Source organism: Prionailurus viverrinus, chromosome B3, assembly GCF_022837055.1.
Source record: "Prionailurus viverrinus isolate Anna chromosome B3, UM_Priviv_1.0, whole genome shotgun sequence".
Classification (NCBI taxonomy): Eukaryota; Metazoa; Chordata; class Mammalia; order Carnivora; family Felidae; genus Prionailurus; species Prionailurus viverrinus.
In genome coordinates, this window is record NC_062566.1 from 132,864,383 (window position 1) to 132,935,032 (window position 70,650).

The 70,650-nt window shown below is 50.6% G+C and overlaps 2 protein-coding genes across 2 annotated transcripts; both read right to left on the reverse strand.

Moving 5' to 3' along the window:
- Window positions 1-1,872: 1,872 nt before the first annotated feature.
- Window positions 1,873-8,373, reverse strand: SERPINA10 (serpin family A member 10). The gene is given in 7 exon segments (XM_053447931.1): window positions 1,873-2,124; window positions 2,126-2,215; window positions 4,162-4,259; window positions 4,704-4,756; window positions 7,187-7,292; window positions 7,295-7,366; window positions 8,358-8,373. Coding segments are annotated over 7 exon segments (687 nt in total).
- Window positions 8,374-17,816: 9,443 nt separating this feature from the next.
- Window positions 17,817-30,906, reverse strand: SERPINA6 (serpin family A member 6). Its single transcript, XM_047863554.1, has 4 exons — window positions 30,297-30,906; window positions 23,559-23,829; window positions 19,606-19,753; window positions 17,817-18,165 (listed from the first exon to the last, which is right to left on the reverse strand). The coding sequence occupies exons 1-4, from the start codon at window positions 30,904-30,906 to the stop codon at window positions 17,980-17,982; spliced, it is 1,215 nt and encodes a 404-aa protein (XP_047719510.1). The 3' UTR covers window positions 17,817-17,979.
- Between the last annotated feature and the right edge of the window lie 39,744 nt (window positions 30,907-70,650).

Consider the following 70,650-nt stretch of genomic DNA (forward strand, 5'->3'; position numbering starts at 1 on the left):
AGCATGAACGGGGGAGGGGCAGAGAGAGAGGGAGACACAGAATCGGAAACAGGCTCCAGGCTCTGAGCCGTCAGCCCAGAGCCCGACGCGGGGCTCGAACTCACAGACCGCGAGATCGTGACCTGGCTGAAGTCGGACGCTTAACCGACTGCGCCACCCAGGCGCCCCTCTTTCCACTATATTTCTACAAACACACTTGAATGACAGAATACTAGCGAGTCAGTTAAGAATATCAGTTGGAGTTAGTCCTCTATTTTTGCCTCATTCTGGGTCCTAGAATTGCCTGGCCATTTACCAAGTGTCACCCAGTACTTTTGGAAAAAATGTAGGAATGAAGTAACCTGCAGATTTTAGAATGACAAAAAGTCCGTCTTTAGACTGCTGCTTGATAGTATTACCTTAAGTACAATTCACGTTACTCTGATTTATATTTATAGTCAAGAGGACTAAACAATAAATTAATTTTAGGTATATTTCAACACTGGGTAGCAAACAGATGGAAATCCAATTAGGCATTTAGTCGACACATTGAATATTCCAGATTCGCTAGGTCTATCCATGGTTCTCTGAATTTGCTCCTAAAATATCTTGTCTCTGCAACAGAAAATGACTAAGAAAATGGGGGGGGGGGAGGAGGGACGGTATTTGCTATTTTCCTTTTAACTTTGTGACAAAGCCCATGCTTATGTTCTGTTTAAGCAAAATGGGTCCCGACGGGGAATGAATGCATGCTGCCTGTTTAGTTGAATACTCAGATCGATGATTTAGGTAGAAGGCAGAAAGAATGAAATGAGCCAGGGGGTTAGGGGTCAACATAGACAGGGCTCTGGCTGCCGTGCCCCACCACATGGGTGACTTTGGGCAAGGGCTTTCCTTTCTTGGAGATGAGATTTTTTTTTTAACGTTTATTATCTATTTTGCGAGAGAGAGCGTGAGCACGTGAGCAGGGGTGGGAGGCAGGGAGAGGGAGAGAGAGAATTCCATGCAGGTTCTAGAGAATTCCATGCACGTTCTATGCTGTCAGTGCAGAGCTCCACCCGGGGCTCGAATCCACAAGCTGTGAGATCATGACCTGAGCCCAAACCAAGAGTCGGATGCTTAACCGACTGAGCCACCCAGGCGCCCCTTGGAGATGAGATTTTTGCCACGAAGGCAAAAGTGCCTGGGGCTTGTGAATGTCATCATGGCCCATGCCCGTGTCTCTGTTCCGCATTTCTTCCCTACGTGAAACGGAGGTATTGAACTTGATCTGTGTCTCACTGAACGCCTCTGTCAAATGATCTGATGCACCATGGAGTAGCCAGGGCCGCGCTGAGGCCAGTGCTGTGGTCAGGACTGACTGCAGCTGTTTTGTTCTCATTTTAGTCACCAAGAAATGATTCTATGACAGATTAAAACGCGGCTCGAGAGGGAAGTAAAGGGAGCGAAGCACATGACTCATGGAAAATGTGTCTTCCTCCCAAAGGCTTCGTCTTGAAATAGTGTTCCGATGTACCATTTTTCAAAGTCCGGATACGTGAGTCACAATGAAAGGTAAAGATACTCTACCAAACCCGTCTTGAGTCCATAACAAAGGCTCTGAGAAACAGGCTTAAAATACCAGACGGACTGTCCAGACATCTCCTTAAAATCAGTGAATTTAGGGGCGCCTGGGTGGCGCAGTCGGCTAAGCGTCCGACTTCGGCCAGCTCACTATCTCGCGGTCCGTGAGTTTGAGCCCCGCGTCGGGCTCTGGGCTGATGGCTCGGAGCCTGGAGCCTGTTTCCGATTCTGTGTCTCCCTCTCTCTCTGCCCCTCCCCCGTTCATGCTCTGTCTCTCTCTGTCCCCAAAAAATAAATAAACGTTGAAAAAAAAATGTAAAATCAGTGAATTTAATAGTCGGATTTATCTGAGGATGGCTCAGACCAGCAGAGGCCGAGGGGGACACTCTCTTCTGCCGCCAGGTGCCAATAACCCATGTGGGTTCGGCTACCTCGGGTCCGGCGTCTCCTGGAGCACCGTGTACTCACACGTGTCTGAAATCGTAGGAGAGCTGGGTTCACCACCCTGCCCCGAAATAGAAGCATTCCAGAGGTTTCTTCATAGATCATGAAATGACGTGGCTGGTCTATTCGGATGATGGGGAGGCATGGAATCAGCAGTCGTTTCTAACAGGGTTCCCGTCACTGCCTCAGCTCCTCTTTTATCAACTTCAATCCCAGCTCTTTGTAAAACCTGGAAAAGCAAATGATGCGGGAGACCATTTGTGTGGCAGTGGAGGGGAAGGAGCTGGTTGAGCCCGTTGACGTTTTTTGCTACGGTCCCACGCACGGGGTTTAATGGTACAGGGCTCATCTGTGCCGAGAGGAGCGGTCTGAGGCGGTACCAGGGATTGGCCTAGAAGCCCGAAACAATACCGGGAGACCCCAGGGACCCCGAAGTGTGAGGTACATTGTGGGTGTGCACCCAGGGGACTCTGCCCAGCCAGTTCATGCACACATGCATCACATACACAAATGGTTGGAGAGCATGTACTTTGTGCTGCTGACTCTTGAGCGGCTGATGCCTCCCCTCAAGAAGGTTTTCAAGCTGCCTGGGACCGCGGGATACTTTGACCTTCCTTTTGGCAGGCAAAGCGGGGGCAGGGGCGTGGTTACTCTTCTGTAGAAGCTTCCCGGCACCTGGTGCAGCGCCGAGGCGGTCCCTGGGGTCCCTCCGGTTGCCCGTACTCCCTCTGCCTGTCATGTTTGGGAGGCCCTTTTGTCCAGAAACCTCCTGTGATGGAAATGATGTACGTACGTAACTTCTGTAAGGGAAGATAGTGAAGACATCTGTGGTTAACCTAGAGATTCTCTAATTTCTTGGAGTGAAAATTTACTTTCCAGAGTAAACAGGAGGAGAATATTTAATGGCTTGCGATTTAAACTGTAAAACAGCACACGTCTTCATTTTTAAATGTGTTTACAGCAGAAGTTCTTTGAGGTGCTAGTCTGCAGGGTGGTCGTGTTTATTTGTCTTATTTTCCCTGAGACGGTAATGCCTGATTGCAGGCCATGGTTAGCCTACTGGGTCCTGCTTAAGTGGTTACCTTTTTCTTTTAAAAAAAGTTTATTTTTGAGAGAGACGGGGGTGGGGGTGGGGGAGAGAAAGCACAAGTGGGGTGGGGGGAGGAAGCAGAGAGAGAAGGAAAGAGAGAATCCCCAGCAGCTCCCGCGCTGTCAGCACAGAGCCTGACTCGGGTCTCGATCTCTGGCCGTCACAGGTCTCGATCTCACAAACCGTGAGACCATGACCTGAGCGGAAATCAAGAGTCGGACGCTTAACCTGCTGAGCCAACTAGGTGCCCTTTAAAATCTCCCGCAGAATTGGAAACTGCGGTTGTATGGGAGAGTACGAATCAGACTCCAGACCTGCGAAGGACCGTGGTGGGAGATGGCGGAACGTTTTCCTGGTTGCGATAACAAGCGGGGGTTACTGCTGGCATTAGTGACACCGGCCAGGAATGCTAACCGGTTACCCGCGATGCACGAAACCCCTCTGAACAACAGCCCCCCCCCCCTCCAAACCAGGAGGGCTTCCGTGTGGAAGAGGACTAACCCTGCTCGTAGTAGCTTCAGAGTCAGAACTGAGGCCAAAGAGCATGAGTTACTTAGGGAGGAGTTATTGGGGGGGGGGCCGTATAACAAAAACAATGTTAGCCATTTGTGGATTGAGCTGCTTTTCAAAGAATTAGTGAGTTCTCTGTCATTGGAAGCATCGAAAGAATGAAAACCAGACAGCTATTTTGTAGGGATATTCTAGAGGGCACTTCCCCAAGGGGTGGGAAATTGGGCCAGGTGACCTCTGGGGGATTCTTTCATCTTGAAAGTGGTGTCCCTCCGTGCAATTTTAATGAGTCTGTGACCCAATTTCCATTTCAGGGGGAAATCTTGAGCGTTGGGAGTGTGAAGAGGGAGAAATCCACATAAGAGAAATTAAATCAGTTAAATGTTTTAATAAAGTAGCTCAAAATGACCAAAATATCCAACTTGAATGCTGTTTCGAGTTTTGTGTAATTTTAAATCTAATTTTCTCCTGCAGCGTGGCATTTAATCGATGTTAAACACTGTGCAAAAATATTTGTTGGTTTTGATCACCTTTCATACTTAGGGACTGGGCCCTAATGAAGCATCTTGACTTACCTTGGATACTTTCCAGTTTCTGGAAGCAACGGAGAGGTCACATAGGTCAGCCTGGAGTTGGAAGATTCTTCCAATTACCATCTGCTCAAGCAGTTCATACATCTCCTACTTTTTATTTATTTTTTAATGTTTATTTTTGAGAGAGAAAGGGAGACCGAGCACGAGCGGAGGAGGGGCAGAGAGAGAGGGAGACACAGAATCTGAAGCAGGCTCCAGGCTCTGAGCTGTCAGCACAGAGCCTGAGGCGGGTCTCCAACTCACCAACCATGAGATCATGACTTGAGTAGAAGTCGGACGCTCAACCGACTGAGCCACCCAGGCGCCCAAGATACATTCATTCATTCATTCATTCATTCATTCAGAGACAGAGAGAGACAGAGCACAAGCGGGGGATGGGCAGAGACAGGAGACACAGAATCTGAAACAGGCTCCAGGCTCCGAGCTGTCAGCACAGAGCCCGTCGCAGGGCTCAAACCCACGAACCACGAGATGGTGACCTGAGTCGAAGTCGGTCGCCCAACCGACTGAGCCACCCAGGCGCCGCATCTCCTACTTCTGATCTAGCTGGAACTTTGGGAAGAAAACTTCCATGTTTCTGTGGTAAAATGTAGACGAAAGCCAGAGACTCTGAACACTAAAACGGTCACGATGTCTCTCTTCCTTCCTCCAAGATTGTTTCCATCCCCAAGTGTCTCTCGGTTGACTGTACACGTGGCTCGTTCCATTCTGTTGTAACCGTCCAGCCCAGACAAGAGATGGGACTTAGCAAACGCGGATCGCTTCAGCCTCAGCCGGCCCGCTCCTGCTTTATTTCCCCGCCGGTGACGCCCACTGGCTTCAGCAGAGAATGACACGCTTTGCGTCCACTTCTGTGTTGCAGAGACAGCCCAGACCAACCGAGTAGCTGCTCCCAGCCATCCTGCAGACTCCAGGATGGTGGCTGTGTGCGATGTCTGGATTCTGCAGGCCCCGGATTCCAGAAGAGTCTTAGGAGTCGGGATGGACCGTAGGAGGGCCGTGAAGGAAACCTCAACCCCCGCTACCCACCTTTAGCCAGAGAATCTCCGATTCTCCCTCCTTTATGTATCGGCGTTTTCCTTTCAGAATGTTTTGTTTGGCGAAAATGAGTTCTGTGGCTCAGAAAGGAAATGCGTGAACATACGAATTGATACCAAATTAGTCTTAGGGTCCCAGGCTCTTAATCTGTGAAATCTAGCCCAAGACACCCACACCCCTCTCACCGGGCTGTTCAGAGGATTGAATGAAATTATGTTACGTCCTCCCAACCGCGTCTGATGCTTAGTAGGGGCTTAGTAGGTATTCCTCTCCTTGTGTTCTCTTCATCCCCTTCGTTCTCTTGAGGTCGTGGGAGGTGGGCTGGGCTGTCAGACAGGAATGTAGCTGAGGACGTGACCTGCCTCGGAGATTGAGTTCTACCTCGGTGTGTTCAAATGTTCGTTGGCCTATTACACGCGAGGGCCTGTGCTGAGCGCTAAGGAGGGAAGACAGGAATGAAGGAAGGCGAGACCTTGCTAGGCCGAGGCCTGACCGGACACAGAAGGCACCGCTCTGGAATCCCCCCTGCCTTGTGCCCCAGTGGGCAGATCAGCTTATTCCGCAAACATGGCGGGGGGCGGGGGGGGGGGGGCTTCCCTGTGCTCCCGACTCTCCTCTGGGCGCCCGGCCCCTCCCTGGGTCACCCCGTCCAGGGTCCCCCTTCTCATTGAGTTTATGTACTGGTGACTCCCAAAAGTGCCTCTCCAGCCTGGACCTGGCCCTCAGCTCCGGCCCCAGCTGCCCCTGGGCATCTACAGATCTTTCTTCAAAACATTGTTTTTGTAATGCTTATGTATTTTTGAGAGATGAGAGCGAGCCGGGGAGGGGCAGAGAGAGAGAGAGAGAGAGGGAGACACAGAATCCGAAGCAGGCTCCGGGCTCCGAGCTGTCAGCACAGAGCCTGACGCGGGACTCGAACCCACGAACCGCGAGATCATGACCTGAGTCGAAGTCGGGCGCTCAACTGACGGAGCCCCCCGGGCGCCCTGATGCAGAGAAGTTCGGATCCACACGTTTCGCACTGAACCTATGAACGTGTGCCCAGACCTGTCCCTCCCACGGTCTCTCCATTTCGGGAAACGGCAAATCCAGCCTTCCCGTTGCTAAGGCCCAAAACTTGGCCATCATCTCTGCCTCCCTCTCGCTGTCCCCCGCCCGCATCCGCTGCACGGCACACCCCGTCACCTCTAGCTTCCTGCCGGTCCCAGGATCTAACTGCTCCTCGTGCCCCCTGCTCCACCCACGTGCCCAAGTGTCACAGTGACCTCCTGACCGCTCTTGCTTCCTCACCGCCACCCACCCCCGCCCCGAGTCTTTTCTCAGTGCAGCGGCTTGCGTGACCCTTGCACACAAGTCACACCGCGTTGCTCCTCTGCTTCGACCCCTCCGGTGGCTTCCCATCTTCCTCAGGAAGGCCAGAGACTCTTCCGGGGCCTGTGACGTGGCTCCTGGACGACTAGGCCCCTGGCTCATCCCTGACCTCTCCCGCCGCTGTAGCCCCCCTGGCTGCCCTGCGGGTCCTCGAACCCACCAGGCACCCTCCTCCCCCAGAACTTTCACTTCTGCCTGTGACCCTCCTCTCCCCGAAGAGATCCAGGGTCACGCTTCATCTTCCGGGGTTTGCTTACGGCTCCCGCCTTCGTGAGCTCTGCCCTGATGGCCCCTGCCCTCCCTCTCCTTCCCTGCGCTGTTACAATGTACATATTGCTTGTCTCCCTTCACTAGACTGTGCGCCCTGAGGGCTGGCCCGTGCATGCATCACCGCGCCCGGCACGTAGGACGACCTTAAGTAAGTGCCAGGGGTTGGAGCGGACAACAGGACGAAGGAGCACTTGGCCTCCGGGAGCCCGCCCCCCGAGGGGGACACGGGCCCTGGACCGTGGGGTTGTGAGCACTTGTAAGGACGGGAAGGCTGAGCGCCTGTAGGGTGAGGGCAGAGCGGTCCCTGGTTTTCGTGTTTCCGGGGCACATGTCCACGGGGGTGGCGGGCAGGCGACCTTCGAGGGCGAGGTGGTCACCTGTTTTCCCCCTAAGGCCCACCAGTATGGTGGCATTTCCTCCCTAGGGCAGACAAGAAAATTCTTACCAAAGGTAGAGGCAAATTCGCCCGCCCTGTACGTCGTGGACTTGACTGCCTGTACTCGTCCACCTTGGTGAAGAGAGCGTCAAAAGCGGGGAGCCGTTTCCTTGGGCGGGCGAGAAAAGAGCTCCCTGCAGAAGCCGCCCACCTCCAGAGCAGCCGGCCCGCTCGAGTAGTAGGGGGCCCGGCTTCTCTCCCCCTTCCGGCGCCAACTACGGGAGTCCTGGCCTTCCCCGGCTGGCTTGGACCAAGCTCAGGCAGGCGAAATCAGCCCCCCGAAGACCAGCTTTTCCCGGGCCTCTTTCCCCGGCCGGCAAAACACGCGTCCACCCACAGGCCCGACGGCAATCACACACGGAGGCAAGGGAGGGTCTCCCACCGGTCCCTCACGGTTCTGGACCTGAACAAGATCCACTCTCACACCAGCTGCTGCCCTAACAACCCACTTCCTTCTACACCTGCTGCCTGGGGCGGACTCCAGCCCTCCAGAGGGCTGGGGGCCTCTCCCCGCCTCTGCCCTCATGGGGGTCTCCCTGACCGCCGCTCGGTCTGGTGCACGGCCCTGCATCAGCAGAGACCACAGGGGCACCGGGGTGACCTCCCCCGTCCGCCCGCTGCTTAGGATGTTCTGAGGGCGGGGTCCCTTGCTGACAAAGAGCCGCGGAATCGGAGGAGGCCACTGGTACGCTCTCCACACACGTCGTCCTACTGAACAGAACAGAATGTATGCGGGGGCACCTTCCTCCTCTAGGCGCCAGGGTGCCTCAAGTATACCAAGGGAAGCGTCAGCCTAAATAGAACCTGAGAGGTGGGGCGCCTGGGTGGCCCGGTGGGTTAAGTGTCTCTGTCTCGGGTCTCGATCTCACAGTTCACGAGTCTGAGCCCCGTGTCTGTAACATGCCTCTGACCCGCCCCTGCCCTTTTCGGTCTAGCGGGGAGGGCTCAGCACTGCCCGACACCCACCCCCTCACCGTGGAGCCCACCCAGAGCCAACGAGAACATCTCTCCCCCATACCTCACCGGCTGGACCTTTGAAGGCCTTTGATCCACTGGCTCTTACCAGTGAGTGGCCCCATGGTGCCTAAGAAGGCCCTTCATTCAGAGAAGAGACGCAAAAGGTTAAGGTTTGCAGCAGATGTTTGCTATTCCAAAGCACGCCCCCCAGTGGACTGTTGCTGATTAACATCCTGCTCGGAGGTGGTGTTTCTGAAAGTGCAAAGACACAGAGACCGGCTTCCCACGTTCCCCAGCTCCTTCTCCAACCCAGGGTGTGACCAGAACCCCCCACCCCCCAACGTGAGTATCTTCTTCTCCACCTAAGGTGGCCCTCTAGTAGGTTCCAGCACCTTGTGGGATGGAGCTGCTCCAGGGGCTGAGCACCTCCCGTGAAGGAAGGCGATGGTGGGTCCCACGGAGGCCATCTGGATCCCCCTCCCAGGGCTGGGCACCACGTGGGAGGCGGGGGCAGAGATGATTAAGACCTGCCCACCAGTCCCCCCCGTAAGGTTTTCTGCAGTGTGAGTCAGACTTGGTCAAGTTCCAAATCACAAAATCTAAACCTTCCTCTGATTTACACGGTGGTTGTCTTCACGGAAAATCCAGTGGGCATGAAAGCCGTGGGGGAAGCTGGCATTTTTATACGAAATCAAACATCCCGGAACTGTGAGCATCATTCACCCGTGGGGACTGGCAGTGAGTGGGACATCTGTCCTGTGGGACCTGGGTCACTTCATTGCGAGGGACGGTCCTGCGTGGTCCAGTAGGTCTGGCGTCTCTGACCCTCGTGCACTAAATGCCAATAGCACTTCCTCAAATCTTTGTGAAAACCCAAGTGCCCTGACAAGATTCCACAGCATTCCCTTGCTGTGTATCTGCTCTGTGGAGAAGTACTGCCCGATGAGGTCAAAGTGAGGGGGGCAGATGGGCTTCTGGGCTTAGCGCAGGAGCCAGCCTTGACCTTCCCATCTGCCTTGTCTTGCAGCAGCAGAGGAAGGGGCTAAGTCCTGCAGACTGGCGGTCGGGGGGGTGGGGAGTTCAGCTTCGCCAAATGTCTGAGAGAAACCAGCGGACTTGGAGCAGGGTGTCCACGGAAGGCTTCGGACGCAGGGTGGAAGTCATTGTGTTGCACTTGACCACCTGTGAGGCTCTTACAACGTCTGCCAGGATTTCAGGATGGATCTTTCTTTAGAAGGGAAGGCAGCGGGGTGTACTGGTGAAGAGCGTGAGGGCCCCCCTACTATATTCACTGGGGAATGCAACTCAGCCGCTCCAGGCTTGCTTCCCCCCAACCCGCCGCCCAGTAAAATGTCCCGAATGGCCCTCTGGCCTGCGACTATGTCAGCAGCACCCAGAACCAGCAAGGAGGTGGAAACAGGGAGCTCCGGCCCCCAGGAAGTGCGGCTCAGAAGCTCTGTGTCGCCGGCAAGGACAGGAGTCCTGCGCTGCCCCCAGCAGGCCAAACTCAGTGCCTACCACTCTAGCTTGGCTTCCTTCCCAGCTGTGGACCGCCGAGCCCCCCAAACTCACTCGGCCTCAGTTTTCCGAACTATAAAACGGGCTCCCCACGGTAAGGATTACACAGGGGGTGCCGATGAAGAGCTCGATGCCTGGTAGGAAGTTGTGGTACACGCTAGTCCTTGCATGACGACGTTCGAGCCAGAATAAACGTCAAGAGGTCATGCAGCCCCGGGATTTGGACTTTCCAGAGGAGGAAATGCAGCGCCCCCCCCTCCCCCCCAAGGCCTTTCCTGCCAGCACTGGAGCCAGAGCTGACCTGGTCCCCTGGTGATGAGTAAATTCAGAGGAGACAGTAGCACCTTTCCTGAGCTCCCTCAGGCAAGAAGTCACCCTGCAGGGCCAGATCAAGGGGGCTTGTAAAGCAAACTCATGCTGGCACCCAAGGGGCTAAATGTCTGAAAAACAAGGCAGACCGGTTATTGGCATAATCAGGCTTCAGGAACGAAGTGAGAGGCTGCAGTGAGTGGTTGTGCGTGGATCAGATCACGAGCAGGGCTCGGGGAGGGGGGTAGCACGATGTAGGAAAGGCGTCCCTAGTCCTTGCGACGCGCATGCGCACGGGGCAAGGCTCCCGCCGCTTATCCACCGGCTTCTTTCCCTCATCCCCATCCGCCTTCTGGTGTCCTGCTTCTGCCCCAGATCGTCTGCCCTGCCTCACCCGGCTGCGCGACGCCTCACAAGATTGCAGAGGGACCCGCTCTGTCCCCAGCCCTGCAAAGCTGATGGCTCAGGCAAGGCCCGCAGCGTTGCCCCAAGAAGCCCGGCGCTGCGAGCCGGTGGTCAGCGAGGTGGGAGCCACTTCTGGATAACTAGGAGTTTGGTTAGCACCCGCAGTCACCCCAGCCCGGGAGACTAAGTAACAAGGCTCTCCTTGAGATGGGCCTTTTCTTTGGCGATATCAAAAGAACCTTTGAGTAGGAGAGAAATAACGTTTTCTTATAGGGCACCAAGAAACAGATACTCAGAAAGGTCGGTAACCTCGCTCAAGGGCACAGAGCTCGGGATCTGAACCTCGACCTCCGGCTCCAAAGGCAGTGCTGTGTCTCCCAAGGCAAGGTCTTGCTGGAAGCAAGACCGCCTGCTGTGGCAACACACGTCAACTAAGAAAATGGTCCTTCTGCCCGGGAAGCACTCAAGCTACTTGCTCCCTGACTGTGTGCGGGCGGTAGGGTTTGAACTGGGCCCCCAGTGGAGGCGGGATCTAGGGTACAGGCAAGTAGAGGAAGAAAGATCCTTTTCCTCCTGGAGTGCCGTGATCTGGGGGCAGGGAGCACCAGGGAGCCACTGAAGGTTCTAGAGCAGGGGAGAAGTAAGATCAGAGGTGGGCTTCAGTGATCTGATTCTGGAAGCCCTATTATTTATTTTCTGAGTTGGAAATAATGGATTTTAGGTTGTGAATGGAAATAAAAAGAAGTTTTTTGATGAGGGACCAGAACAAGGTTGGAGAGGGGAGAAGGGCAGATGGCTGGGTGGGGTGGAATATGTCCTTGCTGGTCAAGGTCACGGACAGACACCGCTCACGTTTCACCAGCCCCACCCCCACCTGCTCCTGGGCAGCTCCGGTCCCAGGTCTCTCCCCAGGGATGTGTCACGTGAGTCTGTCAACCATCCGCTGTGCTGTGATGTCTGCCCCGTGGCCCCTCTCCCGTTCACCACCCCGTCTGCCTTCGGTGAGGTCTCCCGTTGCTTGGGGTCTCTGGTGTTAGATGCCCCGGCACCCCACAGCTGCTGTGCCACCATGGAAACGGGTGCAGGTGCCCAAGTGCCATCCGTAGGTGCTCCCGGAGCTCCCAGTCCCCGGGTGCCATGCAGAGCCGGGTGTCTGGAGTCTGTATGGGGATGCTGCTACCCTGAGGTCCAGCTGAGGCGGGGGGACGACCCTCCCCACTCGGTGCCGTTTGTCGTTTGAGCCTCAACCTCCTTCTCCGCCCGGTGCTTGGAACAGCTCCCACCGTCCCTGCCCGTGAGCCTCTGTCCTGTGCCAGGAAGGCAGGCAGACGCTCGTAGCCCACGCTCCTTCACCCACCTTCTGCCCACGCCTCTTTCCCCAGATCGGCACATGCCTGTCAGCTCTAGGTGACCCCGTCCCGGCGTCCTGGCTAAACCCCAGCGGTGGGTCCAGCTTGGAAATGGAGTTTTGCTTTCGTTACGAAGCACACAAACTTGGGAGTCAGGCTGGAGTCAAACACAGGATCTTAACAGCTGTGGGAACAGGCACACATTTTTAGAATGGAGAGAATCCTAGGACGGGCTTCACGGTCAGGTTGTTCTAAGAGTAAATGGGATGTCTGTGGCAGGTCCTTGGCCCAGGGCCTGGCATGGCCATGGGAACTGCCGTCGGCATGATTTATGGCCCGGCCCCGGGCAGAGGGATGGACTGATAGCCTGTCCAGGAGTCCAAGGGCTACGTGCAAAGGTGGGGGTGGGAGTTGGGAAGGAATGGTTGCCTAGTTACCGAATGATCTTGAGGGAGCTCGCTTCAGTAGAAATGCAGGTTCAGGACCTCACAGACATTCTCCCCAGGGCGGCTGGAAGTTCCCCATCCAGGGGATGGCTTCTGGTCCAGCCTTCAGCACCCAGGACACGGGGACACAGGGCTGGACTCTGGGCTGGGGGAGGAGGGAGCCTTTAGGTCGGTCGGGAGCTAGACTGCCTAAAAGTAGGATACTTCTAGGTACTCACCGTGATTCTGGCCCCTCTCCACCCCCCCACCCCTGCACACGCACACATACCACGTATGTGGGCACTCACCTGTTCTTGACTGTGACCTGTCTGGTTGTATTTTTCGGTTACGTTGCTGGCCGTTACTTATTTATTTCAGTTTTTAACTTAAACAATTATTGTAAGTAATTTCAAACTTACTGCAAGAATAGCTACACGGCCCTTCTGTAACCCCTCACCCAGAGTCACTGAGTTTTAGACATTTTCCACGGACGTTTTATGGTTCTCTTCTCTATGTCTATATCTGCATGTGACCCACCCCCACTGTCTTATACTGAACCATTTGAAATGGTTAGGTATCCCGGAGAGTGAGAATATTGTCTAATGTAAATGGCAGCAAAATGATCAACTCCAAAACATTTAATATTGTTACAGTACCTGAAGCTGCCATCATACTCCAGTTTCTTCGGGTGACCCCCCAACGTCCTTTGTGACATTTTAATTTTCAGTGCGGGAGCCCATCAAGGGCTGTCTGCTTTATGCGCCGTGTAGTCTCGGTCTCCTTGAATCTGGGACAGTGTTCCTCAGCTCTCCCCGTGCCTTTCATTATGTTGACATTTTGAAAGGCTCAGTTCGGCTATTTTCCCGGTTCCCAGTTTGGGTTGGTCTCATGGAGCCCCTCGATCGGCCTCTGATGATACATTTTTGGGGGCAGGAATATAAAAAAAAATGTTGGGTCCTTCTCCGAATATCACATCCAGAGGCACCTGCTGTCTGTGTGTCCCTAATTGGCCGTGTTTATTTTTTTATTTTTATTAAAAATTTTTTTTAATGTTTCTTTTCGACAGAGAGAGAGAGAGAGAGAGACAGAGCGTGAGTGGGGGAGGGGCAGAGAGGGAGACACAGAATCCGAAGCAGGCTCCAGGCTCTGAGCTGTCAGCACAGAGCCCGACGCGGGGCTCGAACCCACGAACCGCGAGATCATGACCTGAGCCAAAGTCGGACGCTTAAGCGACTGAGCCGCCCAGGCGCCCCGGCCATGTTTATTTTTGTAACTTGGTTGAGGTGATGTCCACTTCTCCCAATATCTACCTACCGTGTCTCCTTCTGCAATAAGTGATTTGTGAGGAGATACTTTGAAACACGTTTAAATATCCTGCTTTTTGCCAGACTCCTCCTGCTCCCAGATGTGTATCCATTGAACGTTCTTGCCCGAATCGGTTATTTTAGGATGGTAGTCTAAATTCACTATTCCTTTCCTATTTATTAACATTCTGAGGATAGATTCACGGGCTCAGTTTTATTCCATGCATTTTCATACAGTACTGGTCTTATTATATATGGAGATGTATTCATGTGTGTATTTAGTTAGATGTTCGAATTGTCCCAGGTATACGTAGATGTTAGAAACGTACTGGAAACCATGAGTTTATACGTCCAATTCACACCCTAGCCCGCAGGATTCTTTCGGCTTCCCCCATTCCATATGTGCACCTTTCTTCTTGCTTAACCCTACAAAACATACACGTAATGTTATATTTGTTATACCCCGCGCCACTTTGAAAAACAAGCGCGGAAAGAAGGCTTCAAGATGTGTTCCTTTTATTCTTCAGACTGGGGGGATATTGTCCAAGTACTGTGTTTGGAAGTTCCTTGGGCGAGTCCTTTTTTCTCACCTTCAGTGTGATTATGTTCCCTGTTTGCGATACGTCTGAATTCATTCGTTTTTCTTTTCATTGGCTTTTAGGGCTTTCCTCGTGTGGCTCACTTAATTTTGTTTTTGAATATATCGAACATTAACATTATTCCAGTAGTCTAAATCATGTAAGAAGGTCCCCGGAGAGAAGGGTCATCCTCTCGGAGTAGCTTCCAGTGTCTTGCAATTACAAACAATGCTCCCATCAATAACCTTGTGCAGGTTATTTTTCCAAGTTGTGAGACGTTTGTCTTATGGTTAAATCCCTAGAATTTCTGGATCAAAAGCAAATCTGTATATTTGTTACATGTCCTGGGTTGAGTAGTGGTTCCCAAAAAGCTACGTCCAAGTCCTAACTCCGGGTACCTGTGAGGGTGACCTTATTGAGAAAAAGGGTCTTTGCAGCTGTAATTAAGGCAAAGATCTTCAGATCAGATCATCCCGGATTTAGGCCCTCACTCCCATGACAGCCATCCTTACAAGAAAAAGGTCTTCCCGGGGCCTGGAGTCTATTTCCTGCCTTCCCAAGCTACGTCATTGGGCTGCCCACGTATTTATGTACCAGTGCCACAGACTTAATTAGAGAATCCGTGTGGTTTGCTGTAATCTCTGCTCGAGCTGGTCCCCTATGCTCCCCATCCCCTGCTCCCCCATATACTTTCCTTTTTAGGGTTTTCCTGGCTATCGCATTTTATCTTTCTCTATGGGCTTCAAGGTCATCTTGTCTATCTCCAGGAAAAAGAAGATTTGCTGTTATTTTTTTGGAATACCATTGAATTGTTGCATTAACTTCGGGAAGACTGATAGCTGGGTGATTGAGGCATCTTATTTCCATTTGTTCACGTCTAATTTTGCATCTTTAAGGAGCAGTGTCATCATTTTCTCAGTGTAGATTCTTCACATTTCTTGTTTCTTTTTTTTAAATTTTTTTTTTCAACGTTTTTTATTTATTTTTGGGACATCGAGAGACAGAGCATGAACAGGGGAGGGGCAGAGAGAGAGGGAGACACAGAATCGGAAACAGGCTCCGGGCTCCGAGCCATCAGCCCAGAGCCCGACTCGGGGCTTGAACTCCCGGACCGCGAGATCGTGACCTGGCTGAAGTCGGACGCTTAACCGACTGCGCCACCCAGGCACCCCTCTTGTTTCTTTTTTAAAAAAATTTTTGTGTTTGTTTTTATTTTTGAGAGAGAGAGACAGACAGACAGAGGGCGAGCGGGGGAGGCACAGAGAGGGAGGGAGACGCAGAATCCAAAGCAGGCTGAGCTGTCAGCACAGAGCCCGACGCGGGCCTTGAACTCATGGACCCTGAGATCATGACCTGAGCCGAAGTTGGACGCTTAACTGAGCCACCCAGGCGCCCCTTGTTTATTTCTAAGTCTTGTATTTTCTTGGTTGCTACTGGATTTCCTCCTCTGTTATTTGTTTAACTGGTTATTTGTGTATATGAAGGTGCTTGTTTTTGCGTGTTGATTCTATATCCTGACAGCTTGCTGAATTCTTTTGTTACGTGAGTTTCTTTTATCCCTGATTTACTAGGGTAATGCAGGTACATTACATGCCTTCTGCAAGTAGGCATGTTTTTTCTTTTTTTAAATTAAAAAAAAAGTTTACTTAAAAATATTTTTTTTAATGTTTATTTATTTTTGAGAGAGACAGAGACAGAATGTGAGTGGGTTAGGGGCAGAGAGAGAGGGAGGCATAGAAGCAGAGGCAGGCTCCAGGCTCCGAGCTGTCAGCCCAGAGCCTGACACGGGGCTCGAACTCACGAGCTGTGAGATCATGACCTGAGCCAAAGTCGGATGCTCAACCGACTGAGCCACCCAGGTGCTCCTTTAGTGTTTTCTTATTAAGATGATGGCTTGAGGATTCAGGTCTAGATATACCTTCCATATACATATGAAAGGTATAAATATGCATATTTAAGGAAGTATTCCTATTTCTCAAGATATTCCTATTTCAAGATATTCCTATTTCTCAAGATATATACTTATCTATCCATTCGTTATCTATCATCAATCATCTGTCCAGCTGTCTTCTATCTATGTATCTATTTATCATCTATCATCTATCTATCATCTATCTTTTATCTCATTTAATGTTGTTTGCCCCAAACCAGGAGGGTAAACCTCTTCCTCTGGCAACGTTTCTCTAGCGCCCTCTACTGACAAAGCTTAATATCCTGTCCAGATCCATTTTTGCAGAGCCGCGATAAAGCGAGCATTTGGAGTTTGCAGCATTAAATTGGTAACTATTTTTGCTTTTGACAGTTAATTATATTTTAAAGATGTTTAAACAATATTTTATATATATTTGCATATTTACCCTTTTGTATGGGTCCAAATTTCCATTTAGAATCTTGTTTCAGCCTAAAGAACTGCTTAAAAATTTTCTTAGCGAAGGTGGCAAACTTTCTCAGCTTTTGTTTCTCTAAACAATAAAAAAAAAAATCTTGATTTTTTTTTTTATTAAAAAAAAATTTTTTTTTTCCAACGTTTATTTATTTTTGGGACAGAGAGAGACAGAGCATGAACCGGGGAGGGGCAGAGAGAGAGGGAGACACAGAATCGGAAACAGGCTCCAGGCTCTGAGCCATCAGCCCAGAGCCTGACGCGGGGCTCGAACTCCCGGACCGCGAGATCGTGACCTGACTGAAGTCGGACGCTCAACCGACTGCGCCACCCAGGCGCCCCCAAAAAATCTTGATTTTTGACTTCGTTTTTTTTTTTTTTTAATTTTTTTTTCAACGTTTATTTATTTTTGGGACAGAGAGAGACAGAGCATGAACGGGCGAGGGGCAGAGAGAGAGGGAGACACAGAATCGGAAGCAGGCTCCAGGCTCCGAGCCATCAGCCCAGAGCCCGACGCGGGGCTCGAACTCCCGGACCGCGAGATCGTGACCTGGCTGAAGTCGGACGCTTAACCGACTGCGCCACCCAGGCGCCCCTGACTTCGTTTTTGAAAGATTGTTTTGCTTTGCTTCTTTTTTAAAGTTTATTTATTTATTTTGAGAGAGGACGAGAGATTGTGAGCTGGGGAGCGGCAGAGAGAGAGGGAGAGGGAGAGAGAGAATCCCAAGCAGGGCATTCAGGGCTTGATCCCACGACCGTGAGATCATGACCTGAGCTGGTATCGAGAGTCGGACCTTTAACTGATTGAACCACCCAGGCACCCCTCTCTTTCTTTTTAAAGGTGTTATGATATATGTGTGTGTGTGTGTGTGTGTATATATATATATATTAGTATTTTTTTTTTTAATTTTTTTTTCAACGTTTATTTATTTTGGGACAGAGAGAGACAGAGCATGAACCGGGGAGGGGCAGAGAGAGAGGGAGACACAGAATCGGAAACAGGCTCCAGGCTCCGAGCCATCAGCCCAGAGCCTGACGCGGGGCTCGAACTCACGGACCGCGAGATCGTGACCTGGCTGAAGTCGGACGCTTAACCGACTGCGCCACCCAGGCGCCCCTATATATTAGTATTTTAAAGATGTCTTTCTGTTGTGTTTTGGCCTGCATGATTTCTTCTTTTTTAGAAATAATGTCAAACTTACACAAATTTACAAAAACAGTAGTGTTTTCATATGCCCTTCACCCAGCTTCCATGTGTTGCATAACCAGAGCACAATGATCAAAGCCAGGAAAGTACAGTGGCACAATGTTTCATTACGGTCAATCCCAGTTTGTCACCTGTCCCACTACAGAAGAGCCTGGAGAAGACTGGGGGGCCCTCCCCCTGCCCAGAGCGTGTCTGTGGAGTCCCTGAGCGCAGAGTCAGCCGGTGCTGGGACTCCCCGGGGGACGCCCCGTTAGGTCGGATTCATAACCCTGCCCAGGAAAAGGCTGCTCCACGTGAAGTGGTCGAAGATCATGACAATGAAGGGCCGGTTGATGTGGACGGCAAGGGGCTTGGACGCCGCGTTGGGCATGAGCCCGGAGGGGGCAGCTGCCTCCAGGCCGCTCTCACTCAGCTGCAGCATAGCCTTGTGGACCACCTGTCGGGGAGGGGGGGCGGAAGTGGGGGTTGAGCACCTGCTGTGTGTTGGGGGCTTTCCATACCTCGCTTTGAGCCCTCCCACCCTCGGTTTGTGGTGGCAAAGCTGAGGCTCAGAGAGGGTCGCTTGCTGGCTCCCTAAGTGGCGGCTCCAGGATTAGGGCCAACGTCTGTCCACCTCCGGAACCCAGGTGGCACCTAGGCTTCTTTCCTAGAGAGTGGGCAGGTGGAGCCGGCCGCGGGGAGTTTAGGGGGCTCATGGTACTAACTGGACTTCGGTGTCCACATCAGGCACTCCTTCCGGGGTCCTGGGCGAAGGGGGACCTCCCTCCTCCACCCCACTAGTCACATACTAGGGTCCAATTTATGCAAAGTGCTTGGGCCTGCCCAGGGTGGAAAAGGGACCGTTGAACGGTCTCTCGTTGTGATCAAAATTAGGGAGAATTTCTGAAATCAGCAAAATGCCGGAGTGGCTCGCGTCAGGAGCCTTGGGTGGGTCAGAACTGGCTAATAAACAACATCCGAGGGGACGGTGCCTCTCAGCGGCTGGACAGCGAGGAACCGGAGGCTCTGAGAAGCTCCGTAAATAGGCACACGTAGCTAGGAGGAAGCCGAGCGGGGCCAGGGAAGCCCTGGGGTTTGTCCTGGGAAATGAGGTTTCGAGTGGAAGAGACCCAGGGCCAAATGTCACGCCGTTATCCACGAGCTCTGTGGCCGTGGGGGGGGGGATGGGGGTCATCTACCTTTCTCAAGACAGAGAGGCTCCTCCCCCGAGAGATTGGCTCAGGTCAGGGCTGGCTGACTCAATCCTTCACGGGATGCGTTTTATCCAGCACATACTGCGTGCTGGAGGGAGGGGCTGCTGCCTCTGGAACTCTGTCCTGTCCCCTGTCTGGTTTTGTCACCTACAGGACTGTGAGGTCCCGTGGGGGAAGGGCCCCATCAGAATAGCGCAGGCATACCCAGTATCTAGAAGTTTGGGGCACAGAGTGGGTGTTCGATACTTATTAGGTTCTGGAGTGACCAGCAGAACACAGAGCTGACGGATGAAGGGTCATGAGTGTGACGGGTAGACGGGCCGATGTGATTTCACTCAGACGTTTCCCATTTCCCTGGTCCCTTCTTGGTACCGGCCGCCCCCAGTCCTGCCATGATGGCTTGGTTTCCCACCCTGTCCCCCTCTGTGTGGCCCGGCGGAAGGGGCACGCGCCTGGGCTGCGACCCTCCCTTGTCACTAGCTTCCGCGTAACCTTAGAGACATCGCATTTCCCTGCGGAGCCTCCGTTTGCCCTGTTGTAAATAAACGTAGGGGCGTGGACAAGACCCGGGGCTCTCAACCTGGGGCTCAGAGACCCGCTCGTGAATGGGCTCCGTGTTGCTTATTATTATTTGTACCGTGAATTTGGGGGGCTCTAGGGAGACCGGCTCTAGGGACATTTACCTTCAACGCCTTCAGCTGGGCCTCTCGGGTGATGCCGGAGAAATCCGCCCCGTTGTTGACCCAGTCTGCAATGCCCATGCCCCTCAGGATGGCCCTGAGGTCGTAGTCTCCAGAGATGGACACCTTTGGGACGTGTAGGTCCACCTGGCTGCTCGGGGGGCAGGGGGTAAGCAGATGGGGTTAGACTTCCCCTGCCAGGCGACTTCCGTTTCCTCTGTGACCCCTCCGGACCCTGCCTCCCAGCCGGACCCACTTTTGGGAGAAAAGAGAAGGGACAGAACAAGAGGCAGGCTTTGTCTCTTTCGCCATCACACGCGTGAGCTTCCTCTCTGGGCCTCTGAATCGCTCGATCTTTTCTTCTTGGCTCTTCTTGGCGGATTCTACCTGTGGTACAGCTGGGCATTGAAGAAGAGGGTCCCTGAAGAAGTCCTTGTGGTCCCCCAGGCACCCCCTGCAGAAAGGGAGGGGTGGGGGGGAGCACCCTGGGAGCACCGTCCTGGCCCCAGCATTGCCACTAATGCTGTGCAGCTTTAGCCAAGTCCTTGCTTGTCCTCATTTAAAGAGCGAGACAGCGCAGGGGCAGGGCCGTGAGGGCACTTCTCTCCGAGAGGGGAATCAACCTGGTGGATGTCTCCTAGCTTCTGTATTCGCATCCAATGCCTGTGTGTGTGTGTGTGTGTGTGTGTGTATGTGCACACACACACACACACACACACTCACTCATGCAACCTCAAGGAGTTGGAGCCAACATCTTCAGTTTCCAGATGGAGAGAACTGAACTCAAGAGAAGCTGAAGAATTTCCCCAAAGTCACACCACTGGGAAGCAGCAGAATTGTGAAGAGGTCAGGACTAGTTGCCTCAAAGCCCCATTGCCTCATGGGAAGAGAGAGAGGGAAGGAGGGGGAGAGAGAGAGAGAGAGAGAGGAGGAGGGCAGAGGAAGGGGGAAGGGGGGAGGGAGGAAGGAGGGGCAGGGAGGGAGGGAGAGAAAGAGACAGGGAGGGAGGAGGGCAGAGGACAGAGGGAGGGGGGAGGGAGGAAGGGGAGGGAGGAGGGAGAGGGAAGGAGGGACAAGGAAGAGAGATGGAGAGAGGGCTCTCACGGGCTGTGTGTGGGGGCAATGAGCCTTCCCTAGGAGGTAGGAGACAGCGGGACCCTGAGGGGTGCTGCTCCAGGGAGGGGGGAGGTGATCATGGGAGGGGTGAGGTGGGAGAGTGGGTGACACAAGCCTGGAGGTGAGGACCCCTAGGGTCTGACTTCTAGGACTAGCAGAGCGTCATGTGGATGGAGTAGAGAATTCCTGCCCAATCAAAATTCTGCCTTGGATGTTTGTTTAAAAAAGAAAAATCTAGAAGAAAATCGTATGTGTTTTTGATGAATGTTTTTTAAGCTGAAGTGTTTTAGTGAAGAGCTTATTTTTGGCGTAAAGAGAAAGATTATCCTTCTCATTTTCAACAGAAAAGGAGCCAGAATTTGCTTGATCCACGGTCGCACATACCCACCCCACTCCCCCCCCCCCCCCCCGTGGCCATGCGAAAGGTCAGGTGCGAGGGGTCCAGGACTAAGGACACCTCTGGGGCCCCGCGTAGCGCCAGGGCATCTCCGGGAACCACGGAGCTGACCACACGGCTCTTCCCGGCTGGAGTGAGGTCAGACCCCAGGCGTCCACGTCCACTCGCAGAATAGGACTAAACTCTCCAGAAGCCCCGGCCCTGAGCAGCTCTCTGAGGCTACGACTCGAAATAAAAATAACTTGAAACCACAAAACCCAAACCCCGCGCATGTATTAACGTAGCAGACCTTCTTTCTGGATTTTCTGCCGGCGAAGCTCTTGGATTACAAATTTCATTCAACTAGAATTTGTCTCAGTTTTTGCTGCTGTTGCTGCCTGGCCCTGTGGGTGCCCCGGGACACGGCCTCCTGGCCGGGGTTTGTGCCATTTCCTGTCCCACGCACGCTCTGGGTGGCCCTTCCGCTGGCTGAACTTGCCCTCGGGCTTAACACACAGTTCAAGTGGAAACCAATTCCCTCCGCAGCCCTTTCTGTGGTCGGTCCCCTGGGGCAGCCAAGCAATCCTCCCTTCCCTCAGCGTCGAACATTTACCTAGCTCCTTTCTGGTCCCGCGAGGGCAGAACTGACGTCATTGTACAGTATTAATTCCAGCAGAATCTGTGTTTCTGCTCTCAAATGCATGTCTTTGAAGTCCATCTTTTGTCCTATCCACCTTCTCTCCTTTCTGCTTAGCCTAGTACATGGTCTAAGCTGCTGCTTCCATTTGTGTGTATTGATAGAGGGGCGCCTGGGTGGCTCAGTGGGTTAAGCGAGTGACTTCGGCTCAGGTCATGATCCCACGGTTCAGTTCGTGAGTTCGAGCCCCGCATCGGGCTCTGTGCTGACCGCTCAGAGCCTGGAGCCTGCTTCAAATTCTGTCTTCTGCTCTCTGCCCCTCCCCTGCTCACATTCTGTCTGTCTCTCTCTCTCAAAAAAATAAACATTAAAAAAAATTTTTTTAAAGGTATGTGTATTGAAAGAGAGAAAGAAAAGAAAGAAAGGAAGGAAGAAGGGAAGGAAGAAAAGAAAGAAATGGCAAGAAGGAAGAAAGAGGAAGAAAGAAAAAATGGAAAGAAAGGAGAAAGAAAGGAAGGAAGGAAAGAAGAAAGAAAGAAGAAAGAAAGGAGAAAGGAAGGAAGAAAGAGAAAGAAAGAAGGAAAGAAAGAAAGGAAGAAAGAAAGGAGAAAGGAAGGAAGAAAGAGAAAGAAAGAAGGAAAGAAAGAAAGGAAGAAAGAAAGGAGAAAGGAAGGAAGGAAGGAAAGAAGAAAGAAAGAAGAAAGAAAGGAGAAAGGAAGGAAGAAAGAGAAAGAAAGAAAGGAAAAAAAAAAGGAAAGGAAAGGAAAGAAATGGCATCTGTTCTGGAAGCCTTCCTGACTACTCCAGACCCCAGTGTTCCCTTCCTCCCCGCGTCCCCTTTGCCCTTACGGTCTGCACCGCCCCACGCACCGCCAGGGCCCACGCTGATGGTGCTGCTCGGATTGCTTGCACACAGACACAACTGAAATCTCACGAGAGTGAGGATCACGTTCAAGAACATCTATCCCCTCCTCCAAGGTAACCATAATTTTGATTGCCGTCTAACTCAGAGGTGCCTGGGGGGGGGGGGGATGTGTTTGTTCGTTCATTCATCATGCATCATTCATTCCCAACTCCCATGCTCAGTCAACCCCCCCTGAGTGTGCACCCCTTGCGTGGGCCTCGGGTTGGGCACGCGTTGGCTGGTTGTCCCTCCCCCCTCCCCACTGGCCCGTGGGCATATACACCCCTCACCCCTTTTCCCTTACTCCTTTATTACCTACCTAGGTCCTTACTTTCTTTTTTTTTAAATTTTTTAAATATTTATTGATTTTTGAGAGAGATTGAGAGAGAGAGAGAGAGCCAGAGAGCTGGGGAGGGGCAGAGAGAGAGAGGGAGACACGGAATCCGAAGCAGGTTCCAGGCCCCAAGCTGTCAGCACAGAGCCTGATGTGGGGCTCGAACTCACGAACTGAGATCATGACCTGAGCTGAAGTCGGACACTTCACCGACTGAGCCTCGTGTTGGCTCCGGGATGAAGGAAACGGTCATTTTGGTGTATTTTTTATGGGGTCTCTCAGGAGTGGTAACCGTGCTTGATTTCAGGGAAGCAAGATAATAACAATGGGTAAGCGAGGGGCCGGGGGCAGTTGGTGAACACAGTTTAAGCCAACAAATCAAAAACGTGATCACGCAGAAGGTAGCTGTTAGCCTCCCGGGGACGGGGCACCTCGCTCTGTGGACCGCCCCAACGTATCTCAGTGTCAACCGACAGGTGGATGAACAGGTGTGACCTCTCGGTCAGAGAACCTCAGGCCATTGGGGACCCAGCGGACCGGAAAGCGATGAGCCCCGGGGGGCGGGTCCAGGGGGAGGGCAAGGGCTTACCTGATGGTCAGCGACTCAGACCACCTCTGAATGGTGTCCCTGCTCAGCGCGGCGATGACTGTGTCCATCTTCCCCTCGTCTGGGAGGATGAAGAAGACGGTCCCGTTGCCCGTGTAGTCCAGCTGTACCAGCTGGCAGGGGAGCACCCGGTCTTTCAGGTACTTGATGGGGCTCGACTGGAACATCGTGGGCACGGTCACCACGGTGCTCTCGTTCACATAGAAGTTCTCCTCCCTGGTGCTTTCCGGGTCGAAGGGCTGTGCCCACGTGCCTGGGAGAGGAGGGAGGGGGAGGGCAGGAGACAGGCCCGTGAGAGTGGGTGGCAGGAGAGCTCTAGGCCAGGTCGCGGCCCCCACCAGGGAGGCGGGAGGTTCCCGGTAAGGCATGAAATCCCCGGCACTTTTGAGCCCGTTGTATTCTCCACCTCTTGGCACGGACTGAGGGTTCACTCTGTTCCTGAGCTGCTAAAAACAGGAGGAGGGAGACAGAGGAGAATGCTGGCCCTTGGATTTGGGGGTCGGATTCAGGAAACCAGATTTTGCCTCCCACCCGAGCCCGGAGTGGATCCCGGATTGGAGGGCTCTGAGATCGTGTCGAAGGGAACTCGGGCTGTGAATTCGAGGTCAGGAGTGGGGGAGGTTTGGAGCAACGGACCGCCCGTCCCATCCCCGCGCCTTGACGTCAGCCACAGAAGCCCGGCAGGCACCCTGGCCCTCCGTGGACCGTGCCCACTCCCCCGAGGGCCACACCCCATTTCCTGCGGGCAAAGTCAGGATAAGATGCCCTTGAGGTCACAGGCTCACACCAGCGGCTGGACTCGAAGCCCTCCGACATGTTCCGCGATGGCATCCCGTAGCCTCTCTGCCTGCCTCGTGATGGGGAGCTCACTACCTTCACGGACCAGACTCTCCACCACTGGTCAGCTCTTAACAGGAAGAAAATTGCCCCGAGAGCCAAAGCCCGCCCGATCGTGAGGCCTGCCTGCTGAGCCCCTTCGACCCTTCTGGGCTCATTCCAGGCAACCGTGAGTCCTCTTGCAGGTGACAGAACTCTGGGTATTTAAAGACGTGGGCAGATCTCGCCAGGGCCTCTGGTGACTTAGGTTAAGACTCTCCAGGCCTGGAGATGACTGGGGACCCTGCATCCTGGGGGTCCCCAGTGTCTTGGATGCCTTCGGCCTGAAAGCCCCGGCGCCCTTGTGAGGTCTCTGTGTCCCAACTGAGGCTGCCTGGAGGTGGCGGCCAGAGCAGAGGTCCAGGCAGGCCTCTCTCCATCCCGCCACCTGCAGGATCTGCGGACCACAAGGCCAGAACTCTTGTTCTGTTCAGCCTCAATCTCCGTGAAGGGCTCCTAAGGGAGGCAGTAGGGAGAGGTGGGCGGAGGCGGGGAAAGGGCCGGGTGGATGCGGGGCCTGGATGCCCCGCCCCCTCCCTGGTGCCTGAGTGTGACGTCACAGCCTGGCTGTCTCACCGCAAGCGGGATCATTTGAGGGCTTTCAAACCATCCTCCAGAGGAGGCCTGGGATCCTCTGGACTGAAGGCAGTGGTTCACTTACTAAGTGGTGGTTTACCTGTCCGACTTCCAGCAAAAAAAAAAAAAAAAAAAAAAAAAAAAGTGAATTTTTTCAGGGTTAGGTTTTTCCTTGGGCACAAAACAAAATACAGAATGGGGCCCGACGTCTACTTTAGGGGATTTTTTTTCCTTGAAAATTCTCGGGCCGTGAGCACTCGGGGTCGGGAAACTTAAGAATTTATGGGGGCGAACTGGGGAGAGCAAGGATGATTCTTGCGGAAAACCTTCTAACGATATTTTTAATGTTCTCACAAAAAAGAAAAAAAGCTGTCGAGAGAGTCCACCAAGTAAGGAACATGCCAGGGACACTTTGCCTGCCCTAAGTTTAGTGATGATAGCTGTGCCATTGCTCATTGCCACTTATTATGCAGGCCTTCTGGAAACATATTAGGGTAGCCCCAGCTTAAACAGGGGCTTGCCACTTAGTTTGGCTGTGTTCCGGAAAATCTGTGTACAACAAAGCAGCACACGCCCCTGTCGGCTCTCGCACTCAGATTTCTATTTCCAAAGCCGTTCGGATTTTATCACCAGGAACTACTCTTTTCCATCAGCTCAGTCCCACTGTGGTCGTGAGAACATTGAGAAACTGCCAGATGACGTCACCAAATGATGTCACCAAATGACGGCTGTCCCACAAGCCCCCTCGCGGGCCCCGGAGCACCCCTTCCCCCGTACCTGGGTTTACTACACTCTGCTTCCAAGGAAGTGCTGCCAGAATCTCTATGCGACCACTGTTGAGCTCCTGCCATGTGCCAAGCACTGTGCAAAGGCACTGGGGCCTCCAAAGAGACAAGGATACCAGGCAGGAGCACACAGTCTGTGGGAGAGATGGCCTGTGGAGTTTGGGGGAGCACTCGGAAACCTTTCTGGGCAAACATTCCCAGAGTCCTTGACCCTCCCGCGATTGAGTGCAAAGAACACGAATGGAAACACCAAAGACCCTGAAGGGCCAACTAATATTTGACAAGGGAGCCAAGATAACTCAATGGAAAAAGATAGTCTCTTCAATACCTGGTGCCAGGAAAACTGGGTATTCATGCAAAAGAATGAAGCTGGACCCACATCCTACACCACATGCAAAAGTTAACTCAAAGTGAATTAAAGATCGGAAACCATAGGGCGCCTGGATGGCTCAGTCAGTTAAGCATCCGACTCTTGACTTCGGCTCAGGTTATGATCGCACAGTTCGTGAGTTTGAGCCCCGCATCAGGCTCCGTGCTGCCGGTGCAGAGCCTGCTTGGGATTCTCTCTCTCTCCTCTCTCTGCCCCCTCCGTCTCAAAATACATAAATAAACGTAAAAAAAAAAAATCTGAAACCATAAGGCTAGAAAACGTAGGGAAAAAGAAGCTCCCTGACATTGATTTGGGTGCTGACTTTTTGGATATGACTCCAGAATTGCAAACAACAAAAGGAGAAATAAACAAGCAGGACAAACTAAAAAGCTTCTGCACAGCCAAAGATACAATCAACACTACGAGAGGCGGCCTACAGAATGGAAGAAAACATTTGCAGACTGCATATTGGATAAGGGGCTACTATCCCCAATATATAAGGAGCTCATATACTTTGATAGCAGAAAGCAAATAATTCAACTCAAAAATGAGTGGAGGCCTTGAATAGGTATTTTCCCACAGGAGACGTACGAATGGCCAACAGGTACGTGGAAAGGGGCCCAACATCCCTCATCGCCAGGGAAATCCAATCAAAGCCACATGAGCTATCACCTCCCACCTGTGCGTGTGGCCAGTGGCAGAAAGACAAGAGAGAACAAGGGTTGGTGAGGATGTGGAGAAGAAGGAGCCCTCGTGCCCTGCGGGCGGGAACGCAGATCGGTGCAGCCGATTTTACGTGGAAAACGGTAGGGAGGTTCCTCAAAAAGTTAAAAACGGAAATTCCGTATGATCCAACAATCCCACCCCTGGGAATACATCAGAAGGAAATTCACTCACCGTCTCAAAGAGATAAAGACATTATCTGTACTCCTATGTCCGTCACAGCGTTATTGACAATAACCAAGATGCGGAAGCAACTTAGGTGTCCACTGATGGATGGATGGATGGGTAAAGAAAACGCGTGCACACACACACACACACACACACACACACAGGGATATTATTCAGCTACAGAAAAAAGGAGGAAAACCTGCCATTTGTGATCATATGGATGAATCTCGAAGGCATTCTCCTAAGTGAAATGAGTCGGACACAGGAAGACAAATACTGTGTGATCTCACATGTATGTAGAATCTAAAAACCTAGAACCCTACCACGTGAGGGGATGTGGGTGTCAGCTCGCCTTATCTTGGGGGTCACTTTGCAGTTTGCGTGTATATCAAGTCATCACGCTGTAGGTCTTGAACGCAGGCAATGTTATAAACTAATTATGTCTCAGTAAAAGTGGAGGGAAAAAATTGCTGTCTTGGCCGGGTCAGCCTCACACCCTCCCGGGAGGGACACCGCTGCCAGGTGGGCCTCCAGGCCGGTGCAGAGGACGGAAGACAGAAGGAGGGGGGCTTGACATGACGGTAAGTCTGTCCAGGTAGCATAGAGCTGGGGGGGGTGCGGTTGGCTAACGGGGGGCACTGAGTAGGAGTTGGAGAGAAGAGAAAAGGGCAAGTGAGGATTCTTTCTGGAGACTATGATCTGGATGAGCTTTGAGGTTGTTGAGAGATACATATTAAATGTGGTTATTACCTTTTTCCCCCCGTTTCACTTGCATTTCTTCAAACATGACTGGTTAACTGAGACCGAACCACCTGAGCGCAGGCTTATAAGGTCTAACAAGATGTTTGTTAAAAATGAGGTGTGGAGGGGCGCCTGGGTGGCGCAGTCAGTTAAGCGTCCGACTTCAGCCAGGTCACGATCTCGCGGTCCGTGAGTTCGAGCCCCGCGTCGGGCTCTGGGCTGATGGCTCAGAGGCTGGAGCCTGTTTCCGATTCTGTGTCTCCATCTCTCTCTGTCCCTCCCCCGTTCATGCTCTGTCTCTCTCTGTCCCAAAAATAAACGTTGAAAAAAAAAATTTTTTTTAAAAATAAAAATGAGGTGTGGGAAGACTGTAGGGGGTGCTCACGAGAAGCAAGGATTTGCCTGAGGGAATCAGGGAAGGCTTCATGGAGGAGGTAACTTTTGAGCCAAGATTTGATGAGTGGGAAGAAGTTTCTGGCGCAGGCAGGTTGGGGGGCGGCTCAAGGGACAGAAAGAGTATGGGTTTTGCGGCAGGCAGAATGGCCACCCAAATATGCCCACATCCTAATTCATGGAACCCGTGAATCTGTTATGTTACATGGCAAGAGGACATTAAGGTTGCCAATCCGGCGATCTAGAGAGGAGGAGATCATTCTGGATTATCCAGGTGGGCCCAGTATCGTCACAAGGGTTTGCTTAAGAGTGGAAGAGGATGGTGGGAGGGGCAGGGGCAGAGGAGAGGTCATGGTCATGTGCTAACGGGCTTTAAGAGCAAACGAAGGGCCCAGCAGCCAAGGAATGCAGGTGGCTTCTAGAAGCTGGAAGGGCAAGGAACCAATTCTTCCTTGGAGCCTCCGGAAAGAACGTAGCCTTTCCAACACTTTTACTTTGACCACCGCGTGACCCATTTTGGACTTCTGACCTCCAGCATTGTTAAGATAATAAATCCACGTTGTTTTATGCCACCGTGTTTGTGGTGGTTTGTTAGAGCAGCCATAGGGAACTAATTCAGGCTTCCATGAGGACAGGCGTGCTCCCGGACCGGAAGGAACTCGGTGTGGTTGGACACCGTGCACGTGTGCATGTGGGCGTGGGCGTGCTGTGTGCTGTGTGTGTTAAGGTGTGCCTGCACGTGTAATTGCTCTGTGTGCATACGTGTGTGCGTACAGGTGTGTGCGCGTGCGCTCACGTGCACGCTGTGTGTGTGTGTGTGTGTGTGTGTGTGAGCGTGCTGTGTGTTGGGAAGTTGGAAGAGGGAAAACGTTGAGATGTGAGGCTGGAGAGGACAGAGAAGCAGAGGTCTCTAGGCCAGGGTCCTCAGCCTTGGGATGATAGCCACTCTGGGGCAGATATCATTGTGGGGGCTGTCCTGTGCATTGTAGGAGGCTTAGCGGCCTCTCTGGCCTCTACTTACTAGATGCCAGGAGCACACCCCACTGTACCCGTAGTTGTGACAACCCAAAATGTCTCCAGACACTGCCAAGCGTCCCTGAGGGTGGAAGGAGGAGGCGGAGATTACCCTGGGTTAAGAACCACTGCCGTAGACTAAGGATTGTAGATTTTATTCTCAAGGATAAGGTATCCCCTGGGACACCTGGGCGGCTCAGTCGGTTAAGGGTCCGACTTCGGCTCAGGTCATGATCTCGCAGTTCACGAGTTCGAGCCCCGCGTCAGGCTCTGTGCTGACGGCTCAGAGCCTGGAGCCTGCTTCAGGTTCTGTGTCTCCCTCTCTCTCTGCCCTTCCCCCACTCACACACACTCTCTCTGTCTCTCTCCCTCTCTCTCTCTCTCAAAAATAAATAAACATTAAAAAAAATTAAAAAAAAAGAATAATGTATCCCCAAATTATCTGATCATAAATACGATTGGGGGAGGGGGCCTTGTTAAAAATGCAAACTTCTGGGACTTTCTTCCAGCAGTTTTGCTTCAGTACGTCTAGCATGGGCTCTGGAATCTATAATTTTAACAAGTCCCCATGGTGACTTCTATGAACAAGAACTTTGGAACACTCTGCTCCAAACTGGGGAGGAAGGGCTGGAGTTTGGTGGAGATGGCACTTGGTCAGAGCTGGTTGTGAATTCTGGGGGTGTGTGTAGCCTGGGGGCCATCTGGGGGGAGTTTCTGGGGGTCAAGGGCTGTGTCTGGCTGGGCTTCCAGCCCCTGGCCCGGTGCCCGACTCCCGGCCAGCACTCAGACAACATACGTAGACCACGGGGGGTCGGACTGTTCACCATTACCTGTTTGGGCCTTGAATGAACCTACCAGAGCTTGGGTGAGTGGCTCAATTCTTCTAGGTGTCATTTTGAACATTTGTAAGATGGTATCATTCTACTTGCCTAAGAGGACTGTGGTGAAGACAGAGATTCACAGGTGAAAATGTGCTTTGTAAAATCCAAGATTTTGCCCAAGAATGCACCCTGGGTTTTGATGGCTCTTACTGTTCTTGGCAATGGGATGGGTGGGGCCGGGGGGGGGGGGTACCTTTGAAGAAGATGTAGTTGACCAGGACGAGCGTGGCTGAACTCTCCAGCTTCGATAACAAGTTCACAATTTTCCCATGGGTCTTATTTTCGATGTACTCATTGATTTGTCTGCTGGCTCCAGCCCAGTCCTCGAAATCTGTAGCCAAGATCTCCAACCCATAGTAGTGCTTGCTGTCTGCCGAGAACGACTCCAGCAGCTCCAGGCTGCGGTCAAGGAACAAGGCGTTACCCATAGCCATCTCCAGTGTGGCATCTGACTCCTTGTGGATGTGGTTCAGGTGCTGAAAACCCTGGTGGATCTCAGCTTCGGATGTCTTGGTGAGGTTGAAGCCCAGGCCCTGGAGAAGCTGGGCCCGTGTGTAGCCACGGGCGCCCAGGGACAACATAGCTAAGGCCATGGAGATGCTCAAGGGAGAGATGAAGACGTTCTTGCCAGGAGCTGAAGCCACTAGATGCCTATATAGGGTAAAGGCAAAGTCAACATTGTTTGGAGCCAAGTCCCGGTGAGGGCTCCTTGTGCTCACATCGGTGTCGGGGTCCTGAGCCTGGACGGTCCAGAGGTCACTGGTGGATAGCCAGAGGAAACAGGTGCACAGGGAAAGCAGCATTGTCCAGGATGGTCCAGCCCTGCCAAATCAGGAATGCTCATTAGACAATGTGGGGCCTCCAAGGCAGTGGGGCATGGCGAAAAGATGGGCAGAAGACCCCGTGGAAGGCCCCATTCAAGCCTCAGTTCCTTCCTCCCCATTGGCTGTGTGACCTGGGGCAAGTCAGGACTCTGGGCCTCAACTTCCTCATCTGAAAGTATGATTATACCTGCTATGATTTATCAAGTACCTACCAGGCGCCCAACGCTGACCTATGTGTTTTGCCTCTATTTCTCATTTAATCCTCACTGACAAACAAATCAAGTAGGTATTATTATTATGATTTGACGTAGGCAGAAAGGGAGGCCCAGGAAGGTTAAATATCTGACCAAGTGATACATTCAAAGAACTGAAAGAAGAAAACTATCAACTAAGAATCCTGTACCTGGCAAAACAATCCTTTCAAAAAAATTTTTTAAATGTTTATTTATTTTTGAGAGATAGAGCATGAGTGGGGCAGGGGCAGAGACAGAGAGAATCTGAAACAGGCTCCAGGCTCTAAGCTATCAGCGCAGAGCCCGATGCGGGGCTCGAACTTGGGAGCGGTGAGATCATGACCTGAGCCGAAGTCGAATGCTTAACCGACTGAGCCACCCAGGTGCCTGGGTAAAACCATCCCTTAACAATGAGGGAGAAATCTAGACAGTCCCAGATGAACAAAAGCTGGGGGAGTTCATTGCCACTAGACCTCACCTGTAAGAAAGGCTGAAGGGAGCCCTTCTGGTTGAAATGAAAGGATAAATAAATACCATCTATAGGAAGAAATAAAATCTTTCGTGAAGGTAAATATATGACCAATTAGAAAAACTTGTATTATTGTAATTTTGCTTTCTAACTCCACTTTTTATTTTTGATATGATTTAAAAGACAAATCCATGAAAAGCAATTATTAGTCTATGTTTTTGGATACACAACGAATGAAGATGTGGTTTGTGACTTAAGTACCTGAAAGGATGGGGGGTATGGAGCTGCATAGGAACAAGGTTTTTGTATGCTGTTGAAATTAAGCTGGCATAAATTCAAGTGAGAGTGTTATAACTTTAGGGGGTTAAACGTAATTTCCGTGGTAACCATACCAAATCCAGACAGAGAACCTATAAAGAAAGAAAACTACAGATAAATATTGCTTATGAGCATTGACATAAAAATCATCAGCAAAATCCTAGCAACTAGAATTCAGCAGTACATTAACAGGATTACACACTATGACCAAGTGGGATTTATTTCTGGAATGCAGGGATGGTTCCACATGTAAAAATCAACCAATGTGCTATAGCACATTAACAGGACGAAGAAAAAAAAAAGACCACGATCATCTCAGTTGATGCAGAAAAAGCATCAACTTTGGCATTATTCCACACAGCCTTTCAAGATAAAAGCATTTAGCAAACTAGGACTAAAAGGAAAGCACTTCAATAAAATTAAAAAAAAAACATATATGAAAGGCCCACAGCTAATGTCATGGTGAAAGATTGAAAACTTTTCATCTAAGATCTGGAACAAGGCGTGATGCCTGCTTTTGCCTTTTCTACTTAACACAGTCCTGGAAGCTCTAGCCAGAGAAATGAGGCAAGAAAAAGAAATGAAAGGCATCCAAGTTGGAAAGGAAGAAGTGAAATTATCTCTGCTCATAGGCAACCTGATCAACATCACAGAAACATGTGGAAACCACGAAAGAGTCTACAAAAGCTCTGCTAGAACCAATAAATAAATTCAGCAAAGTGACAGGCTACAAAATCAACACACACACACACACACACACACACACACACACTAATCAGTTCTGTTTCCATATACTAACAATGAACAAGCTGGAAAGGAAATTAACAAAACAATTCCATTTACAATAGTATCAAAAAGAATAAAATACTTAGGAGTTAACTAAGGAGGTATAAGACTTGTGCACTGAAAACTGCAAAACGTGGCTGAAAGAAACTACAGAAGAGATAAATAAATGAACAGACATGCTGTGTTCATGGATTGGAGGACTTAATATTCTTAAAGTTGTCAATATTACCCTAAGACGTCTACTGACTAGACGCAATCCTTATCAAAATCCCAATGATGCAATCTGCAGAAATAGGAAAATCCATTCTAGATTTACAAGAATTCGTAGAGAATCTCAAGGGAACTTGAATAGCCAAAAATAGTCTTGAGGAAGAAGAACAGAGTTGGAGATCTCATACTTCCTGATTTTTACATTTCATAGAAGACTGCGAAATCAGGGGCACCTGGATGGTTCACTCGAGTGTCTGACTCTCAATTTCGGCTCTGGTCAGGATCCCAGAGTCATGGGATCAAGCTCCACGTCGGGCTCTGTGCTGAATGTGGAGTCTGCTTGGGATTCTCTCTCTCTCCCTCTGCCCCTCTCCCCCGCTCGTGCTCTCTCTCAAATAACAAAACAAAACAAAAAAACACAAAACAAAATAAAAAGACAACAGTCAAAACAGGGTTGTACTGGCATGAAGGCAGACCTAGGGACCAAATGGAATAGAATGGAGAACCCAGAAATAAACCCGTGCATATACAGTCAAATAATTTTTGATGAGGGTGCCAAGACCATTCAATGGAGAAAGGACGGTCTTTCCAACAAATCATGCTGGGGGAACTGGATTATCCACATGCAAAAGAATGAAGCTGGACCCTTATCTTATATCATATACAAAAATGGACCAAAGACCTCAACGTAAGGGAGAAATAAAACTCAGAAGAAAACATAGAGAAAATACTTCGTGACACTGGATTTACTGATGATTTCTTGGACATGACACTAAAGGTACAAGCAACAAAAGAAAAAATTAGACGTACTGGATTCTTTAAAAATTCTTGTTCACTCAATAGAGTAGAAAGGCAACCCACAAAATGGGGGAAAATATTTGCAAATACCATATCCGATAAACGACGAACGTCCAGAGGAGAGAAAAACTCAAGTACAAAAAAATAATAAAACAATCCAATTCAAAAAATGGGCCAAGATGTTGAGCACACATCTCTTCAAAGAAGGCATACGGATGGCCAACAGGCACGTGAAGAGATGCTCACATTGACGTCATTGGGGAAATGCAAATCAAAACCACAATGAGATACAACTCAGACCCATTAGCATGGCTATTTCAAAAATCAAACCGAACGCAACAGCCAAACAGAAAACAGGTGTTGGATACGGAGGACTTGGAGACCCTGTACCTTGCTGGTGGGGATGGTAAATGGTGTAGCCAGGTGGAAAAGACAACAGCAGTGCCTCAAAAAACTAAACAGAGTTACCATATGACCTAGCGATTCTTCTGAGCATATACACAAAAGAATTGGAAGCAGAGATTTGAGCAGATATTTGTACACCCCGATGTTCACAACGGCATTATTCACAATAACGACAACAAAAAATGGATACAATCCAAATGTCCATCAATGGGTGAAAGGATAAATAAAAGGTGGTTGTATAAAGAAGACACTCCTGTGTTTCTCCTTTCCTCTCGCCCGACGGCCACGCTTCCCTCTGACGCCAAGTCTGAGGGTTTTCCACACCCCGGGCAATTCTCCACCACCAGCTGGATGCCCTACAGTGTAACTCAATTCTGACACTATCCACCCCTGCAGGTTAAGGGCTCTCAGTTCCCACAAGACTGCCCACCCCTGACTTCAGGTGCCAATCACAACAAGTCCCAGCTTGTCACCCTGTACTTCTGACTGGCTGTAAATCAAGGTTCCCATGACCATCTCACCGGGTTTGCTAATTTGCTAGACCGGGCTCACAGAACTCAGGGAAACACTTCCTTCCAGTGTATTATAAAGGACAGAATAAGGAGTATGAATCAACAGCCAGACAAAGAGATTTATAGGGCGAGGTCCAGAAGGGTCCCAAGCACAGGAGCTCCTGTCTCTGGGGAGCTGGCGTGGTCAGCACGCAGATGTCTTCACCGATCCAGAAGCTCTCTGACCCCCAAACTATGGGATTTTTATGGAAGCGTCATCGCAGAGGCAGGATGGATGATTAACTCCATCTTCAACCCCTCGCCTCTTCCCAGAGAAAGGGGGGGGGGGGGGGGGCGGTGAGACTGAAAATTCCAAGCTCCTGATCATGGCTTGCTCTTTCCTGGACCAGCCCCATCCTGAAGCTATCCAGGCACCTATCAAAAGTCACCTCATTAGAACAACAGACACTGCTACCGCCCAGGAAGTTCCAAGGGATTTAGGAACTCTGCATCAGGAACCAGGGGCAGAGACCAAATATTAGAACGTGAGTTGCTCCCGATGCTCTCATCACTTAGGAAATTACAAGGATTTTAGGAGCTCGGTGTCAGCAACCAGGGGGCAGGGACCGATATATATTCTTTCTTTTATTTCACAGTGTTATATGGATACTGGGAACGGCTGCACAACAGTTTGGAGGTACATAATGCCACTGAACTGTACATTTAAAAATAATTTAAAAGATCAATCTTTTGTATATTTTATCACTATAAGAAACTTAAGGAAGGGGCTCCTGGGTGGCTCAGTCGGTTAAGCGTCTGACTTCGGCTCCGGTCATGATCTCACGGCTCGTGAGTTTGAGCCCCACGTCGGGCTCCGTGCTGACAGTTCAGAGCCTGGAGCCTGCTGGGGATCCTGCGTCTCCCTCTCTCCCTCTCCCCCTCCCCCATTCACACTCTGTTTCTCTGTCTCTCAAAAAATAATAAATAAATGCTAAAAAAAAAAAAAAGAAAATTAAGGAGAAAAAGACATACAGACCATTCAAAGATGTTTGGTAAGAGCAATTAAAAAAAAATGCAGCCAAGGTCAAAACCAGTAAGTGAACGTTCTACCTGCAGGGCTGCTGGTCCCCAGCTCCCCTGTGCTTTAGGGAGCTACCTGTATCCCAGTAAAGAAGAAGGAGCAGGACCCCCTGCACTGCCCCGCCTAGGGGACCCACCGTTCTGGAAGGGGGCCGGGAGCCCACAGTGAAGACAGTACCCCCAGGAGAACGTGGTGCACTCTGATTTGGGGACCACTGGTCTGTTCTGGAACACCCCGAGGCCCTGGCATGCTCCAAAACCAGCACCTCGTGAGCGACAGATGCAACTCCCACCCCCACCCCTCTTCCAGGCCCCTCCGCACTCCTGCGTGTCCCCCTCCGTGTGGTGGGACAAGTCCTGCTGAAGTTCCCTGCCCTGTGCTCCCTGCTTCTTTCCTTTCCTGCTTTGACAACAGCCCTGTTGCCCTCCCCTCCCTTCTCTGGCTTTCATTTTCCTGGTCTTGTGGGAGGCCACGCTGCATTCGGAGCCCAGCATTGCTATTTATGAACCAGGTGACATGCGTGGACTGTTTAAACTCTGCCTCAGTTTCCTCAGTATAATTATAGAGTTGGTAATAATACCCACCACTGGCCTTTCCACCTTTGACCTTCTGATTTTCTGGTATTTGCTTCCTTGTTCTAGTCTCAGAGCACAGTCCACGTCTGGGGCCTGTCACCTCTTCCAGGATTAGCAGCCGCCCCTCCCTGGTGTCCTTGCCCCTGTTCCGCGGAGCCCTCCCTCCCCTCTGCAGACAGAGGCAACTTTTCAAAATTCAAGCCATTGGCCATTCTCCTGCTGAGTGGCTCCCGGCTGTTTCCAGGAGGGGCTGGTCCTCCATAACGTGGCCCAAGGGGGTGGTCATGACTCTGTGCCTGGTGACAGCCCTGCCTCAGCCTCAGATCTGGTCCCTTGAAGTCTGAGCCACAGCACTGCTGGGTATCTCGGCGGCCATCCTTCCAGCACATACCAGACCTTCAGCCCTCTGCCAGGGGACAGTTCCATTGTTTGTGGAGCATGGCTCTGGCCTGGGATCTAGGGACAAAGACGGACCCGCCCCAGTCCTGCCCCGCGTGGCTCCACTCTGCAGGCCTATCCTTCCCCTGCCTTGCCTGGCTCACCTCCTTTTGTCCCTGGGCACGTAGAGCCCAGCCCTCCTCCAGGAGACCTGCTCTCTATGCTTCCCTGTTGTGGCCCCATCACACTGCAGCGAAGTCTCTGCCTTAGCCCCGTCCCCTCCACACCCGCTTGGAGCCCTCCGGGGCAAGGACCTGGTGCAGGGCACAGCCGGGAGCGGGGCTGGCTTAGCCCAGTTACGGGTTCTTGCTTCCCTCCTCTTCCTGTTGTTTCTGGGACTTCAGGCCTCATCCCCTCCTGGGTTAATCCTCCAAGGTAAGGATTAAAACTGTACCCACCTCGTGGGATTGTGAGATTGTCGTCAGCTGTTATTAGTCACAGCTGTTATTAGTGCCTTCGTATGTGGCCTCACTCAATGGGTCGTCCTGGGCCCACTTTACAGATGAGAGAATTGAGGCCCAGGGAGGTAGAGTAACCTGTTCAGAGCTGAGATTCTAAGCCCTGCAGCCTGGCCTCAGAGCCTGGGCCGAGCCCTTCTGCCCTTCTCTACAGGAAGCTAAGTGATGAGGGTAAAATAGCTCTCCAAAAAGTGCCCGGCCGCGTCACAGTGCAGTGTCCACAATCGTGGTGACTTTCATTATTTCATGTCTGTCCCCCTCGTCGCTCCTGTTTGCAGCGATGCTCCAAGCACACACCCACCGCGTTCTTTATTTTCACAAACGCCCCTGTGGGCCAGGTGCCGTCTCGGGGCCCTCTGCATTTAACCCTCAGCACACGTGGTGTCGCGCACAGTCCTGTTCCATCTGCAGTGTCCCTGCCCCGGGTGAACCAGGGGTGGCAGGCGTGTGCGACCCTGCGGCACGCCCGGTGTCCCTGCCCCCATCCCCCGGCAGGGGGCGCTGCCTCGCACCCGTCCAGCCCAACTGTCACAGCCTTGTGCTATTCGGCCGGGCTTAGGAGCCTCGGGCAAGGGACGGATGGGAATGACTCTTAGCTCGGCGTCAACCCCTGCGAGCCTGGAGGCCAGGGGAAATCACATCCGCATGGGTGACCCACAGACTCCGCCAAAGCCTCCCAGCGTCACTGCTCCTATAGCCTCGTATCACTGCTGGCTGCCCTAATGCTCAGTGCCCGTTAAAAAAAATCACAGAAGCAAGATGCAGTCCTGGCTTCGCTCTGGTGGCGGCGGGGCAGGAGCGGGAGGGAAGGACGGTGTTCGGTGTTACTCACGGTCTGCAAAGGGCTGAGGCTGCAACCGCCGGCCTAGTCCCGGGCCCCAGGAGGCGTACAGTAAGCCGGCGGGGCGCCACCGCTAAATCTTGTTTGCCAGCTTCCCCGCTGGTTAATGGTTAGAGGGGGGCCAGTGGCCTTCACCATTTGGTGGTCCCCTCCCCTCCTACATTAACCAATGGGAGGCTTTTCCAGGAAATTTGAGCAAACACAGCAACGCTGCAAGTTAACTTTCCTCTGCGGGCAGTTCCCTGAATTTTATTTTTAATATCAAAATGTGGCCGCGGTTGCGTCAGTGCCTGTGGTTGCCTGGCGGCAGCTGGCGCGGAAGCCGCAGGTGTCCTTAATTAGCACAATGGCACCCGACACCTGTGGAGAACCGGGTGCCAAGCTTGGGCTGGGGATGAGTCCTGCAAGGGTTCTGGCTTCCAGGGGACCTCCGTCCGGTGGGAGAGAGGCATGGAATAAAAGCAGCCGCGTGCTTCCCGCAGATTATGTCACTTGCTCTGCACAACGACATTATGAAGTGGAGACAGTTCTTACCACTTTTGTTTAGATGAGGCGACTGAGAGAGCTTCCCTTGGGATTCTGATCCAAGACCACTCAACTCGAAAGTCTAGGGCCTTCCCTCTTTCCCACATTTTTATTTGTTCTCTTTTGATTGGAGGTGACAGACCACAAACATTTTAAAGCAAAAAATAAAAATAAAAAACACCCCCCAAACCAATATATATTGGGTCTCATGAATGAGAGTTCTGAGGGGGTGGGGAGGGCTTCAGGCTTGGCTGGATCCAGCGCTTCCAGGTTGGGTATCATTTCTTGGTCTCTCTTTTTAAAAAAATTCTTTCTTGGCTCTTTTTCCAGCTTTCCTGCTTTAGCCTGTACAGCGTGGGGGCACCGGTAGCCACTGCGGCTGCAGGTTATTTGGTTATCACTGGGTTATTTGATATCAGAAGGAGAGAGACACTTTTTTCTCACTGTTTATATCGGTTCCCCAAAGGACTCCGGAGTTGATGGCTCATCCTTGGCCTTATCACAGCGCACAGAACAGGGCCTTGCGAAAGCCCAGCAGGTTCCTGCGCCCTCTGCTGGTTGATAACATTATTACTTCCCTTCAGGAATAAGAGGAGCCGTTTCCATGAGTAAAGAGGAAAAAATGCACCCAGGCCGGGTTCTAGAGTTTTGGGGGTGCTTCAATTTTATTAATACTTTTTGGTCTTTTAAACTTTTTTTAAATTTATTAAGTCAATTTTGGAACTTATATCTAGGGATTTATTATTTTATTTTATTTTATTTTTTATTTATTTATTTATTTTTTTAAATTTTTTTTTTCAACGTTTATTTATTTTTGGGACAGAGAGAGACAGAACATGAACGGGGGAGGGGCAGAGAGAGAGGGAGACACAGAATCGGAAACAAGCTCCAGGCTCTGAGCCATCAGCCCAGAGCCCGACGCGGGGCTCGAACTCACGGACCGCGAGATCGTGACCTGGCTGAAGTCGGACGCTTAACCGACTGCGCAACCCAGGCACCCCTGGATTTATTATTTTAAAATGCCTGTCATACCAGTGGTTTTTTGTTTCTGTATTTTATTTACATATTTCCTTTCTTATTTTTTTTCCCCCTTGATGAGTCTTGTTAGGGAGCTCTGTCTAGTTAATCTTTCAAAGGACCGGCTTTTAGTTTTGTTAATTCTTCTTTTTTTTTTTTTGAAATCTATTTTTTATTGATTTCTGCCTTTCGTTTTACTTTTTCCCATCTTTTCAAATTCCTTGGCTTTTTCCCCCTGTTGTTCTTTTTCTGATTTCTTGAATGAAATGCCTAGCCAGCTTTCTTACTTTTTAACATTTCCAGTCTCCATATAAATGTATTTAAAGTTAAAAGTTTTCATCTAAATTCTGACTTAGGGATGTCCAACATATTTACTATTATCATTGTCATTTTTTGATGTGTTTCTTAATTCCCTTAATGGTTTCATTTTTAGCCCCAGGGGAACTTAGTAATATGCCATTTAGGGTATTTAGAATCTCAGACTACTCCTTTGTTATTTGCTTTTATTTCACCATGGTCAAAAAATATCATCTGTAGGCATACCTAATAAATATTGTGGGTTTGGTTGCAGACCACCACATTAAAGTACATATGATAAAGTGAGTCAAATGAATTTTTTGGCTTCCCAGTGCGTATAAAAGTTATGTTTCTGTTACACCGTATGTCTAAAAAATGTATATACCTTAATTAAAAAATACTTTATTGCTGGGGCGCCTGGGTGGCTCAGTTGGTTAAGCGTCCAGCTTTGGCTCAGGTTCATGAGTTTGAGCCCTGCATCGGGCTCTCTGCTCTCAGCATGGAGCCCGTTTTGGATCCTCTGTCCCTCTCTGTCTCTACCCCTTCCCTGCTCATGCTCCCACCCCCCAGATAAATAAACACTAAAAAAATGATGAAAAAATAAAATTATCAAAAAATACTTTATTGCTAAAGATGCTAAACATCACCCAAGCTTTCTGCAGGTCATAATCACAGACCACAGATGACCATAGCAAATATAGTAGTAATGAAAAAGTTTGAAATACTGTGAGAATTACCAAAAGGTGACAGCGAGACATGAAATGAGCAGATTCTGTTGGAAAAATGGTGCCAACAGACTTGCTTAATGCACAGTTGCTGGAAACCTTGCATTTGAAGAAACACAATTATCTGTGAAGCTCAGTAAAGTGAAGCCCAAGGAAACGAGGTATGCCCGCACGTGATACCGAACGTGCGGAACTTAGGATTTTTTTTGCAATCGTATGTGCTCTATTTTTATAAACGCTCCACGTTTTCTTAAAAGATAATGGGTAATAGGGGCGCCTGGGCGGCTCGGTCAGTTAAGCGTCCGACTTTGGCTTAGGTCATGATCTCATAGCTTGTGAGTTCGAGCCCCACGTCGGGCTCTGTGCCGACAGCTCAGAGCCTGGAGCCTGCTTCCGATTCTGTGACTTCCCCTCCTCTGCGCATGCTCTCTCTCTGTCTTTCAAGATAAGGAAGGAAGGAAGGAAATAAATAAACGCTGAACAAATTGAAAAGTGTCAGCGTCATAAACGACTGAATGTACTACCTCTCGGAGGAGATCAAAGAAGCATGGCATTGTAATGGTGTGATTTCAGATGAGGAGGTGGTGATTCTGGGAGGGCGTCAGCAAGAAAGCTTCTCCCGGGGCTTGGGGTGACCCCTCAAAGACCGGAAAATCATGCCTTACGGCTTCCTCAATGCATCCTCCTTAACTGCGGAAATGTGTGCTACGAAGGACATCGTGGAGACAGTTGACAAAACTGGGGCGTGAACGGTACGTTAGAAGACACTGTTGCACCAGGGCCGACTTTCTCGAAGCTGAGCGCTGTACTGAAAAATAAGATCCCCAGTTCTTAGAAAATATACATGAAGGTATTTAAGAGGAAAGGGTCATGATGTGTAAAACGGAGTCTCAAAGGTTTCTGTAAATACGCACACGTTTATACACACACAGGCTGAAGACTGCAACCGTGGACTGAGCAGAGCATCGAGCCTGTGGTAAGGTCTCCATCGAGAGAACCAGAGCTAAAGCCGGTATTTTATCTCTTTAGCCACTAAGTACTACTTCGTACTAAGTACTGGCTACTTTAGTGCCTGACAAGAAGACTTCGTCTTTTTTTTTTTTTTTTTAAGTTTATTTTTATTTATTTTGAGAACGATACAGAGAGCGAGCCGGGGTCGGGGCAGAGAGAGAAGGAGACAGAATCCCAAGCAGGTGCCACGCTCTCGGCACGGGGCCCGATGCGGGGGCTTGAACCCATGAACCGTGAGATCATGACCTGAACTGAAATCAAGAGTCTGATGCTTAACGGACTGAGCCGCCCAGACGCCCCGGAAGACCTTGTCTTTAACCATTAACCTTAGCCCCTTAACGTGGAAAACTAATTTTCTAAAATAAACACTTCCCTTAAGCGCTTTTGAGTCAGATGGCGATTTATTAGCCACGTGTTCCCTGAACACTTGGTCTGTGCACACTGCGGACCCTGGCTCGTGGCCTCCTGGGGAGTGAGACCCGTTCCCTGCTTACTAGGAGGCCCAGTTCAGCATCGATGCATCTGGGTCTCATTCGGGAATGATCTACTGGTCTTTTAGGGCTCACCCGAAATCCTGGGAGGAGCTCCTGGCCTGAAGCCCACTAAGAATGACCACCACCTCCCCCTAACGAAATCACTCCAGCCCAGATGTGGGTTCCTCTGTCCCAACTCCGCCAACCACAGAAATGGGGACTGGCAGGGTTGCTCAGAACCTTCTGACTTCTGTAGCTCTGTGGAGAAGACAGCGCCGTCTGGAATCCCATCTCTGGGTAAACAGGGCCCGGGCCTCGCCTGGTGTGGGGACAGGACACGTCAAGCCAGGGACCTGCAGCGATAATCCGAATCGCCAGGCAGGAGCCTTGGCTGGCCTTTGCCGAGCCCTGGCCGGCTGTTTACCCTAGGAATCATGAGCTGTGCTGGCAAAGCAGGATGCCAGCCAGTGCTTATGGCCAGCGTGGGGGTGGCAGGGGCTAAAGCTTGGACTTTGCGGGCTAACCTGAGATGGCCCTTGCTGATCCCAGGGCCTGCCTTCTGGCTGTTGTGGGCCAGGGGAGCTGACTCCCCCGCATTGCTGGGGCTACCTGTTCCCCCTGTGTGCTCATCCTTTGTGCAGTTCCTGGACTGAGTTCTTGCAGTTGAGCAGGACTCTAACCCTGTCTTGGGCCTCCCGCTTCTGGACAGGCAGGAAATCAGCCCAGGGGGGCCATTAACTCACTGGTAAGGTTCTGCATCGGTTGGCCCCCTTTTATTTTTTTTTGTATACTTCCTACCTGCCAATTCGTGCTCTGTTCTGGTTTCACAGCCATGAGGAAAGCACCGAGCATGGGTGCGGGGGCTGGCACCCAGTGAGGACTGCAGCGGGCATTTATCGAGCCCTCGCCGGGTGCCAGCTCTGGTGTTTTATGTATTTTGATCTATTTGATCCTCACAAGAATCCACAGGGTAGGTATTCTTTTTTTTTTTTTTTTATTTAAAAAAAAATTTTTTTTTCAACGTTTATTTATTTTTGGGACAGAGAGAGACAGAGCATGAACGGGGGAGGGGCAAAGAGAGAGGGAGACACAGAATCGGAAACAGGCTCCAGGCTCCGAGCCATCAGCCCAGAGCCCGACGCGGGGCTCGAACTCACAGACCGCGAGATCGTGACCTGGCTGAAGTCGGACACTTAACCGACTGCGCCACCCAGGCGCCCCCACAGGGTAGGTATTCTTATCGCGCAGGATTAGTGGAGCAGGTCAAGAGTGGGGACCTGGGTTCGAATCCGGCCCCTAGCCGTGCGATGTTGGGCGCCTTCCGTAAGCTCTCTGCACCTCAGCCGAGGAACGGAGACCCTGGTGTCTGGAGTCTGTTAGGTTGTTGTAAAGAATGCCTCAGGTTATGTGTGGAGAGAGCACAGAGCCGTGCCTGATGTATTCCCAGGCATACGAAAGCTGCTGATGATGGAGATTCCCATTTGGCAAATGGGGTGACTGGTGGAGGGAGGTTGGAGGGCTGAAGTCACACAGGCACGTAGACGAGCCAGAATTTGAAGCCAGGTGCCTTAGCCAGAGTCCTCACCGCGGAGGTCAGGGGCCTCCGGCTTCGTGCGTTCCTTCCCTGCCCGCTCCCACGGCAGACCAGGGGCTGTGGGCCCTCCAGTCTCTAGCGTAGGAATTCCGCAGGGCAGATTCCTGGACCCAGGAGGTTGGTGGGGTGTGGGAGGTGATGTGAATGCCCCCTGGTGGTCCTCGTGTGGCCTGGTTCGCAGTCCCAGGAGCAGAGGATGGGGCAGGCCAATTCTGCAGGTCCCTCTCAGGGGCCTGGGGCACAGTCCCCGCCTGCCTCTTGCTCTCTCACTGACTTGTTCTGGGACCTTGGACAAGTTGCCTGACTTCTCTGAGGCTCGGTTTCCTAACCTCCCACCTTCCCCAAGGTCAGCGGAGGCAGGAGATTAGAATGGAGACAGTAAGAGAGGGGGCGCCCGGGTGTCTCCGTTGGTTAAGCGTCCAACTTCAGCTCGGGTCATGACCTTGTGGCTCCGTGAGTTCCAGCAGGCTTCAAGCTCCGTGCTGACGGCTTGGAGCCTGGGGCTTGCTTTGGATTCCGTGTCCCGCGCTCTCTCTGCCCCTCCCCTGCTTGAGCTCTGTCTCTCTGTCTCCCTCTCTGTCTCTCAAACACAAAACATTAAAAAAAAAGATAGTAAGAAGACTGCCAGACCTTGGGAATTTGTCAGACTTGTCTCCGGTGTCACTAGAGCAATTACTCGTTGTGTGACTTTGGCCAATCCCTTGCTCTCGGAAGACCTCAACTTTTGTATCCATCCAGCGTGGTGCAGAATCGTGCCTGCCTGGGAGGGTTCTGGTGTTGATGAATGGCAGTTATGTAACGCGTAACACACAGTGGTTGTAAGGGGCCCTCGGACTACTGCTCTGGCCACGTTTGGGTGTCACTGTCACGTTGGCCTCATGGAGCAATTTGGGAAGGGTTCTCTGTTATTCTAAAACCTGGGAAACTGTGCAGACTTGGCATTATTTTTTCCTTAAATGTTTGGCAGAACTTGCCAGAGAAATCATTTGGGCTTAGAGTTTTCTTGGCGAGAAATTGTTTCATATACGGATTTAACTCTTTCCTAGAGAACTATTCAGATTTTCTATTTCTTCAAGTAGGAGTCAAAAAATTGTCCATTTAATCTAACTTTCAAAACTTATGTGTATACAGTTTTTTAAGTTTATTTATTTATTTTGAGGGAGAGAGACAAAGGAGGAGGGGCGCAGAGAGAGAGAGAGAGAGAGAGAGAATCCCAAGCAGACTCCATGCTGTCAGCGCAGAACCCCAAGCAGGGCTCAGTCCCATGAACTGTGAGATCATGATCTGAGCCAAAACCAAGAGTCAGACGCTTAACCGACGGAGCCACCCAGGAGCCCTTGTACAGAAGTTTTTATAACATACCCATACTATTTTTAAGCATGTTCCAGATGCATAGGCATGGCTCATTTTTCCTCCCTGACCTTGGTCATTTGTGCTTCTTTTGCGTTTTTCTTGATCAGTCTCACCAAGGGGTCATTAATGTTTTTGTGTTAAGAAGTGACTTTAGGGGCGCCTGGGTGGCGCAGTCGGTTAAGCGTCCGACTTCAGCCAGGTCACGATCTCGCGGTCCGTGAGTTTGAGCCCCGCGTCGGGCTCTGGGCTGATGGCTCGGAGCCTGGAGCCTGTTTCCGATTCTGTGTCTCCCTCTCTCTCTGCCCCTCCCCCGTTCATGCTCTGTCTCTCTCTGTCCCAAAAATAAATCAACGTTGAAAAAAAAAAAAAAAAGAAGCGACTTTAGAGTTTCTTAATCTTATTTTACCCTGCTTTCTATTTCATTAACTTCTGTTGTGTTTATTATTATTTCCTTTCTTCTATATCATTTTATTTGATCTGTGGTTTCTTTTCTAATGTCTTCAGATGATGACCTTGTTGTTTTTTTTTGTTTTGTTTTGTTTTTTACTGTATATGCGAACATAGGCATTTGAAGCAGCAAAGTTTCCTCCTCAGCAGATAAGATGTATCTGGAAAGGTTTTTTTTTTCGAACAGTTTTATTGAGATATAATTTGTATACCATAAAACTCACCCACTGACAGTGTAGGATTCAATGATTTTTAGCAAATTTAGAGTTGTACCAATGCCATCGGTTTTGGAGCAATTCCATTGCTAGAAAAAAAATCCAATGAAGCCTTTCGCTATCAATGCCTACTCCTTTTTTTTTAAACCTTAGACTGACATATAGGTATGTGTATATATAAATATATGTATATTTTTTATGAGAGATTGAGAGAGAGAGAGAGAGAGAGAGAGAATGTGAGTGAGGGAGGGGCAGAGAGACAGGGAGACACAGAATCTGAAGCGGGTGCCGGTACAGAACTCAATGCAGGGCTTGAACCCACGAACCATGAAATCATGACCTGAGCCGAAGTCAGATGCTCAACCAACTGAGCCACCCGGGTGCCCCACTATCAGTTCCTACTCTTAAATCCAGCTGTAGGCAACCATTGATCTGCTTTATGGCTCCACATTTTTGCCTTTTCTGAGTAATTTGTATAAGTGGAATCACATAATATTTAGTTTTTTTGCTCCGGTTTCTTTCACCTAACATATTGTTTTTGAGACTTAGCCACATTGTAGTATGTTGTCAGATTATTCTTTTTTTGTTGCTGAATAATATACCACTATGTTGATAGACCCCTGTGGTGTGTCAGCTGGAGGAGGGAATGATTGTATTGATCTCTATTTCTATCTCTATCTGTGTTCATTCATGTCCATATCTATCATCATATGTGTATGTTTATATACCTATACCTAATCCATCCATCCATCCATCCACCCATCCATCCATCCGTCCAACCATCCATCCATCCATCCCCATCCATCCATCCATCCATCCATTCATCCAACCATCCAACCATCCATCCATCCATCCATCCATTCCTCCATCCATCCAACTATCCATCCATCCGTCCAACCATCCATCCATCTGTCCGACCATCCATCCATCCATCCATCCATCCATCCGTCTGTCCATCCATCCACCCATCCACCCATCTGTCCATCCAACCATCCATCCATCCATCCATCCATCCATTCCTCCATCCATCCAACTATCCATCCATCCATCCAGCCACCCATCCATCCATCCGACCATCCATCCATCCATCCATCCATCCATCTGTCCATCCATCCACCCATCCACCCATCTGTCCATCCATCCATCCATCCATCCATTCCTCCATCCATCCAACTATCCATCCATTCATCCAACCATCCATCCAGCCATCTGACCATCCATCCATCCATCCATCCATCCATCCACCCATCTGTCCATCCATCCATCCATCCAACCATCCATCCACCCATCTGTCCATCCATCCATCCATCCACCCATCCATCCATCCTTCCATCCATCCATCTATCCAACCATCCGTCCAACCATCCATCCTTCCAACCATCCATCCATCCATCCATCCGTCCACCCATTCATCCATTCATCCACCCATCCATCCGTCCAACCATCCATCCGTCCATCCATCCGTCCGTCCATCCATCCACCCACCCACCCATCTGTCCATCCATCCATTCGTCCATCTGTCCATCCCACCATCCATCCGTCCAACCATCCATCCATCCATCGGTCCAACCATCCATCCAACCATCCATCCATCCACCCATCCGTCCACCCATTCATCCATCCACCCATCTGTCCATCCATTCATCCACCCATCCATCCGTTTGTCCAACCATCCATCCATCCACCCATCCGTCCATCCATTCATCCATCCATCCATCCGTCCATCCATCCATCCATCCAACTATCCATCCAACCATCCATCCATCCATCCACCCAGCCATCCATCCATCTGTCCATCCATCCGTCCAACCATCCATCCAACCATCCATCCATCCACCCATCCGTCCATCCATCCGTCCATCCATCTGTCCATCCATCCGTCCATCCATCCGTCCATCCATCCATCCATCCAACCACCTGTCCAACCATCTGTCCATCCACCCATCCATCCATCCATCCATTTGTCCATCCAACCATCCATCCAACCATCTGTCCATCCACCCATCCATCCATCCATCCATTTGTCCATCCAACCATCCATCCATCCATCCATCCATCCATCCATCTTATAGAAGAAATAGGAGCAGGTTTGCATCCTGATAGAAAAAGTCTAGTAGATAGGGAGGGTTTGTCATTGAGGAAGTAAGGGACAGGGTTGTTGGTGTGGCGTCCTTGAGTGGGTGAGATAAAATACCACCAATGACATGCCGGGTGGGGGAGGGGTGGCCCCAGCTAGGAGCGTGACCAGATGTTCCATTGTGACAGGAGGGAAGGTGGAGGTATGAGCAGAACTGCAGGTGGGTGGGCAGATGATTATCGCCTATATTTTGCTAGTGAATAGGAAGTAACGTCATCAGCCAAGAGTGACTTGGGGCAGGAGGTCTCAGAGTTAGATAAGAGGTGAAGGTATGAAAGCCAAGTTATGGAGTATGTACTTAAGGCAGTGAGAGCATAAAAGTGCTCGCATAGAGGGAGACTGCTCCCAGAATCAAGTCCTCTTTTATGGTTTAGTGATCATGAATTAAAAATGAGCCCCATCAGTGCGTTATGTATTTTCTTCTAGCTGTATTCAGCAGGTGGAGTGCAGGCTTGGAACGGGGGTGGGGCGGGGAGGATCGGAGGGTTTTGCCAAGCAGGCATAAGGGCAGACAAGACAGAGGAGCTGAGGGTACAGCTGGTCGTGGAATTTAAGCAGGGCAAGGAGGAAGCGAGGGTCCGGGGAAGAGAGGGAGGTGGAAACTGGCAGGATCAGGGGATTGCACATCCCAGTGGGTGCAAGGATGGTTGGGATTGGATGCCTAAAGGAAGGAGCTGGAAAGAAAGGAGGGGGTGGTCAGAGAGGACACTTGAGCTTGTGGCAGGGTCGCTGGGCCGTGACGGGGTCTGTGCAATGACTAGGGAGCGAAGTCCCCAGGGATTCCCACCAGCGTGGAGCGGTTCTTTGACCCCAGTTTGCTGTCAGGCGACACCTTCAGCACCTGTCGCAGTGACTCACATTCCATCAGTACTGGGCTCCTTGACTGTTCGGCTTAAAATTCCACCTGACACGCCTCCCAGTTAGGACAGGTACCCACTTGGTAGCAAAAGAGAGTATATTACACCGCTTACAGTTTGTCCCCAGACCAGGAGTGGTGCAGTGGGCTGTGGGCCGTGGGCACCTCCATGACGAGCCCTTCGAGGTTGGGACCCGCCTCCTCTGTCTCTTGCAGCCTCAGGACCGTGCCTCGCACACATCAGGTACCCGATGGAGGCTTGCTCAGAGGATTTGCATTGGACTGACCGTCCGATGGAAACTTCTGTGAAGAGCTCAGTGCCTGCTCTGTGAGCCGCTTTCAGAGAAGGAGTCCTTCACGCAGAGTTTCGTGGACAGGGTTTGAAAGGCAGCGCTGTGCTGGGTCAGGCTTTGCAGGAGCAAGGCTGGGGCAGGCCAGTGCTCCCAAACACAAAGTCATATTAAGTAGCTTTTCTGAGCAAAGAGAACTCGAGAAGTTCCCTGCACGCTTTCCTTCTCAGCCACTTGTGGAGAGACCGGAAACCCAGCTGGCCCCTGGTTCGCCTCCGGGCCTGTCGGACGCCCGCAGGTAGTGACGATAAGGCAGTCCTGCCCTCTGTGTCACACAAATGCACCTAGACCGCTCTCGGTGGGTTCCCCAAGTCATGCAGGGGGGCCGCTGGCCCAGTGGCACCAAAGCGATTTCACACAAGGTTGTCACTTGCTGCTTTATTGAGTTGATTGCTCAAAGGAACACAGGTCTGCCACGGTCCAGGTAGCAAGGGCATGAGAGAACTAAAAGCAGAGAGAAAAGTCCAGAAACCAGCAGGGGGTGTGAAGCTGCCAGGAGGTCACGAGAGTGACACGGGTCCGCAGATCCTCCCGGGAATGTTGGGGTCGGGGCAGTGGGCTTGGCTTGTGAACGTTCCACTGTTCTGGACGTTGGTGTGCTCATCTGGGCCACGGGGATAATGACTCAGAGGGGTTTTGTGCAAAGACCAGAAGACAGACCCACGAGCTGTGGGCTCAGCGCGCTCCCGCTTCATTTTCCTTTTTCTTCAGGAGCCCAGGACGGCGGAGGTGGAGGCCAGCGCGTCCTCTGGCCACCTGACTATGCTTTTGCTATGCGATTCGTCACTCTCCCCATGGAGAGAAGGCTGTGACCGCCTTCCTTAAACATTAATAGCAGGAAAGGTCTGTTGAAATGAAAGAGGGTACAGATGGGACCTGGGGAGGGACCGGAGGCTTGAGGCATCCTCCCTTCTTCTCTCTCATCCATGGTCAGCTCTGCTCGGTGCACCGCCTGCGGGGACCGACGTTCCGGGTGCTGATCTCAGCAGGCGCTGCCCCTCCTGCCTGGGTGGTCACCCTGCCCCTGGGTCTGGGCGCAGACCCTCTGATTGCCTTCTTGGGGCCTGTCATCCCCCCCGGCTCTGTGGAGGCTGGATGCGTGAGCCGGCCTCCCCCGGGGGGGGGACAGTTTCCTCATCCAAAGGGATGGAGGATGCGTCTCTCGCCCTCAGGCTTGGCTCTCGCGGTTGGCCGCTTCGCTGTCCTGCTCTACTCATCCCTCCTCGACGGCACAGTCCCCTCTGCCCCTCCATCGTCTGTGCTCCTGAGATGCTCCCGGCTGGCATTGCTTTCCCCTCACCTCTCAGAGAGGCACTGGCCTTTCTATTGACTCCTACCCATATTCCAGCCCCGAGAGTCCTGGCGTTTCCACCTCCAGACGCCTCTCCTGCCCCACCCTTCTCACTGTCCATACCGCCTCTCTCGGAGGCCTGCCTGCATCATCACTGGCTGTCTCATCCCCCCCGCCACCCTCAGACCCCTCTGCTGCCGTCCCCTTCCCTGGGACATCGGCTTGAGCTCCCTCAAGCTCAGATGCAATCCCGCCCTTGTTTACAGCCCCGCTCCCCCCACCCCCAGGTGGTCTTCCTCCCCCAGTTCACAGGGTGACGGTCCCAGCGCCTTCGCCTGTCAGACAAGGCCCCTGTGGAGTCAGATCCCACTCACCACTCACCGCAGACCATCCCCTCTTGCCTGCTCCCATTCACACCCCCTCCACCACCTGCCTTCTCCCAAAGTTGGCTAATATTTCCGGGTATTTCCCCTTCCTACTCCCCAGAGATCCCACGGTGGTGTTAGGACTTCAGGACTCAGTCTAGCGGGAGGCTCACCTCTGATTCTTCCGGAACCACGAGGGGATGTCCCCGCCCTTCCGGAGGGGTCAGTGTTGCAGAAACGCACCTGGCCTCACGCTGTCCCCAGAGCAGGGGCGCTTGGCTTGGCGGGGAGCCTGGGAAAGGGGGCATTACCCCTCACCCCCAAGTGAGGCTCAGCCCTCTCCTTGGGAGCAGCTGTCCCCAGGACGCCACTGGGGTGTTGCAATTCACCATTTCCACGTGTGACGTCTCCCCCACCCCCAGATGAGGAACCCTTGGTGGCCGGGCCCTGGGTACCCCAGGGCAAGGCATGGGCATGGGCATCACCGGTGCCCCTCGGTGCATGTTGAATGAAGGAGGAAGGGAGCCACGTTATAAATGGCCCAGACACCCGGATGTTTACTTACCCTGGAGATGGTTTGCAGAGAAAAGCCCATGATTCCTGCACGGTCATTGAATACATCCAACAGGCCCGCTGAGGGCAGGAGCTGCTCCAGGTGACTGTTCCCAGATAGAGAGAATTTTGGAAAGCACAGCCTCCTCCTGTTACTTAGGGGGGATGAAGGGGGATGACAGAGCTGAGGTCATGTCACCTAATAAGTGGCCCCGGCCAGCGATCTCACCGCACGTAACTTAATAGAATAAAATCTGTGTCAGCCGTGTTTACTGGGCGCCTTCAATGAACAGACCTGTGCCAGGTACTTTATAAGGTAATTTCGTTTTGTCCTCACGGTGGCTCTGGGAGCTGGGTGCCACGAATGCCCACCTCCCATCAGTGAGAAAATGGGGAGTCCAAAAGGTTGAGTGATTTCCCCGAAGTCACACAGTTTCTGAAGGGCAAGGATTGGACCCAAGTCTGATGCCGTTGCTGCTTGGACTGGCCTGCCACCGGGCCCTGCGGAATAGGAGGCTGTCCGTCTGTGTAGACTTGCCCTGTTGCTTTGGCTGAGTGTGGCCCCGGGGCAGGGCTGGGAGCCCGTGTTTCCTACTTCTCCTGGTTCACCTTACGGTGTCCGCCCCGGAAAAGCACACTGGGGTTCACAGCCGCAGGGAGACCGTCTGCCCTGGGCTTGCTTCCCTGTCTCCACCGCGAGCTGAGCCGACAGTCTCCTAACAGCTGCAGGCGCCTTGCAGGCGGGCCAAGCAACCCACGGGGAGGAGAGCTGAGTCCCTCAGTCTTCTCTGGGGGCACGGCGCTGGGGGCCGAGAAAGTTCCGCCTGGGCGAAAACCTCAACCGTTAGCTCAGTGCGGTTTGCTCCCTGTCTAGTCAGCCAGGTCTGGGGAGGGGATGAGAACACTGGGCGGGCAGGGTGCAGGAGCCCACAGTCCACGCCCGGGGTCATCCTGAACAGAGGAGACTTTGTCTCGCAGGGGACATCTGGCAAAGTTTGGAGACGTTCTTGGTGGTCACGAGTGGTGTGTGTGTGTGTGTGTGTGTGCATGCCGGGTGTGCCGCTGGCATCCAGTAGGTAGAGCATCTGGGCATGCGGCCAAACATCGCATAACACGCAGGATGGCCCCCCGCGGGTGAGGAGCGGTGTGGCCCCTGATGTGCTGAGACCGAATGATGGCTGTAGAGACCGTATGAGGGAGATAGCCCTGGCTGATGTGTAATGAATGACCGGGGATCTCCAAGGTCTGCCTGGAAGCAGTGAGACCTCCCTGGAGCCCAAGTCCGGGCTTCCCAGTCTCCCATCTGGATGTGAATTCCCTGGGATCTTGTTAAAATCAAGGTTCTAGGAGCGCTTGGGTGGCTTAGTCGGTTGGGTGTCCGACTTCGGCTCAGGTCACGATCTCGCGGTCCGTGAGTTCGAGCCCCGCGTCGGGCTCTGGGCTGACAGCTCGGAGCCTGGAGCCTGTTTCAGATTCTGTGTCTTCCTCTCTCTCTGCCCCTCCCCTGCTCATGCTCTGTCTCTCTCTGTCTCAAAAATAAATAAATCTTAAAAAGAAATTTAAAATAAAATAAAGGTTCTAAGTCAGTTGGTGTGCGAGGGGGCCTGAGATCCTACATTCCCGACGAGCTCCCGGATGAATCCAGTGATGCTGGTCCCTACGCTACACTTTTAGTAGCCGAGGCCTCACGTACCTTGGGGAGCCTGCGAGCTAATCAAGAGCATGGCGAAGAGGAGGGAAGTGCAGGTGGCTGGAACACCACGACCTGGTGTGAAGGGGCCTGGTCCTGGCTCCCACTGGGTCACTCACGGGGCGCGGCGAATGGATCGGTTACAAGCTGGACGACAGCTAGCCAACCACGGCTTCCGCAGCATTGTAGTTTGTTCATAGGTCTTCTGTGAAAACGCATGGTGTGTTCAAATCCCGTTCGGGACAGGCGGGGGGAAAGCTGAGTGAGACATCGCTCAGTCCTTTACAGCGTCTTAGGGCTGGGAAATCCTAGCACGCACCGTCCGTCTCTCCGAGGAAGACTGGATGTTTTGTTGCGACATGAGGGCACCCCATCTCCCATCTCTTTTGCAGGAGTGTTTGGCTGAGTCCTGCCTAATAATCGGGGTGTGAACTGTCCCCCGCTCTCTCACATCGTGGGCCCTAAGACCGGAGGGGTCACAGCCCTGCCACCCCCAGTTGCAGAGGCTGAGAGGGGGGCTGTTGAGAAGGGCTCGCTGCCTGCGGGAGCAGAAATCGTTGGGCTTTTACCTTAGCGGGAGGGGCTGAGTCCACGTGTCAAAGGTCTCTTCCACGAGAGCCTCTTGGGCCTCCCCGGCCTGGCCCGGGTCGGGCAGAACGGAGACCGCGGTGGTGTTGCAGCTGGAGGGCAGCCGCAGGACGTAGCTGTGCAGGGGGCTGGTGGTGTCGGAGCTGGAACCAGCCCAGCCGCTGCATCACGGGCACCAGGACGGTGACCCCCCCTCGCTCACCGAGAAGGGTCTGAGCTCAGTGGGCTTTGGGCCACAGAGGACTTTCCATTTTCCTGACAAGAGAAGGGACAGTGCCAGCATTCGTGGCAGGGGGCACTGGATGCCAGACATTTCACTCGTTTGGAAGATAGTTCAGGAGGGGCTACTGCATCGTTCTCGGTGCGGGCAGTCTGGTTGCGCACCGGAGACCGTTGTTGGAGGGGAGCTTACACGGGGCGGGGGGTGCTGAGGAGAGAAATAAAGGGAGAGGGAGATAAGAAATGTCAGGGGAGGGGAGTTATCGGTTCACATAAAGTCTCCCTGAGAAGGAGACGTGGAGGAAAAAACCTGACAGGGGGAGGGTGTGATGACACGACAGGGAGAATAGCCCCGAGAGAGGGCATGGTACGTGCAAAGGCCCAGGGGCAGGAATGGGTCTGGTGTGTTTAAGGGGCATGGGGAAGCCTATGGAGCCGGAGCAAAAGGAGTCAGGGAGAGGGTGGTAGGAAGGGAGGCCAGGGACGGAAGGGGGACCATCAGTTTCTTCATGTATAAACTGGAGATATAACAGCTACCCCACTGGAGATCTGCGAGCATTCAGTGAGATGCTCTAAGTGAAGCCTGAGCCCAATGCCTAGAAAATAGTAGCTGCCTGGTAATTGTTGGCTATTAATTCTACTATTACAGTGCTCACTGCGACTCTACCAAATACGACGCTGTACTCTCCCCCGTGTCAGGTGGAGAAGCCCGAACGCAGTCTATAAGGAAACCGTAGGCTACAGGGCCCAAGGAGCTTTGTCAGGGCTGGGCTGAGCCCACCCCCTCCTCCTTTGGAGCTGACTTTCTGTCTTCTCTTCTGGCAGCTGAGGCTCCTGGGCAGAAGCTGAGGGGTCCAGCTCCGAGGGGCCACACGGCCAACCCCGCAGGGCAGGAAGCGCTGAGAACCAGGAAGCTGAATTTCTGAGCGCTGTCATCTTGACAGTGTCTGGATTCCAGTGAGGCAGGTGTTATACGGTGCAATAACCTCTGGCACATGCAGAAGCCCCCGGTCTTGCGGGGACAGAGAGGAGTAATCAGAAAACGACAACGTCGCGCGTTAAGTCTTGAGATTAAAGAGAGGAAGTGGTACCACCCCAGACCACAGAGGAGAGATGGGTTTGTCCCCTCCAGTGGCTCTAACCCTCCTGTTGACCGAAGACCCCCAACTCTCTATGCACAGCCCACCCATGCCTCTTATGAGCTCCAGACCCACATCCCCCGCTGGCCATCTGGTCACCTCCATCCACATGTTCTAGAGGCACCTCACACCCAGCAGGTGGAAAACAAAAAATATTTCTCCCTGGGTAGGGTTGCCAGACAAAATATAGGATGCTCACTTACATCTGAATTTCAGAGAAATAAGAAACACTTTTTAGTAGAGGTATAACTATGTTTTGTTTCTAAATTTGGAAACCCTAGCGGTTGTTAAAGAAAGCTTCTTGGGGGGCACCTGGGTGGCGCAGTCGGTTAAGCGTCCGACTTCAGCCAGGTCACGATCTCGCAGTCCATGAGTTCGAGCCCCGCGTCAGGCTCCGGGCTGATGGCTCGGAGCCTGGAGCCTGTTTCCGATTCTGTGTCTCCCTCTCTCTCTGCCCCTCCCCCGTTCATGCTCTGTCTCTCTCTGTCCCAAAAATAAATAAATGTTGAAAAAAAAATTAAAAAAAAAAAAAAGAAAGCTTCTTGGGGGGCGGTGGCTTTGGAGCCGAGCCCTGAAGGGGGGTGGTTACCCGATGGCGGGGGACATGGAGGGGAGATGGGGAGTAAAGGGGTGAGCGACCTCTGTAGAGACCCACAGGCAAGAGGGGTCACACAGTTCAGGAAAGGGGGTTGTTTCATGTGACTAGCCTAGGGGGCTCTTGGATGGAGGAAGGGTGGCGAGGGTGACAACAGATGTGGTTGAAGATGTCAGCTGAGAGCAGGTCACTGAAGTGGTCCAACCCAAAGACATGGAGCATGACCCTAAGTGCCACAGTTGGGTTGGCGTGACTTACAGGTTTTCAGCAGTGGAATTACAAGGTCAAATTTGACTGATAGCATGGTTACCCCAACCGCAGGGTGGAAAATGGATTAAGGGAGGCAAACTGCAGACAGGAAAGCCAGTTAAGAAGCAACTGTAATACTTTTGGTAAGAGATAATGTAGCCTGAATGAAGCCAGTGGCAGTGGAGAGGGACAATGGGACAGACTGGAGAACGATTAGGGAGCAAACATCCACAGGTCACGGTTCCGGTTTATAAGTGTGGTGTGGGAGGGAAAGGAGACAGGTGATTGGCCCAGCTAGTGGTTTGACCTGGTTTGGGCAGGTGCATTCGGACTTAGAGGGAAGGAAATGGAAGAGAGGATTTGGAGGGGGGAGAAACAGTGGGAAGAAATTCTTCTGGCTCGGACCATGCTCAACTTAGGACACTTCTTGGACATTTGGGTGGAGGTGACCAGGCAATCGGTGGGGGGTATGGGTCTGGAGCTCATGAGAGGTTGGCGCTGGGCGTAGAGGAGTTGAGGGTCCAGAGTGCAGGAGGGGTAGGGGCCACTGGAGGGCCAAGCTTGCCCAAAGAAGATGACTGAAGGAGAACTCTATGAAATACCGTCATTTAACGGGGCTCTTCGTGAGAGGGAGATATGCAAAAATGGCAGAGGTAGGGGAAACAGGAAAGGCATGCTGAGCCCACGAGGGGAAAGTGCCAGGGAGGAGAGTCCACAAAACAGAGTTAAATGTAGCCAAGCTGGGTGGAGGCAGAAGGACAGGGCTCCCGGCTTAACAAGGAGGTTTGTTCTTCGAGGGCGGATGGGAGACAGCTTGCAAAACCATTTGAGATGCGCCCTGGGCCCAGAAGCAGGGCTCGTGTTTGGTAGCATGGAAGGCAGCCTGGGACAGCCGCGTGGGCAGGGCTGGCTTCAAGGAGGTGCAACCCAGCTGTCATCAGGGCCCCAAATGTAGCTTAATGCTCTGCGGTCGCCACCTTGAAAAGTGAGTTTTGAGCAAGGGCCCCGACATATTCATTCACTGTGAAACGCACAAATTACGTAGCGGGTCTGTGTGGGGGCACCCCTACCTGACACTTTGGTTGCGATGGGGCTATAGCCTGAGAGGGAACTAGAATGTTCAGGAGAAGGTATCGGAAGACGGGCTGCAGGTACGGGAGAGACAGGAGTTAAGGGGTAGCATTCTCGGAGAGGTAGGGGAGAGTGGGGCAAGAGACAAGCTGCAAAGGGTCCGAATAACCCCTAGAGAATGTCTTCCCTTTAAAGAAAAGATAATTGGTCAGAATCAAGACAGTGTCTGGGGTCCATTCCTGGGCCAGCTTCCCGATCTTGCCGCTGGCAAAATGGTGCATCTACTCCCTGGCTACTTGGTTGTTCCCGAAGGGGATGAGGAAGACCTCCGTGTGGGACAGATTCTGGGCAATGTCGACAAACCTGTGTGACAGGTACTGCCTCTGGTCCACAGACAGCATGCTGCCCGTGTGTGGCTGGCAAGGACCTCAGCGGGGCAAGGAGTTGCCGACTGAAGTGCTCATGACCATGATGTCTGGGACCTGGACGAGGGGCAGGCCCAGACCCATCGGGACCTGGGTGCGTGCTGCTGGCCTGGCCTGGAGAGCCAGCAAGGCGAGGGGGGGGGGTGGAGAAGCTCAGTGGGGAGGAGATGATGTTCTTGCCTGGGTTTGCGGCCACCGTCCGCCTGTACGGGCTGAAGACCGAGTGGGAGTTGTTCGGGAAGGTTGAGGGGGCCGACGGGGTCACTGGGGTTGGATGATTTCCTCGGTCTAGAGCCCCTTGGCCACAGGCATGGGGACCCAGCCTGGCCACCAGCGGCCAGAAGAACAGAGTCGGGGGCACCATCCTGGACAAACAGGGACACAGAGCACCGTCACCCAGTCCAGTAGGGCTTGGGACCCCAGAATGCTTCCCGTTGCTCTCTCCTCCATGGAGCGCCCTGGGGTCAGCTTTAACAGGAAGTTCAAGGGGAACAGTGAGCACTTGGGTGAGACACAGGCTTTGGGATCGGGTAGACCTGGGTTTGAATCCTGACTTTGGAACTGTGGTTAGCTCGATGCGAGAACGTGGCGGGTGAAACACAGTAGGTGTTCGGTAAAACCACAGGCGTTCGACAAAAAGTCCTAGCTGTACCCTGCAGGCTTCTTTAGATTTTAGTTATAATAATAAATTCTATTTAAAATGTAATAGTCACACTATCAAGATTCAGCTCCTGCCTGCTCACTCAATCCTGCTCCCCAAAGGTAATCAGTTTTAAGAATTTGTCGTACGTTGGCCTCGAATTTTTTGTTTGTTTGCTTAGGTCTGTGTATGAATTGAATATGTGATATTGGCACACAGAATGTAGCTATATGTATGAATAATCGTATGGGCACACTTCAAAATGAAGTGGAATTACATCTTGCATAGTGTTCCATCACTTGCTTTTTAATTTGATATACGCTCGATGTATTTTGCTAATCTGTCAGTAGGTGCCCATCATTCCATTATTTTGATGGTTCTATATATTGCGTAGAAAGGATACACTTGCCATGTTATTAAATCATCTTTACTGATGGGGGTTGATTTTTTTTCAAGCTTTTAAAAATTTACTTCCTTTGAAAGAGAGAGAGAGTGAGCGGGGGAGGGGCAGAGAGAGAGAGAGAGAGAGAGAGAGAGAGAATCCCAAGCAGGCTCCATACTGCCAGGGCAGAGCCCGAGGAAGGGCTCAAACTCAGGAACCCTGAGATCATGACCTGAGCTGAAATCTAGAGCCGGATGCTTAGCTGACTTAGCCACCCAGGTGCCCCTGTTGATTTTTTTTCCTGCTGTTTCAAAAATGCTGCGTGAACAATGTGAATGATTTTGTAGCGTTCACGTATAACTCTGGCACGCATTTAAATTTCCTAGGTAATACCAATTTGCCATCCACAAAGTCTGAACCCGTTCTGTTCCTACAAACTCTAGGTGAAGCTGTCTACTACGCCATGTTCTTTCTGATTGGATATTGGCATCATTTTATTGTTGACTACGTAATAGATGGAAATAGCCTTTTGTTGTACCTTTTTATTGTTGTTCAGTTGTCTTTTTCCCCCCTGACTGGGTTGCAGGAAATTCTTAAGTACGTAACAAATACTGAGCCTTTGCTGGTCATAGATGCTGCGAATGTTTTCTTTGGCTAGTCTGTCTTTGCCTTTCATCGTAAAGAAGTTTTAGTGTGTTATGCACTCTGATCTGCCAACAGTCACGCTAATGAAAGACTCTCCTGTCCCAAGATTATAAAAAAAACACACACACCCATTCCTTCTTCAAGTACTTTTTTTTTTTCTATTTTATAATTCTGTGCTTGTCTCTTTAATCTATTTGGAATTAAATTTGCATTTGGTGTGATGTGAGGCTCCAAGTATCCCATTCCTCAAATGGGCAATGGATTGAACTGATAGCATTTATGGACTAAACCACAGTTTCCTCGTGGATTTGAAAAGCCATCATTGCTCTGTAAAAAGTCCACTTACCACAGATTTTTCTGGACATTTTATATTGTTCCTTGTACCCACTTGCCTGTTTTTTCTGCTGGTACCATCCTGTTTTGATTATTGTAATTTTTAAAATACATCAGATATTTTGCAAGGCAAATCACTTTTGCCTTCTTTTTCAAAAATTATCAGTTGTTTATGTGGGTTCATTCCACCGGATGGACTTCAGAAACGATCTGCAAATTGGAAAAATTCCAGATGGGATTTCCACAAGAACTATTTACTTGAGAGAAAACATGTCTCTTTCTAAAAGTGAGTCTTTTAAACCAGGATGCAATATAGCTCTCTAACAATTTAGGCCTTTAAAAGAAGTGTTTTTTTTTTTTCCTATACAGGTCATTCCCCTTTCCTGTCTGTTACACTTATATTTCCATATTGTAGTATATTTATGCCCACTTTTTGTTACCATTACAGATTAGCTCCTAGGCCTCAGCTTCCCACCTCCCGCCGTGCTGATCGATCTGGAGTTGGGGACCTGATCCAGGACGGCCAGACTCTTCCTTCAGAATTTGTACTTGGGACTGAGCTGGCCTGCCCCTGTCCTGTGGCTGACTTTCCTGTCCTGTGAGCATGGGAACGGTGGTGTTTGTCATGGTGGAATGGGAGAAGCTGATGGCCTGGTCTAGAGAGAAAGGGATGACAGGGGGAGGGTTAGGTAGGCTCCCCGAGAGAGGGAGACAGAGAACTCCTGGGTTCCCCACGCATTCCAGGCCCTACACCAGGAATCAGGGTGCTCTGCCACTCTGTCCAACTGGGCAGGGGTGAACACCAGCCCATCCCCCCATCGCCCTCTGCTGTGGTCACATCTCCCCATCTTTGGAGCCCCCCCACCCCACTCCACGCACAATGCTTTATGATTTGGTAAAATACGCACCCTCGTTCTAGAGAGTTGCTGAGGAAGACTTGGGGTTGGGGGTTGGGGTGAGGGGGTCGCTGATTCCCCCCATATCCCTTAAAAATGTCCAGAATCTGAATTCTAGATCAGTGGGAAACTCCATTAAACCAACATGGAGTATTCTACTGTAGGGAGTGATTGTACGCTCAGGGCTAAACTCTTTGTTGAGCCAAAGTTACATGAAATAGTGTGTGTGCTGATGGCACACAGTAAGTGCTCGGCCAAAGTTGGCCGTTCCTCTTTCTATTAGTGGTTATCTTTTTTTGCACGTTATTCTTTGATCTACCGTCTGTCCTTTTCTGTCGCGTCCCGGGAGGCTGACCCCTCTGCCCTGTACTGCCAGGCGCTCCTGTCCGCTGACTTGTTCTTGGGTGTCAGAGTGGGTGGGTGTGGGTGGGTGTGCTGGGCAGGAGGAGAGAGGGGTTGGAGGATTGGTCCCCATTCCTCCCTACTTCAGCTCCAAGCCTCTGGAGCAGCTGTATCCTTCTATCATCTTGGATGCTTCCAGACAGTGCCTCCTTCATGGCCCCTGCTCTCACCATTTCTTCCCTTTACAGCGTCAGCTCTGGGCAGGCAAGAGCCCCCTCGCTTTGCTAACTTCTGGGGTCCTCACCAGAGACCCTCCTGTTTTCCCCTCCAACTTTTCCATGCAGTCTCTTCATAAAAGTCTCATCCTTTGAACCAATACTCTGAGCAATACTCTACTTAATTCTCACAACCAACCCTTGCAACATTTGGAGTCCAGGGGAGGTGAAGTGGCTTATTCAATAAGTGGCTTATTCAGCCAGTGACTGAACCAGCATTCGAGTTCAGGTCTGCTGCCCCCAAAGGCTTGATTTTTATCATTCACCGCCTCCGTATTTCTGAACGAGGTGACTCTACAATAAGACCCACCTGCAGGTAAGCCCGAGATCCTATGGTTGCTGCTGTGTTCTCTTCCCATACCCTACCCCATATCCCAGCCCATAGCCATGCAGAGAGGACTATTCCTCAAGTACTAACTGGGAGCCATGGGGGCCAGGAATGAGGCTCAGGGAAGGTAAGTTTTACTTACAGGCCAGGTACTAGGAGTCTGATGCATCCACAGCACCCTCAAGGCTGGCCTCTGTGGGCAGCTGTCCTTGGTTGAGGAGAAGAGAGGGTAGTCAACATTAGTAGCCAATTCTGGTGGTCAGGGAGGCAGAAACGCACAGGAAGGTCAGGGTGTACCCTCGTTAGGCAAATGTTCCAGCCCTTAGCCCGTGGCACCTACATCTTTGGGGTACGTAATGTGCAGTGCTCACTAGAGGGACAGGAGATGCTGAACTGACTTGGCCATGGAAGGTGGCTTTGTTACATTGTCAGAGAGGCTAAGGAGGAAGGACAGATGCCACATTCTGTTGGCAAAGTGTTTTTCCATCTTCCCATCCATTCATTTATGCACGCACCCATCCATGCACCCATCCATCTGCTTCTGAAGCACTATGCTTAACCCTAGGTGGGCATTGAGGGGGGATTCAGAGTGATCTTATTTCTGCCGTCAAGAGGATTGTCTCACTTGAGACCATGGATATCTGTTGTCTCCATACTCAGATACCTCAGGGATGGGTATTGGGGTGTATGCAACTCTGGGCTGGGGAAACCCTGAAGTGACTGACAGAACACTGGGTTGACAAAAGTCACGTTAAACTGATGGAATGTAACTAGAGTTGACTAAGATGAAGCTTCCTCCACCAGACAGAGTCTTGAGTACTCAGTGGACGCTCCTGGAAGAAGGTACACCTGAGCTGGACCCTGAAGGATGGACAGAATCTGGGCAACCACACCAGAGGAAGAAGAGATGTGGACTAAGCAAACTGTGAGTTGTGCCCCAGATGGGCTCAGATTCCACCGTCGTCACACTGTATTCCTCCAATTTGTTCATGTGCCTTTTCTCCCTTTTGCACTTCTCCAGAGTGTGAGCAGTACTTTATTTCCCAAGCAGAAGCCCAAGGACCAGCAGATCAATATAGGTATAGTACTAATAATGATAGCAACACATGCAGGGATGGCTGCCAATCTTAGTTATTTGTGTAACGTGTTCCAGGTGGTAGACTAGGTGCTAACATGACCCTATGAGGAGGTGTTAGTATTTTTTTTTTTTTGCAAGTGAACCCTGGAAAGGTTGAGTAACCTCTTCAAAACCAGCTGCTTGTTGAGACTGAGGTAGGCTTGGCATGCAAAAGTATGTGACACCCTGATCTGCCTTCTACTGTAATAGATGGCTTCCTGAGCACAGGCACATTCTGAGGTGGCTGCAGTGGTAAGAAGAGAATTGGAAAGGTGGTTTGAAGGCTTAATTAGAGTGGAAAAGAAAGCTATTCATATGGTATTGGTTCAGAGCTGGTATCTGGTATCCATCAACACACACACACACACACACACACACACACACACAGAGCTAATCTTGGTTTAATAATTTCTTCTGAAGTATCTTCTAGAGTATCTAGAGTATCTTTGGACGGATTTTCTTGCAATGAAGTGGCCAATAGTTTTTACCTGACACATCAATGTGAAGCCATTGGTAAGGGCTGCCAAAAAGACTGAGTTGAGAAGGCATTAGAGGCTTCATCTTTCTGATGAGAGTGCCTTAATCCATTCACCAGGTCTGTCTTGGCATGGGCAGAGGAAGTCAGTTACTTAAAATGATGGAGTTACCACAATCTAGGACCCTGGATCTCAGGTCCCACAAATCTAGGGGAGCGTTGGACATTTGGTCCGGGAGAAGGGGAGCTGAAGGAGAAGGACGACTCAAAAGGGAAGAGCCCAGACAGTGAAGTGTCCCAAATAATTTCCACATGGAAGTCTTGAAAGATGCAAAACAAAGTCATCTCTCGCTTAGAAGGGAATCAAGCTCAGAAAACAGAGGAACCGGAGAAGGCATTTTAGAGATCATCTGGGACAGGAAAATAACTGGTGTCCATTCATGCTCCCATCTTGGATCTCTTATAGTGATTCCCAGAATCTTATCTTGAGAAGGATTCTGGAGGCTCTGTCTGAACGAAGATGAAAATAGGGCCGCGGTTGATTGGTGAAGCCTGTGTGGATGTGAGGGCTGAAGAAGTTGCCCATGACTATGTGTTTGTCATTTTTAGTCTAGGCCATTTTATAGACAAGGAAGTAGAGGTTGGGGGAGGTAACGGGAACCTACCAGGGGTTACATAGTCGGGAGCAAAGTGAGAATTAGAATCCCTTCTCTTGCCTCATGAGCAAGCATTCTTTCTATGCCAGTGGACATTCTGTCAGGACTGACAATAAACCATAGTCAGTTCTCACAGTGTCTAATATGGAAAAACAGCTGATATCAGCCGAGTATTGATTTTGACATCCACAGTCTTGCCGACCTTCGCCTGCACCCATTTGTTTATTGTACAAACAAGCCTTTGAGCCTGTTTGTTAGCCCTCATGGGGCTTATCTCAATCTTATCTCTGAAGTTTTGCCCCCATTTCTTAAGCACTTACTGTGTGCTTAAAGCTTTCCATGTAATCCCTTATTTAATCTTAGCTACAACCTGTGTCTTTGTGAATGAGAAAATTGAATTTGAATGGCTTATCCAAGATGATGTAAGTTTGTGGGTGGTTAGTGCCAGGAACAGAACCAGGCTCCAACAACTCTTTTGCCTGGTTGCCACGGCTGGTTGCTTGGGTTCCTGTGGTTTGTTTGTTTGGTTGGTTTTTAAACAGCCCTGTCTTGCGTCTTTATTTGTGGAATAGTGTTGGATGTCAAAAGTCAATAGTGGCAAAACGCTTTGCTTGTAGCCCCATTATTGGGCATTACTGTTCTTTAGATGCCAGTGGGCAGTGACTTCCCTTCATCATCACCTCCTTTGAAGGCAAACATTAGCTCATGGTCCGTTCCCAGCAACCCAAACCCCACATTTGTATCTACTCGAGGAGTTCAAGATGGAGATCGGTCTCTGCTAGCCTTCAGGTTGCCCCCCTCAATGCAGACTAGAAAAGGCACCTGCATTAGTCAGCTATGGCTGTCAAAACTAAGTACCACAGATTGGCTTCCTTAAGTGGCTGAAATGTATTGTCTTACATTTCTGGAGGCCAGAGGTCTGAAGTCAAGCTGTTGGCAATGTTGGTTCCTTCTGAGGGCTATGAGGGAAGGATCTGTTCCAGGCTATTCTCCTTGGCTTGTAGACTGACCATCTTCTCGCTCACTTCTTGCCGTAGCTTCGTATTGTTTCCCCCTATGCTCACGTCTCCGGGACCAAATTTCCCTTTTTTATAAAGATACCCGTCATATTGGATTAGGGTCCACTCTAATGCCCTCCTTTTGAGTTGATGACCTCTGTGAAGACTCTATCTCCAAATGAAGTCACATTCTGGGGGTACTGAGAGTTAGACCTTCAACACAGGAATTTTTGACAGGGGACACAATTCAACCCATAACAGCGTCTCTCTGGCCCCTGCATAACGTGACAAGGAATGACATTCCACTTTTCCCAGCCTCAACGTGTTATTCGGTCAGTTTCAAAATGTAGAGTCAAGTAGAAAGACTTTCCCAGTGGACACGTTAAATCTACCACCGAGATTCAATCATTAACATTTTACTATACTCATTTGATCACGTACCCGCTGAAGTGATAACATCTTTATGTAAATTAAAAAGAACACCTGCTATACCAGATGGAAGCCACCTCATGCCAGGGCGCACCACTTGGCAAGTGTAGCGTGGCCTGGATTTCACGCCCCACGCTCCCTCTGTCAGGCATCCGTGGGCAGTGCACAACCTGTCCCCCTGTCCTTTTTGACCCCGAAGACAATCCTCCAAAGAAGCAGCAGTGCGATAGAACGTCTACAGAGCCCTTGCTTCTTTTTCAAGGAAGTTTGTAATGAAGTTATTCACCGAATTTACACAGAACTTACACACAGCACAATGTATAGTCCTGGGCTGGCGTGTGGTTGGCATTTAGCACAGACAGTTGGACCAATGAATGATTTACTTAGTGTAAGACGGTTGAGTGAGAGAATGATTCGTTGACTGAGCCTACTTCTGTATGAATTCAGTTTATATGAACAATAACTAGGAGTCGAAAAAGTGTCCAGACACCAAAGTCAGGGGGTGCCCACGAGGAAGAAATGTGTTCCTAGAAGTGGCTTTTGTGGCACAATTATTGAAATGCCTCGAGATGACAATTATCCTGAAGCCCTTTGGTTGACCACGCGCGTTGCTTCTACTGGGCTTCTGCTCACATTTAGTCCTTTACCAGGTACCACTTGGTCCCGTGGGGGGAATGTTCGCCAACACGCAACTGTAGGGGATTAGAGCTGCATGTTTATGGGGGACTCAGCAGGATCACAATCTAAGGCCAGGAGAGAATCATTGAAGGTCTAGCCAACAAGAAGAGCAAAACAATATTTGTCAGGGCAGTGACTTTGGAGATAGCTGGCATCCCCCCAGGCTGGACACTGAGTTAATATTAACAGGCCCAAGGTGATGTGGGCTTGTGCAATCCTGAGCCTGGCCACCTCCTCCCCAGCTGACAATCCTGTTTGTCCACTCTGCCTCTTGCCCCTCAGCTGCCCTTCGGTTAATGCCCAGAGAGGAGGTTGTAGGCTGGGTCTCTGGGCAGCAGCTGATGATGCTGTCACTCTGAACCAAGAATGTCCAGTGCGACTCTGCCCCATCAGTATGCCTTCAGTGGGGGCCACGGAGTGTCCGGGGGCAGGAGCACTGGTATTCACATCACTGTCTTTCAGCAGAAGGGCGTGTTAGCCCAGAAGGGGCAGCAGGTGTCTGTGACAGGGGAGTACGCTCTCAGACCTCCTTACACCTCATCTTGCCTCGCCAACCAATCCTCCTCGCTTAACAGCCTCCTCACCCACGGCAACATTCAGCAAAGTGCATCCCACGGAAGCCTAGAGATGATTTGTAAAAAGAAAACAGGGGCTTCAGGGTCAAATAAACTTGAGAAACGCCACATCTTCTCTTTCCCACTTGGATGGTAATACTTGGGAGAGGCTAAGGAATCACACTCGGTCTAGAGTTTTCCAAAGCCATTTCACCAAGGACCCATTCCCCCTCATAACACAAACTAACATGGGAAATGTCTTGGCATCTCTGGCCTCTTCTGCTTCTCTATCTTTCATACTCTCCCCTTCTCTAGGCACCCTGCCTTCTTGCTTCCCTTGACCATGCCAGACACTCCTACCCCAGGGCCTTTGCATCACCACATTCCCTATGCCTTGGCTACTCTTCTTCCAGATAGCTTACTTTCTCATCTGCCTTGGGTTTCTCAGTGAGGCCTTCCCTCACCACTCTGTCTGAGCATGTCTCTCATACCCCAACACTTCCCATCTCCTGTCCCTGCATTATTTTTTGCTGTAAGACTCATCACTTACCCCTATTCTATGCAGGGTATTGACTTACCAGGACTGTTGCTTATCCCCCATGGAGTTCCTGTGTGCAGGGATCTTGTCTGTTTTGTTCACAGCTGTGCATAGTAGATGCTTACTAAATAAGTGAATGCGTGTGTCCACACGAGAAATCACACTTTGTATACTGTTCTTTTGCTTTTTACCATATTTTGTTTAGAGATCTTGCCCTATCGGCCTATATAGAGTTAGCCTATGTATGACACTCAAAAGCCTGCATGACATTCTATTAGAGAGATGTCCCTAATTTTATGTAATCGATTCCCTGTCGAAGGACATTTAGGGTTTTTTTGTTTTTTTGTTTTTTTGTTTTTTTGCTCTTCCATGCTGCAATTAGAAAGAACTTTTTTCCTTACGTTTGTTGCTTGTAAATATTTCCATGGGGTAAATTCCTCGTGGTGAAATTCCTGCATCGAAAACTAGGGTATTTTTTTCCTACTTTGAACTTTAACAGATGTCACAAATCTTTCCGCAAGATTGCACCCACTTCCATCCTCCCCCACCTCTATTATTGAGAAGATCTGTTTCTTCACGTGTAAACAGCAGTGAGTATCGTCAACCTGGCACATTTATGCCAATCTGACAGGTGGCATATGGGACTCTGGTTTGTGTTTTTAAAATTAGGAATGGGGTTGAGAAATCTCTTATATTCCCATTGGACGTTTGTATTTATTTACTTAATTTTTAAAAATCTATTTTGAGACAGAGAGCGAGCAGGGAAGGGGCAGAGGGAGGGAGAGAGAGAATCCCGAGCAGGATCCGCACCCTTGGCACAGACCCCGACGTGTGGCTCGAACTCACGAACAGAGAGATCACGACCTGAGCTGAAACCAAGAGTCGGGCGCTTACCCAGCGCCCCTGTATTTATTTCTCTGTACTCTGCCTGTTTAAGTCCTTTGCCCATTACTCTCCTGGGTTACTTACTGTCTCCTTATAGATTTGAGAGAGTTCTTTAAAAATAAAATGAGTCTCTGTCATATCAGCTACAAGATTTCCCAGCTTGTCCTTCGGCTTTGTTTATGGCACTTATGGCATGGCGTTTGCATACGTATTTTTTTTTTTAAACCACTTGATGTAAAATTATCATGAAAGCCATAGGATTAGGAGTAATAGCTTAAAATGTCAGGAATTTCACTGGCTTCTTTGGAGGCCATTGGTCATACAGTTATCGTTACTAGTACATTTAAGGCTGATTTGTATTATGTTGTCTTCCATTGTGATAAAACACGCAACATTCACCATCTTACGACGTGTAAGTATACATCTGGGTAGTACCAAGACATTCCCACTGTTGGGCGACCATTACCACCTGCCAGCCCAGAGCCCTTTCTATCTTGCAAAACTGAAACCCCGTCCCTGCCAAACACTGCCTCCTCGTCTCCTCTGCCCCTCACCCCCGGCACCCTGCGTTCTGTCTCTGTGATCTCCATACTCTAAGTACCTCGCGGATTGCAGTCTCACGGTATTTGCTCTTGTGCGACTGGCTAATTTCACTGCCTCAACTTCGTGAAGTAGAAGAGGCCAAAGCAGGCGTCCTGGGCTTGTTCCTGATCTTGGAAGAAGACTTGCAGTCTTTCCCCATTGAGGATGATGTTAGCTGTGGGCTTTCCATACGTGGCCTTGATGCTGTTGAGGGAGCTTCTTCCTATTCCTCTTTTCTTGGAGTGTTTTTATCATGAAAGGGTGTGAAAAATGTTGTCAAATGTTTCCCCTGCGTCTACAGAGACAGTCACGTGTTTTGCTTTTTTCTCTTCATTCCGTGGATGCGATGTATTGTATTGATTGATTTCCATATGTGACCCATGTTTGCATTCCAGGACTAACTCCCGCTTGGTCGGGGCGTATGATCCTCACACTGTACTGCTGAATTCCCCTTGCTAGTGTTCGGTTGGGTGTCTCATCCATATTCATCAGAGATGTTGGTCTGTGCTTTTCTTTTCTTGTAGCGTCTTTGTTCTGGCTTTGGGATTGGAGTAATGCTGGCCTCATAAAACGAGTTAGGAAGTGGTCCCTCCTCTTCAATTTTTTTGGAAGAGTTTGAGGAAGGCCTCTGTGAATTCTTTTTTTTTTTTTTTTTCCAATACGGTGATAATTCTATCCATTCTTTAGCAGGATGTTCTTTAACCTCCATGCATTTGGAGGCTTCCCAAATTTTTCCTTGCGGTTGATTTCAAGTTTCATAGCGCTGTGATCTGGAAATATGCCTGGTATGATCTCAATCCTTTTATATTTATTGAGGGTTGTTTTGTGACCAGTATGTGATCTATTTTGGATAATGTTCTGTGTGCACTTAAGAAGAGTGTGTATTCTGCTGCTTTTGGATGAAAAGTTCTGAGTGTATCTGTCAAGTCCATCTGGCCCATAGTATCATTCAGAGCCATTGTTTCTTTATCGATTTTCTGCCTAGATGATCTGTCCCTTGACAATTCTATCCATTACTCAATGTTCATCATGATAAATGTAGTCACCATGTGTCATTATACAACATTATTGATGAGGTCTTTGTGGTGATGGGGCATTCGTGGGGTCTGGAGCTGATGGCCAAGAAATAATTCTTTCTTTTGTTTTAAATTTAATTTATTTACATCCAAGTTAGTTAGCATCTAGTGCAACAATGATTTCAGGAGTAGATTCCTTAGTGCCTCTTCCCCATTTAGCCCATCCCCCCTCCCACAACTCCTCCAGCAGCCCTCAGTTTGTTCTCCATATTTATGAATCTCTTTTGTTTTGTCCACCCCCCCTTGTTTCTTTATTATTGTTGCTTCCCTTCCCTATGTTCATGTGTTTTGTATCTTAAAGTCTTCATATGAGTGAAGTCATATGGTTTTTGTCTTTCTCTGACTGACTGATTTCACTTAGCATAATACCCTCCAGTTCCATCCACATTGTTGCAAATGGCAAGATTTCATTCTTTTTGATTGCCGAGTAATACTCCATTGTATATATATACCACATTTTCTTTATCCACTCATCCATTGAGGGACATTGGGCTCTTTCCATACTTTGGCTATTGTTGATAGTGCTGCTATAAACATGGGGGTGCATGTGTCCCTTCAAAACAGCACACCTGTATCCCTTGGATAAATGCCTAGTATGCAATTGCTGGGTCGTAGGGTAGTTCTATTTTTAATTTTTTGAAGAACCTCCATACTGTTTTCCAGAGTGGCTGCACCAGCTTGCATTCCCACCAACAATGCAAAAGAGATCCTCTCTCTACACATCCTCACCAACATCTGTTGTTGCCTGAGTGTTATCGTTAGCCATTCTGACAGGCATAAGGTGGTATCTCATTGTGGTTTTGATATTTCCCTGATGATGAGTGATGTTGAGCATTTCTTCATGTGTCGGTTGGCCATCTGGATGTCTTCCTTGGAGAAGTGTCTATTCATGTCTTTTGCCCATTTCTTCACTGAATTATTTGTTTTTTGGGTGTTGAGTTTGAGAAGTTCTTTGTAGATTTTGGATACTAACCCTTTATCTGATATGTCGTTTGCAAATTTCTTCTCCCATTCTGTCGGTTGCCTTTTAGTTTTGCTGATTATTTCCTTCGCCGTGCAGAAGCTTTTTATTTTGATGAGGTCCCAGTAGTTCATTTTGGCTTTTGTTTCCCTTGCCTCCGGAGACGTGTTGAGTAAGAAGTTGCTGCGGGCAAGATCAGAGAGGTTTTCGCCTGCTTTCTCCTCGAGGATTTTGATGGCTTCCTGTCTTACATCGAGGTCTTTCATCCATTTTGAGTTTATTTTTGTGTACAGGGTAAGAAAGTGGTCCAGGTTCATTCTTCTGCATGCCGCTGTCCAGTTTTCCCAGCACCATTTGCTGAAGAGACTGTCTTTTTCTATTGGATATTCCTTCCTGCTTTGTCAAAGATGAGTTGGCCATACGTTTGTGGGTCAAGAAAGAATTCCTGAAGACATCTTTGGTGCAAAAAGGTGATTTTATTAAAGCACAGAAACAGGACCTGTGGGCAGAAGAGCTGCCAGGGGACCCTGAGGAGAGGCTGGTCTTATACTTGGGAGTTGGGGGAGGTAAGTTAAAGGGAAGTTTTCAAGGAGATTTTCAAATGCTAAAGAAGACTCACAAGATCCTGGAGGCCTCGCTATTGTCA

What these genes read in the sequence shown, in the direction of transcription:
- SERPINA6 (XM_047863554.1), bottom strand. Translation starts at nt 30,906, where the DNA reads ATGCTGCTTTCCCTGTGCACCTGTTTCCTCTGGCTATCCACCAGTGAC. An exon ending in TCTGAGTCGCTGACCATCAG is followed by an intron (nt 19,754 to 23,558) that starts GTAAGCCCTTGC and finishes CCCCCCGAGCAG; the next exon opens with CCAGGTGGACCTACACGTCC. An exon ending in CCCAGCTGAAGGCGTTGAAG is followed by an intron (nt 18,166 to 19,605) that starts GTAAATGTCCCT and finishes CCTCCCCGACAG; the next exon opens with GTGGTCCACAAGGCTATGCT.